The sequence below is a fragment of the Nicotiana sylvestris genome, chromosome 3 (genome assembly GCF_000393655.2).
Source record: "Nicotiana sylvestris chromosome 3, ASM39365v2, whole genome shotgun sequence".
Classification (NCBI taxonomy): Eukaryota; Viridiplantae; Streptophyta; class Magnoliopsida; order Solanales; family Solanaceae; genus Nicotiana; species Nicotiana sylvestris.
In genome coordinates this window covers 103,756,451-103,828,259 of record NC_091059.1, presented here as the reverse complement: position 1 = coordinate 103,828,259, position 71,809 = coordinate 103,756,451, and the positions used below count along the sequence as shown (strand labels likewise).

Here is a 71,809-nt window from a genome sequence, read left to right as displayed (position 1 = left end):
TATGTGTAAATTTGTGAAAAATGATGAATTTTGACATTAAAATGGATTTAAGTTGGCCTCGGTCAACATTTTAGGTAAACAGACCCGGACCCATGATTTGATGGTCCGAGAGGGTCCGTAGGAAAATATGGGACATGGGCATATGCCCGGAATCGAATTCCGAGGTCCCAAGCCTGAGAAATGAATTTTTTAAAAAAATTATTTTCTGGAATTATTTATGAGTTTTGGAAATGAAATGTGTTTAAAACTAGATGGTATCGAGCCCGTATTTTGGTTCTGGTGCCCGGTACAAGTCTTATATGTGATTTAAGATAAGTCTATGAATTTTGGTAAGAAACATACTTGAAATGACGTGAACAGATCGTATTTGAGAAAATTGAAAAATTTGAAGTTCTTAAGAAATTTCATGATTTTGATGCTAAATTCATAGTTGTAGATGTTATTTTAGTGATTTGAATGCACGAGCGAGTCCGTATGATGTTTTTAGGTTGGTGTGCATATTTGGTTTGGAGCCCCGAGGGCTCGGGTGAGTTTTGGATAGGCCAAAGGGTGGATTTTGGACTTGGAAAGTTGCAGACTTCAGTTGTTTCATTGCATGCCTGCAGGCTTCGCACTCGCAAATGCGAAGGCTGAGTCGCAAATGCGAAACAGCCTAGGCCAGCCCCTCCTCGCAAATGTGAGATTTTCCTTCGCAAATGCGATGCTCCCCATTTGGGCCTGTCATCGCAAATATGATTGTTTGTTTGCAATTCCAACTTCGCAAATGCGAAAATTGCTTCACAAATATGAGCTTAGCAGATCCTGGGTTCACAATTGTAAATCCTGATCGTAATTGCTATACATGCAACCTGTAAGTTCATAACTTAGACGCATTTTCAACCATTTTTCACATCTTCTCAAAACATAAACTCTCTAGGGCGATTTTTCAAAGGCAGCTTCTCTTCCTAATCGATTGTAAGTGATTTCTAACTAGTTTTCTTCAATCATTAACATCTTTTCACATGATTTCAACTCTAAATCAATGATTTTCATGGGGGAAATTGGGTGTTTTGGATAGAACCTAGGTTTTTCAAAAATTGGGGATTTGAACCTTAATTTGAGGTCCGATTTTAAAACAAATTATATATTTGAGTTCGTGGGGGAATGGGCAATCGGGTTTTGGTTCGAACCTCAGGTTTTGACCACGTGGGTCCGGGGGCAATTTTTGACTTTTTGGGCAAAACTTTAGAAAACTCATTTACATGCATTAGAATTGATTCATTTAGCATTTATTGATGTAATTAAGTAACTTATGGCTAGATACGAGCGAATTGGTGGTGGAATCAAGAGGTAAAGCTATAATAGAGACTTGAATTGTGTTCGTGGCACTGAGGTAAGTGTTTGGTCTAATTTTAGCTTGAGGGATTAGGAGTCGAGTCTTATTTGCTATGTGGTATTTGTCGAGTACGACGTATAGGCATGGTGACGAGTATCTATACATTGGTGTCTAGCATGCCCGTGAGTCTTATATTGTGATTCTTATGACTTCACCGTATTATTCATGATTTGATGATGATTTCTATTGTTGGGCAAAGTTTGTGGAAGTAATTGAGAAATTTTAACATTGAGGAGTGTTGGCTCAAGTTGTACTATGAAATGTGAAAGTATAAGTGGTAATTGAACCTTTTGGAGCATTGGCTCGAGTTGTGAAGTAAAAGTGAGAAAAAGAAGAGAATTATTGCATGGCCTCCCTTGCCGGGATATTGTTGCTTTTAATGTTATCTCCCTTGCCGGGATGTTGATGTTTCTTTTGATGTTGTTTTTGCCGGGACTTGATTGTTGAACTATTGTTCCCTTGCCGAGATTCTTATTGTAATTTCATTTATTCCCCCGCCCTATTGTTTGTGATCGTTGTTTGGGTGATGCGGTGTATTGTTTTGGTGAGAGAGTATTAAAGCACAACGGGTGATGTCGTATATGATTTGTGAGGAAAGAGAGTAAATCACGAAGGGTGATGCCATGCCGCACGATGTACAGTTCCGTGCCGATTATATTGATTATATGGTGAGGACGAGAGTAAAAGCACGAAGGATGATGCCGTGCACATTTTCATTACTTGATTGTTTTGGTAAGGACGAGAGTAAAAACACGAAGGGTGATGTCGTGCACATTTCATTACTTGATTGTTTTGGTGAGGACGAGAGTAAAAGCACGAAGGGTGATGTCGTGCACTTATTGATTTTTGATTCTTTGTTGATATCTGAGATATGTTGTTTCTTTCAATTACTTGTTGTCTTTCTATTCTAAATTAATAGTTCCCCCGCAGCATGTTACCCCTCCCATATTTGACTGTATATTACTGTTATTCTTTTCCACTGTATATAGTTAAATTGCACAAGTTTATTTGGTAGTCTGGTCCTAGCCTCGTCACTACTTCGCCGAACTTATAATTGTTAAAGAATATAAAATTTATAAAAAGGTAATTTGTTCAAACAGTCAGCTGGCCTAGCTCGCATTAGTAGGTGCCATTACGACTCCCGAGGGTGGGAAATCCGGGTTGTGACAAGTTAGTATCAAAGCTCTAGGTTACATGGGTCTCACAGTTCACAAACAAGCTTAATAGAGTCTGAGGGATCGATACAGAGACATTTGTATTTATCCCCAGAGGCTACAGAGTTAGGAAAAACTTCACATTTATTCTTTCCTGTCGTGCGGTTTGATTTCTCAATGCTAATTGAATTTTTACTCTATTTTTTCGCAGATGGCGAGAACATGCGCTTCCTCATCAACTGACCAGCAGCCCGAGCCCCCAGCAGCAGCTCCTACGAGGGGCAGAGGGTGAGGCCGAGGCCGTGCTAGAGGCCACGGTAGGGGCAGAGCTCAGTCCAGAGCAGCAGCACCAGCGGCGGAGCCTCAGGTTGACTTTGATGATGAGGTTCCGGCCCCGACAGTTTCGGTGGGCCCAGCTTAGGTCCCAGAGGGGTTTATTGCTACCCCAATACTCCATGATGCTCTGGACTGTCTAGTGGGCCTTATGGAGAGTGTCACCCGGGTAGGCTTGCTTCCTGTAGCCCCAGCCGTCTCTTAGGCTGGATGAGGAGCCCAAACTCCTGCTACTCACACTTAGGAGCAGGTAGCTCCCCAGTTTCAGACTCCAGCAGTTCAGCCAGTTGGAGCAGTTCAGCCGGGCATGGTAGCTCAGACCGGTGATGGAGCAGCTATGTCTGCCGATGCTTTGTAGAGGTTAGATAGGTTCACCAAGCTCTTCACTACTACTTTCAGTGGTGCATCTTCTAAGGATCCCCAGGAGTATCTAGACAGCTGTCATGAGGTTCTCAGGAACATGGGGATAGTGGAGACCAATAGGGTCGATTTTGCTACTTTCCGCTTGTCTGGATCTGCCAAGACTTGGTGGAGAGATTATTTCTTGGCTAGACCAGCCGAATCACCAGCTTTGACTTGGGAGCAGTTTACTCAGCTATTTCTGGAGAAGTTTCTCCCTATTACTCAGAGAGAGATCTATCGGAGGTAGTTTCAGTGTCTGTAGTAGGGTTCTATGACTGTTACTCAGTATGAGACCAGATTTATCGACTTGTCCCATCATGTTCTTATCATACTTCCCACCGAGAGAGAAAGAGAGAGAGAGAGAGGGTGAGGAGGTTCATTGAGGGACTTATTCAGCCGATTCGACTTCAGATGGCCAAGCAGACTGGGAGCGAGATTTCTTTCCAGGAGGCGGCCAATGTGGTTAGGAGAGTTGAGATGGTTCTATCGCAGGGAGGTGGTCAGGGGTCTGACAAGAGGCCTCATCATTCAGGACGATTTAGTGGTACCTCGTCTGGAGGCAGAGATTCGTATGGTAGAGGCCATTTTCCTAGGCCTTTTCAGTTACCACTTCAGGTTTCTCACGGTGCTTCAGGTGGTCGTGGTTCCTATATGCAGTATTCTGAGCAGCAGTCCTACAGTGCACCACCAGCTCCTATCAATGCACCACCACTTCAGAGTTTTTGGGGCAGTCATTCAGGTCGTCAGGGTCAGCAGTCTCAGCATCTGAGAGCTTGTTACACTTGTGGTGATATGGGTCACATAGCTAGGTTTTGCCCTTGAGCACCGAGTAGCTCTCAACATCAGGGTTCCCATGCCATGGTTCAGGTACTAAGCATTCCACAGCCCGCCCAACTAGCTAGAGGTGGGGGTAGAGGTGCTAGAGGTGGAGGTAGATGTATTAGAGGTGGAGATCTGGCCGCTAAAGGTAGAGGCCAGCCAGCAGCAGGCTATCCCAGAGATGTAGTTCAGGGTGGTGGGGCCCAGCCTTGATGTTATGCTCTTACAACCAGGCCTGAGGCTGAGGCTTCCGATGCAGTTATCACAGGTATTGTTCTGGTTTGTGACAGAGATGCTTCAGTTTTATTTGATCCAGAGTCTATGTACTCTTATGTGTTATCTTATTTTGTACCGTATCTGGTTATGCCTAGTGATTCTTTGAGTGCTCCTGTTTATTTATCTACACCGGTGGGTGATTTTATTGTGGTAGATCGAGTCCATCGTTTATGTATAGTTGTGATTAGGGGTCTTGAGACTCATGTAGATTTGCTTCTTCTCGACATGGTTGATTTCGATGTCATATTGGGGATGGACTGGCTATCAACTTATCACGCTATCTTGGACTGTCATGCCAAAACTGTGACCTTAGCCTTGCCGGGTTTACCTCGTTTAGAGTGGAGAGGGACTCCTGGTCATTCTACCCCCAGTGTTATCTCTTATATGAAGGCTCTGCGTATGGTTGAGAAGGGGTGTTTGGCCTATTTAGCCTATGTTCGTGACTCTAGTGCTGAGGTTCCTTCTATTGATTCTGTGCCCGTTGTTCGTGAGTTTCCTGAGGTATTCCCTTCAGACCTTCCGGGTATGCCGCCCGACAAGGATATTGACTTTTGCATTGATTTGGTTCCGGGCACTCAGCCCATTTCTATCCTACCGTATCGTATGACCCTACCTGAGTTGAAAGAGTTGAAGGAGCAGTTACAAGACTTGCTTGAAAAAGGTTTCATTAGACCTAGTGTTTTGCCTTGGGGTGCACCGATGTTGTTTGTTAAGAAGAAGGACGGATCGATGAGAATGTGTGTTGATTATCAGTAGTTGAACAAGGTTACAATCAAGAATAAGTATCCGCTGCCAAGGATTGATGATTTGTTTGATCAGCTTCAGGGTGCCAAGGTATTTTCAAAGATTGACTTGAGATCTGGCTACCATCAGTTGAGGATTAGGGCATCTGATGTCCCTAAGACAGCTTTCCGCACTCAGTACGGGTATTATGAGTTCCTGGTGATGTCATTCGATTTGCCAAATGCCCCAGCAGCTTTTAGGGATTTGATGAACCGAGTGTTCAGGCCTTACTTGGATTTGTTCGTGATAGTCTTTATTTGATGATATTTTGATCTATTCTCGTAGCCGGGAGGAGCACGAACAACATCTTAGAGTGGTTCTTCAGACTTTGAGGGATAGTTAGTTGTATGCCAAGTTTTTGAAGTGTGAGTTCTGGTTGAGTTCAGTTGCATTCCTAGGTCATATTGTATCAGTCGAGGGTATTCAGGTTGATCCGAAGAAGATTGAGGCAGTCAAGAACTGGCCTAGACCAGTATCAGCTACAAAGATCCGGAGTTTCTTGGGTTTGGCAGGCTATAATCGTCGGTTTGTAGAGGGGTTCTCATCTATCGCAGCCCCGATGACCAGGTTGACCTAGAAGGGTGTCCAATTTAGATAGTCGGAAAAGTGTGAGACGAGCTTTGAGAAGCTCAAAACAGCTCTGACCACGACACCGGTGTTGGATTTACCTACAAGTTCAGGGCCTTATACAGTTTATTGTGATGCATTTCGTATTGGACTTGGTGCGGTGTTGATGCAAGGTGGCAAGGTCATTGCCTATGCTTCATGGCAGTTGAATATTCATGAGAAGAACTATCCGGTTCATGATTTGGAGTTAGCAGCCATCGTTCACGCGTTGAAGATTTGGAGGCAGTATCTGTATGGCATGGCATGTGAGGTGTTCACGGATCACAAGAGTCTATAGTATTTGTTCAAGCAAAAGGAGCTAAATTTGAGGCAGAGAAGGTGGTTGGAGCTATTAAAGGACTATGATATCACCATCTTATATCATTCGGGAAAGGCCAATATGGTGGTCGATGCTTTGAGTAAGAAGTCAGCCAGTATGGGCAGTCTTGCTTATATTCCGGTCGGTAAGAGACCGCTTGCCTTGGATGCTCAGGCTTTGGCCAATCAGTTCATGAGGTTGGATGTTTCTGAGCCCAGTCGTGTGTTAGCTTGCACAGTCGCTCGTTCTTCCTTATTGGAGCGCATCTGTGATCGGCAGTATGATGATCCCCATTTGTGTGTCCTTAGAGGCACGGTGCAGCACGGAGGTGCCAAGCAGGTTACTTTAGGTGATGATGGAGTTTTGAGATTGCAAAGTCGAATTTGTGTGCCTAATATGGATGGACTTCGAGAGTTGATTTTAGAGGAGGCCCATAGTTCCCGGTACTCTATTCATTCGGGCGCTGTGAAGATGTATCAGGATTTGCGGCAACATTATTAGTGGAGAAGAATGAAGAAGGACATCGTTCCATATGTGGCTCGGTGTTTGAATTGTCAGCAAGTTAAGTACGAGCATTAGAGGCCTGGTGGTTTATTCCAGAAGATTGAGATTCCTGAGTGGAAGTGGGAGCATATCACTATGGACTTCGTTGTTGGACTCCCACGGACTCAGAGGAAGTTCGATACAGTGTGGGTTATTGTTGATAGGTTGACTAAGTTAGCACATTTCATTCTTATGGCAGTCTTCTACTCTTCCGAGAGGTTAGCTGAGATCTATATCCGGGAGATTATTCGTCTTAATGGTGTGCTCGAGTCTATCATTTCGGATCGAGGTACGCAGTTTACCTCCCATTTCTAGAGAGCAGTTCAGCGAGAATTGGGCACACGGGTTGAGTTGAGCACAACATTTCATCATTAGACGGACGGGCAATCCGAGCAAACTATTCAGATTTTGGAGGATATGCTTTGAGCTTGTGTCATTGACTTTGGAGGCTCGTGTGATCAGCTTTTGCCTTTAGAAGAGTTTGCCTACAACAATAGCTACCAGTCGAGTATCCAGATATCTCCTTATGAGGATTTGTATGGTAGGCGGTGTCGGTCGCTAGTTGGATGGTTTGAGCCGGGAGAGGCTCGGTTGTTGGGTACGGAACTAGTACAGGGTGCCTTGGACAAGGTCATGATCATTCAGGATAGGCTTCGTACAGCTCAGTCCAGACAAAAGAGTTATGTCGACCGCAAGGTTCGTGATTTGGCATTCATGGTCGGTGAGCGAGTATTGCTTCGAGTGTCGCCTATGAAGGGTGTGATGAGATTTGGGAAGAAGGGCAAGCTTAGCCCTAGGTTCATTGGTCCGTTTGAGATTCTTGATCGAGTGGGAGAGGTGGCTTACAGACTTGCATTGCCGCCGAGCTTATCAGTCGTGCATCTAGTGTTTCATGTGTCCATGCTTTGGAAATATCACGACAATCTATCCCATGTGTTAGATGTCAGCACTGTCCAGTTGGAGAAGGACTTGTCTTATGAGGAGGAGCCGATAGCTATTCTAGATTGGCAGGTTCGTCAGTTGAGATTGAAGAGTTTTCCTTCTGTTCATGTTCAGTGGAGAGGTCAGCCCGCTGAGGCATCGACCTGTGAGTCCGAGTCCGATATGCGAAGCCGTTATCACCATCTTTTACCCGACTCAGGTACTTCCTTCTTCTGTCCGTTCGAGGACGAATAGTTGTTTTAGAAGTGGAGGATGTGATGACCCAAAAGGTCATCACTTGTTTTAAAAGTAAATTCTGTGTTTCGAGGCCTCAAAAACCTCTTTCGGCATCACCTCGATTTGCATGCACAGTCTGGGCACGTAGCCGGAAAGCTATTATGTGAAAATCTATGAAAAATGATGAAATTTGACTTTAAAACGGATTTAAGTTGACTTCGGTCAACATTTTGGGTAAACGGACCCGGACCTGTGATTTGACGGTCCCAGAAGGTTCGTAGGAAAATATGGGACATGGGCATATGCCGGAACCGAGGTCCCAAGCCCGAGAAATCAATTTTTAAAGAAAATTGTTTCTGGAATTATTTATGAGTTTTGGAAATGAAATGTGTTTAAAACTTGATGGTATCGGGCCTGAATTTTGGTTCCGGCGCCCGGTACAGGTCTTATATGTGATTTAAGATAAGTCTATGGATTTTGATAAGAAACGGACTTGAAATGACGTGAATCGGATCGTATTTGAGAAAACTGGAAAATTTGAAGTTCTTAAGAAATTTCATGATTTTGATGCTAAATTCATAGTTGTGGATGTTATTTTAGTGATTTGAATGCATGAGCGAATCCGTATGATGTTTTAGGTTGGTGTGCAAATTTGGTTTGGAGCCCCGAGGGCTCGGGTGAGTTTTGGATAGGCCACGGGGTGGATTTTGGACTTGGAAAGTTGCAGACTTATGTTGTTTCATTGCAGGCCTGCAGGCTTTGCACTCGCAAATGTGAAGGCTGAGTCACAAATGCAAAACAGCCCAGGCCAGCCCCTCCTCGCAAATGCGAGATTTTCCTTCGCAAATGCGATGCTCCCCATTTGGGCCTGTCATCGCAAATGTGATTATTTGTTTGCAATTCCGACTTCGCAAATGCAAAAATTGCTTCGCAAATGCGAGCTTAGCATATCCTGGGTTTGCAATTGTGAATCTGATCGCAATTGCGATACCTGCAACCTGTAAGTTCATAACTTAGACGCATTTTCAACCATTTTTCACATCTTCTCAAAACATAAACTCTTTAGGGTGATTTTTCAAAGGCAACTTCTCTTCCTAATCGATTGTAAGTGATTTCTAATTAGTTTTCTTCAATCATTAACATCTTTTCACATGATTTCAACTCAAAATCAATGATTTTCATTAGGGAAATTAGGTGTTTTGGGTAGAATCTAGGTTTTTTTAAAAATTGGAGATTTGGACCTTAATTTGAGGTCTGATTTCAAAATAAATTATATATTTGAGTTCTTGGAGGAATGGGTAATCGGGTTTTGGTTCGAACCTCGGGTTTTGACCACGTGGGCCCGGGGGCAATTTTTGACTTTTTGGGCAAAACTTTAGAAAACTCATTTTCATGCATTAGAATTGATTCATTTAGCATTTATTGATGTAATTAAGTAACTTGTGGCTAGATACGAGCGTATTGGAGGTAGAATCAAGAGGTAAAACGATAGTAGAGACTTGAATTGTGTTCGTGGTATCGAGGTAAGTATTTGGTCTAACCTTAGCTTGAGGGATTAGGAGTCGAGTCCTATTTGCTATATGGTATTTATCGAGTACGAAGTATAGGCATGGTGACGAGTATCTATACATTGGGGTCAAGCATGCCAGTGAGTCTTATATTGTGATAATTATGACTTCGTCGTATTATTCATGCTTTGATGATGATTTCTATTGTTGAGCAAAGTTTGTGGAAGTAATTGAGACATTTGAAATTGAGGAGCGTTGGCTCAAGTTGTACTATGAAATGTGAAAGTATAAGTGGTAATTGAACCTTTTGGAGCATTGACTCGAGTTCTGAAGTGAGCTGTGAAGTAAAAGTGAGAAAAAGAAGAGAATTATTATGTGGCCTCCCTTGCCGGGATATTGTTGCTTTTGAAGTTATCTCCCTTGCCGGGATATTGATGTTTCATTTGATGTTGTTCCCTTGCCGGGACTTAATTGTTGAACTATTGTTCCCTTGCCGGGACTTAATTGTTGAACTATTGTTCCCTTGCCGGGACTTAATTGTTGAACTATTGTTCTCTTGCCGGGATTCTTATTGTAATTTTATTTATTCCCTTTCCCTATTGTTTGTGATTGTTGTTTGGGTGGGGAAGAGTATTAAAGCACGAAGGGTGATGTCTTGTATGATTTGTGAGGAAAGAATGTAACGCATGAAGGGTGATGTCGTACCGCACGATGTACAGTTCTGTGCCAATTACATTGATTATATGGTGAGGACGAGAGTAAAAGCACGAAGGGTGTTGTCGTGCACATTTTCATTACTTGATTGTTTTGGTGAGGACGAGAGTAAAAGCACGAAGGGTGATGCCGTGCACATTTCATTACTTGATTGTTTTGGTGAGGACGAGAGTAAAAGCACGAAGGGTGATGCCATGCACTTATTGATTTCTAATTCTTTGTTGATATCTGAGATATGTTGTTTCTTTCAATTACTTGTTGTCTTTCTATTCTAAATTGATAGTTCCCCCGCAGCATGTTACCCTTCCCATACTTGACTGTATATTACTGTTCTTCTTTTCTGTTGTATATAGTTAAATTGCACAGGTTTATTTGGTAGTCTGGTCCTAGCCTCGTCACTACTTGGCCGAGGTTAGGCTAGGCACTTACCAGCACATGGGGTCGGTTGTGTTGATATTACACTTTGCACTGTGTGCAGATCCCGAAGCAACAACTTTTAGACCGTAGATTGGGTGGCTGCCTTCAGTCCACGCGGAGATTCAAGGAAGTCCTGCAGGTGTCCGCAGGCCCTGGCGTCTCCCTCTCTCCCTTTACTCCTGTTTCATTTACTTAGTTCAGAAATAGTGTATCTTTTATCTTTCAGACTTTGTATGTAGTATTCTTAGATCGTCTGTGAAACTGTGACACTTGTTCTTGGTGGTCGAGGCTCAAACAGTTATACTAGATACATATTTTGAATAGTTTACTGCATTTCTTCCGCTTATTGTAATTTCCGTTGTCCACACGTTATTGTTTTATAATTGTTAAAGAATATAAAATTTGTAAAAAGGTAATTTGTTCAAACAGTCGGCTTGCCTAGCTCGTATTAGTAGGCGCCATCACGACTCCCGAGGGTGAAAAATTCGGATCGTGACAATGCTGTTCAAAATACTTTTTCAAAAGCAATTCTGAATAAAACAATTTTGAAATAAGCAAATTTTGAAATTTTTACTGAACATGCTATAATCGAGTATAACAAATTTTAGGTTTGGGTCGACAGGATTTACGAGAGTTTGTTTAATGTCTATTGGAGGACGTGCTAGTCTTACCTCATTTTTGCTGTGTAAGGTTGGAAAGTCCTTTTCCACTTCCTAACTTTTATATTCTTAGTTTCAGCTTCTTAACCAATTCTTTTCTCCTTACAACCTACTCAAAAAAGACATGGCCAACCAACACTCTCATTATTTTTCTTAATTTTACTAATCCTTTTTTTTATTTTCTTTTTTACAATCTTTCCTCGCTGGAACTGAATGATGCCCATAAGTTAGCTGGTGGATAATTACATGAACTTAATAATTAAGTCAAGCTGGTTGGATTAGTTTAATATTCCATTCTTCTAATCAAAATAATTTATTTTAACTGTTTAATAAAAAAAGAAAAGGTTCTTGCATCTTTTACAAAAAGAAGGAATATAATGCTAGCTTGCCCCACATGAACATATAGATCAATCATACTAATTATAAAAGGATTACAAAAACGTAGATAAGTCGCTATTAATTAATATTGTCAGCTTATAAAGAAAGCATAGCAATAGTTTTGCCTCCCCTTTACAATTCTTTAACATATATTGGAGCATAAAGTTCTATTAAACTTTATAATAATGAAGAAATGAAAAGGCAGCGCCATCATTCTAAGTCCACTTTTCTTCTTCTTTTCCATCATCTCATCTTCTTCTTTTGAGTTACTTGTATTCATTCATCAGAAACATAGAAGAAGGCAGAGATGGATTGTTCAATATGTAGTGCTATGCCATTTATTCTAAGGCCACCAAGAAATACAATTTGCGGAGCTTGTTATGAGGGAGCCAGAACTATTATTACCTTGACCAACAGAAATGATCACAGCGACAACACCAAAGGAACTGATAATAAAACAGTAACTGGACTTTCTGCTTCTTCATCCAATCCTTCTATTAAGGTATCATTTCCTTTTTGGTTGCCTATACAATCTTTTGTTTGTTTGTTTTTTCGATAATCGTCGTGATGTCCGAGTCAACTTGTGCGACAATTTCACGGGTTACTTGCTCTGACCACCCACCAACACAAGTACCGTAGGTTTAGACAGATGAAAAGAAATCACCTAATGTTTTTGCCCATGCTGGAATTTGCTATACAATCTTTGTTCATATATATGTAGTTCATAATTCTGTCTTGGGAAGCAAAGAGAAAACCAAAGAATTTAAGAAATTTTATTTGTTCTTAATTGGATGTTATTTGTGATGGTGTAAGGGTACTAAAACTCGAAGTCAGAATTATAGATGCCATGCATGTAAGTGACAAAATGGAAAGGGAACTTAAGTTTTTTCTGCTCCTTTTAATTGTTCTAAGAATTAATCCAAATTAAACCGAGAATCACCTTTTTTTTTTTTTTTTTGACACAATTGCACCTTTACCGATTGGGAATTTATAGTAATTGATATTTTGTTCCAACAGGGATTTGTAAATGCGTTGAAATGGGTGAAAGAAATGAAGGAGATGGAGGAGGAATTAAACGAGAAACTGAATTATCTAAGTAGGTTTGTTGTTGCCTTCAGAGATCATATTCATACCGATATTTTAATTAAGCCTGGGAATGATGGTCCCTCCATACCGGCACATCGAGCTCTTCTGGTAATCATCTTTTTTTTCTTCATGAATAACTAATTCCTGTGTATTACAGTATTAGATTTATAATAAGTACGGAGTATAAGCAATACACATAAAAATTGAAAGAAAAAAAAAAAAATCTTCAACCAGTATTTTACACGTCCCCATATTTTATTTAGAGTTTAAGTTATATACACGTCATATAATACATCGTTAGTGTATGAAAATTTTACACCATTAGGTTAAGTTTACATGTTATGGTAAGTAACTAATCTTATTTTCAAGATTACAAATCTCATATTTTAAGAAAGCTTACTTATAATTATTATTTGGTTGACCTTATAGTGTAGAGTTATATATATATATATATATATATATATATATATATATATAACTTAAACTCGTTTATAATTGTCCAACTTCTTGCCCAAATGGTTCTAGGCACCCTCAATTAGATATGAAGCCGAAAAGAAAAACTGTTAACTTTGCTTCATATGATCTAAAAAAACTTTTTTACTCAATAACCACTATGTTATGAAACATGATAAGACGTCCAATGTGTCTATTTGGTAAAGAATAACCAGTCTCAAAAAACTGTTAAGTAGAATGGATTTAGCTTATATTCAGTTACAGAGTATTTTGAAACTTTTACAGTTTGAGTGAAATTATTTAACAATAAGTGCATGACCTTATATGATGATAACAACATGTATTTTCTTAAAAATGACAGGCAGCAAGATCTGATATATTCAAGAATATATTGGACTCAGATGGTTGCAAAGCTCCACCAAGTGACACAATAACTTTACCTGAACTTAACTACGAGGAATTAGAGTCTCTATTAGAGTTCCTTTACAGTGGAGACTTGAGTAAAGAGAAGATGGAAAAACACGTCTACTCATTGTCAATAGCAGCAGACAAGTACGAAATCCCCTTCTTGCAGAAATTTTGTGAGCATCAAATGTTGGGATCGTTGAACTCATCGAACGCTCTCGACATTTTAGAGATTTCGGACACTTGTTCTAACCTGTCTTTAAAGGAGACATCGTTAAATTTCATTGTTAAGAACATGGAAGATATTGTTTTTACAGCTAGATTTGATGCATTTGCACTCAAGAATCCTCATCTTACTGTACAGATTACAAGGGCTTCTTTTATAGATATTAAAAATAAAAGGCTTGGTGTTTGATTTTTTGGAACAGCATAAGATTATATTATTTGTTTGTATGTTGAGTTAATTGTATGCTATACAAACACCTCCAAGAGTATACATGACAGAAAAAATTTGGAAAATAACAGGGGAAGTGCACGGTTAGCCACTAATAACACATGTATTTACTTTTAAGCCACTGTTTAAAATGTCTTTAGTCTTTAGCCACTGTTTTAACAAACTTTAACTGCCCGGACAAAAATACTCTTCTGCTCATGTCCTTAACTTTTGAACTTAACTTCAGGACTACATGTCGTTAACTTTTGAACTTGTAACTATAAGTTCAGGACCAAGTATCCTTAACTTTTGAACTTGTTAGTCTAAGTTCAGGACATATTGTCCTTAATTTTTGGGCTTCTTAGCCTAAGTTCAGGACCTATGTCCTTAACCTTTGAGCTTGTTAGTCTAAGTTCAGGACTTCAAGACCTATTGTCCTTAACTTTTGAACTTATAACTGTAAGTTCAAGACCTATTGTCCTTAACTTTTGGGCTTCTTAGCCTAAGTTCACGACCTATTGTCCTTAATTTTTGAGCTTGTTATTCGAAGTTCAGGACTTCAGTACCTATTGTCCTTAACTTTTGAACTTAATTTCAGGACTTCAGGACTACATGTCCTTAATTTTTGAGTTTCTTAATCGAGTTTCTTTTAATTTCTACTTAAATATGTCATCCTTTATGAAGACGATTTAATATGGAATGTGTTTTTCTATAAGTAAATTTACTCCTCCTTCCAAATTAATTGTCTTACTTTTATTGTGAACTGGACCAAATGCTTCATTTACAATTCAATACTTGTTTCAGTGTTTTGGTTTTTGGAAATAGAGAATAACTTTTGTTTTGAGAAACTAATTCTGTATTTACAATGGAGAAGACAAAATCGGTATGCAGATTATATTTTAAGTGAATGCTTAACTGAATTTGTAGTAAAATTGGTGTTTGAGAGAAGAGAAATTAGGAGCGAGGGTTACTGAGAGAAAAAATGCACAAAAGAGATTGAGAGAGAAACACACATAGCCAGTCACTTCTGTACAAAGAGAAGCGAGGGTTTGGGAAGAAAAGAAAGGGAAGAAAGGGTAAAAATGTCTTTTCGAAATAATTTTAATAGAATAGTGGCTATTTTTACTTAGCATTAGAATTGGTGAATAAAAAAAACATCACCGTATTTAGTGGCTACCACACGCCATTTTTACAAAATTACATTGCTTCCTTGTTACTTTTATTATTGGGATTTTTACCTATCTATACCATACATCAAACTTTATTACCTTCATTGTTTAAGGATTGTGTTAATTACATTTAAGCATACCAAATTACCTTTTATATACAAATTAAGGGTATAATTATTCCTTCATTTATTGTAGGCGTGATTTTAGGACAATATTTTCACGTTATTTCGTTTACCCGCCTTTCTCTCCTCCCACCCCTCACGATTTACCTTCAGTTAATTCCCCCCCACCCCCACGATTTACCTTCAGTTTTTCCTCCATTCTCGTACAATCTCTTCTCACCCACAATTACCATCACTTTCTTCTCCACTTAATTACCTTCAGTTGTATCCTCCACGATTTGAATTCACTTCCATCTTTGTCTTCAACTCCTAAATCATGAAAAAAAACAACACTCCCAAAAAAAATCATCAAAAGCTATATTAGCTGATATTCCAACCTTTGATTTGGGTGTTTTAACACCAAAATCACCACCCAAAAACCCACAATCGACGCATGCAAGTGAACAAACTACTGGTATTTCATCTCCTAGACAAATTCGTGCGGAAATGAGAAGCAAGCATTTGCACGATGTTGATGTTGGTGGAGTTGATAAACTAGTCGAGAATCAACTCAAACGCAAGGGGAAAGAGTTGAGTGTAGATGACGATTTTGTAGATGATTCCCCAAAGTTCCATCTGTGAAAAAACACAAGGTCTCTCCTTCTTCATCAAAACCAAAGAAGAAGAAACCCTCAAAAAAAGTACCAAAATTGGTTAAGGAAAAAATTTCAATAAAGGTAAACACTATTTATGTTTCCTCACTGTTTTGTAGTTTGATTTTGGTTGTAAAAATCTGTTGTTCAAGTGTTAATTTAGTGTTCAAGTGTTTTTTGGCCAAATGTGGTATTGTCCTAATTTTGTAGATTATTTGTCGCAATTTTGTAGGTTTAATGGAACTGTGATTATTAGACAGTGTATAACTGTAGTTAGTTTGTAGTTGATTTGTAGTCTGATCGTTAAATTGTAGAGATGGTATTTTTCATTGCAACCTGTATTGCTGCTACATTTAACTTCATTCTAAATACAATTAATCTACATTTTGTGAGTTACTTGAAGTAACTGTTACATTCTGTAGATAATGTTTACACGTGCATTGTTCTTCTTTGATTGTTCAAGTGTATTTTGGTAAAATGTGGTGTTGTCCTAATTTTGTAGATTCTTTGTCTCAATTTTGTAGTTTAATTGGAACTGTGACTCTTAGACAGTGTATAAATGTAGTTAGTTTGTAGTTGATGTGTAGTCTGATGGTTAAATTGTAGATATGATATTTTTTATTGTAGCCTGTATAGCTCATATATTTAACTTCATTCTAACTACAGTTAATCTACATTTATGTGAGATACTTGAAGTAACTGTTTTGTAGATTCTTTGTCTCAATTTTGTAGTTTAATTGGAACTGTGACTCTTAGACAGTGTATAAATGTAGTTAGTTTGTAGTTGATGTGTAGTCTGATGGTTAAATTGTAGATATGTTATTTTTTATTGTAGCCTGTATAGCTCATATATTTAACTTCATTCTAACTACAGTTAATCTACATTTATGTGAGATACTTGAAGTAACTGTTTTGTATATTCTTTGTCTCAATTTTGTAGTTTAATTGGAACTGTGACTCTTAGACAGTGCATAAATGTAGTTAGTTTGTAGTTGATGTGTAGACTGATGGTTAAATTGTAGATATGTTATTTTTATTGTAGCCTGTATAGCTCATATATTTAACTTCATTCTAACTACAGTTAATCTACATTTATGTGAGATACTTGAAGTAACTGTTACATCTTGTAGATAATGTTTACACGTGCATTGTTCTTCTGTTATTGTTTTGTAGTTATAGGTGTGGGTAGGCTATTCTTCTTCTAGTTATATTTTGTATTTGTCATGTAGTTATATGTAGATTACTGCTTCCTTTTTATGCAAACTACTAATGTTCATTAATTTTATATTTTCTACAGAATGGACCTTACTTTGCACAACAAAATGTTGATTATGGTGTGCTTAGATTCCACAGTTTGTGTGATCCTAGCATACCTAGCCAGATACAAGCTTTACTCTCTCCGAATGCTTTAAGGGTTTTCAGAAAAACTTGTTTTGGTTACTTATTAGGTCTCCCCACAATCTGTATGCAAAACCAATCACTTCATCTTCTGATGAAGTATGAATTGACAAAGTCTACTGACTCATATTTTTCAGTACTATTTAAGGGTGAAAAATTGAATTTTTCCTTGAGAGAATTTGGGTTGATAACTGGTCTTAATTGTGTGAATAAGTTTTCAGACTATGGTTACACTTCCACCTATGTTAGCCCTTTAATGAATACATATTTTCCGAACAAAGAAAGGGTTGAGAAATGGCATTTGAAAAATGTAGTGACTAATAAAGCATGGGCAAACGATGTGGATGCGGTGAAGTTGTGCATTCTTTATATGTTGGAATTTTTTGTTTGTCCTTCTGATAAAGACCATGTGACTTTCATAGACAAGTTTATGTTCTTTCTAATAGAGTCTGGTAATTTTGAGTCATACCCATGGGGTATCAAATCCTTCAAGCAGGTTATTGAATCTGTCCGACATCGTCTTAATCCCCATGTACATTCTTATCTGATACGGGGATGCTCATTAGCCTTGCAAGTGTGGCTATATGAGTGTTGCTCGTCCGTCAGCACCGAGCTTGCTACGAGATGTTCTGAATCTATACCTCGCATTTTAAGATGGTCAGCTACAAAGGGGCAGATTTGGTTAACTGCAATTGAAGAGAAGATGATCAAGCCTGAGTGGATCAAGGTATTTTTTTCCACTTTTGTATGATGCTACAATTACATTCATAATAACTACATTGAATCTACATTTTTTTGTCACTTGAATTAACTGTTATTTTCATCATTCAGTTCACAAACATGATTGAATCTGGAGAAGAGCTTGGAGTGCTTAATCTGCCAGACAAGATTCAATATGAAGATGAACATGGTGCTCAACCATCACATGTTCCAACTGCTGCTTCTCCATCATTTGAACCCAAATATACAGATTGTCAAGAGGACATTGAATCTGTCAGTAGCAAGCTCATGAAGTTGGAAAAGGGGATTGTGCAGGTATTATGAATAACTACAATATATTGACATAATTTGCTACATTTTGACTTCATTACATAACAATTATAGTATGTTATACATTGTAGTTAATTTGTGGTATAAATCTATAACAATTATAGTTTGTTGAATTGTAGTGTAACTGTAGCAGTTAGAATAAGATTACCAACTAATTATATATTTAATTTTTAGGTTGATGGAAAGTTAGATGCCTATAGGAAGGCTGTTTTTTAGGAACTCTCAAGCCTTCGAGAGTTCATAGATCAATCTTTGAAGGGTGTTATGAATGTGATAAACAAGAGGTTTGATTTGGACGAGTCAAAGGTAAGAATTTACATATAATTTTGTACTAAGACTAATTAAGACATATGAATAAAGTAGTCTCAAATATTCCCCAAAATTGTAGTTTGCTGGTAGTTCAACAAAAAATAATTACCAACATCAAGGAGAGAACAACCAGCAATTCCAGTTCAATGCTGGTGATCAACTGCATGGAAGCACAAGCAATACAGGTATCTACAAAATTCCTACATACATATCTACAAATTTCAAGACAGCATTATTTAATTATACTAATCATTTTTTTACTATGTGTTGCAGCTACAATTTCTCCAGAACATTTTCAACCACATGTTGACTTATATCCTGACTTCCAAGAAGCAGCTGAGGCATATAAAGCAGGTACAGAACCATTCCTTCATTACAATAAGGTTTTTATGCAAAATTTTAATAATTTACACCTTAACTACATATTCCTACATATATCTACAATTCTCATTTCCAATTATTCATTCAAGCTGAAGTTTCAGCAGAACATCTACAAGGAAATATTGAGGAAGAACCAGTAATTGATGAAGTAGCTGAGGCACAACAAGCAGGTAATATATTCTCTATATTCTCTATAACTCCATAATACTGTTCATATCTACATAGATCTACACTTATCTACAGAAGGTGAAGTTCCACAGTCGCCAATTCACGGTGTGACTGTGACTGAAGTTGTTCCTGAAGGCATTGATAAAAAAGTTGTTCCTGAAGGCATTGACAACAAAGGTTTGACATTGGATGACTTTGAGCTGCCAGAAAACTTATCACAGTTGGTCATGTATGGCGAGCCCATACCAGATGAATCAACCCCTGTTCATCCCGGTAGAACCAGGCAACCGGGAAAACATGCACGATCACCTTTCACATCTTTGTATAGTTCTGGAGGCAGCACATCTGTTGGACCTAAATTTTTTTACCTCAAGCACCCCTTCACAAGTGTCATAGGTGAAAATGTAGATCCTGAATTGACAGAAAGGTTCACCAACTGGTTATACATTCGTAGTGATAAAGTATCTAGGAGGTATGAATGCTTCATTTTACACTGTCTGTTCACCATTTTTATACTTTAAAATTGTAATTCATTTTGTCAATTTTTTGTATTTGATATTTTTTTGTTATTACAGGAGGAAATATTACTTTTCCAAGAAGGATAACCAAATCAAGCCTTGGTTGGATTTTGGTTGTGAAAAGATTGATAAGAAGGACTGGTTTTATGACCTTGCTCACCCCGGACAAGTCATCAATAACACAGTAAGTATAAAGAACATAATCATTCACAATATCTGTTTTGTCTTCAGCTGTGTAGTGTAATTGTAGTTTATTTTTCAGCTATGATGTGTAATTGTAGTAATATTGTAGACAACATATATATGTTACTATATTTATGTCTCAGCTGTGAAATTTTGCTTTTTATGGACCTTATGTATCATATGTGATGATGATTGTATGTACAAACTGGAATTTTGGTACTTTTGACTGACTTGGAATCTCTGTGTACCACAACTGTAGTTACCTTGTAGTAATATTGTAGAGCTTGTGATTGTGCCTATTAATATTAACTGTAGGTTGAACTTGCTGATTATTGGGACCTTAAGTTAGGTGGTATGTTTCATTTGTTCCTCTGTATAGTGAATAAATGTAGACAGTGCATAAATATAGTTAATGTGTAGTTGTTTTGTAGTCTGATGGGTCAATTGTACATATAGTACTTGTTCACTATGGTTCATACAAACTACAATTAAATTACATTTTGTGAGGTACTTGGACTAACTGTTATATTTCTGTAGTTATAGTGTAGCTAATTTGCAGCAATCTGTTAGAGTTTTTAATAAATTCAAATTGTAGTTAATCTGTAGCTGTCTTGTAGACAAGTGTGGTTACACCGTACCTTATTGTATATGTTTATTCTATTTTGGCAGCACATTGATGTTATTATGTATTATCTGCGAAAAAGAGGCAAATATGGCCCCAACAATAATACTAGGTTCACAACCACGGATTGCTTGTTCAAGACAAAGATTGAAAGAATCTATGACAAGTTCATAAGTTCTCCACCGGAACAAAGGTATTCGGTTGTTAAACCCGAGGATGATGTTGGAGAATATATTCTTGGGTACAGAATTCTTGCTAATGTTGCCTGGGATCTTGTTGACTATGTGCTCATGCCTGTGAACCTTGTAGAGAACTTCCATTGGTTGTTGCTAGTTTTTGACATAAAGGACAGACAACTTTATGTTTATGATTCCATGGTGAGAGCAAACCGTCATAAAACAGTTGAGACATTGGTTGACAAGTTTTCAATCATTATCCCTCTGTATTTGTCATGCACTGGTTTCTATGGTAAACGTAAATACATTAACTTCAAGACAACAAAGGCATACATCGAGAAACCAGTTACGGACCCTCTCGACATACAATGGATGGTTGCTGAGATTCCACAACAAAAGGAAGGCTCAGTGCAAAAAAATAATCTCCCTTTCTATATGTTTAATTTTTTTATTTTAATCATTTGTTATATAATGAAAAATTCTCATCTTATGCAGCGATTGTGGTGTATTTGTGGCTGCATTTGCGGAGTATGTTAGCCTTGGAGATTTGGCAATCCCAAAGGAAGATCTTTCTGATATTGACCAACACCGTAGACGCTATGGAGCTCTACTGTGGGACTATGCAACAAAGAAGCAAGAAGATGGGTCAATCAGTGAGAGTGAGGTTACTGGCAGGCTAGCAAGGAGGAAGGGTGCTCCGGCAAAAAACGAGAGGACTAGAGTGCAACGAAAGAAGAAATAGACTATTGTGTTCCTAGTTTGGTCTGTGAAATTTGGTAGTTGAATTGGAAAACAATGTAGGAAATATGTCGTTTTGGTTTTCTACAACACTTTTTGTTGATTACATTATACTCGAGTACTCTGATTACATTTTTACAGCAACAGCTTTGTCTTACAATTTGACTTTAATCTTCAAGTTATTTTTATAAATACCTTCAAGTGCCAAGTAATATCTGTATATAACTGTCATTTGTTACACAGCATAAAGATAAAATAAATACAGGAATCATATAAATAATTTAGCCATCTTTTATCAACAAGGTTTATCAAAAAAATTCAATTTATCTACATTTAAACTACGTCAAACTACATTTTAACTACAACTCCTCTACATATGAATAACAGGACTACAGTTCTAACACAGTTAAACTACATATTCACTACAATCTGGATACAATTTACGTTGAATGCATTCTTTATTAATATCAGTATTTTTGTATACAGTAAATATTAAAGTTTAACTATTCTACAAACAAAAAAAAGACAACTTTAGATGCTTGACAGAATACATAAAAACATAAATAGTGTAGATACACAAATTGATGTTTATACTTCTTATTCATCTTCAAAAAAACAATTACACAAGAAAATCCGATAATTTGAGCTCACTAACATTTATTTTGAATAACTATTCTAACTACATGATATTCATTTCTTTTTCGGCGCATTCTTGCAAGTTCTTTTGTTATGCTCTTCACCTCCATAATTGCCACATGACACCTTGTATTTCTTTGACTTTATTTCATCAAATGTTTTATATCTTTCCTTGTGAGGTCTCTCTGGCTGCCTTTTATCTCCCGCCGGTGGCTTTACTACCTCATCCAAAATATGTTGTGGCACATCCCATTTGCCTTCATCAGGAAGAGGATTTACTGGCATTTCATAGGTAAGCAGAAGGCTCTTCCTTGTGTAATACGGAGAGCAATAGTTTTCGTATGTTTCATTCCTATGCCTTAATGCTGCCAAAGCATGCGCACATGGAAGTTCATCAAGTTGGAATTGTCCACAGCTACATTTCTTGTTTTCTAGACACACAATGTACCGCTTCACACCATCTAACACAGTATGTATATGATCTGTTGAAGCCCTCACCTACAATTGAAGACCAAACAGAAATAATAATACATCAATCATTAAAATGGATTATCAACAATTTACCTACAAATCAGCAACAAATATATTACAGCTCATCTACAAACTATTATTACCGACAATTTGACTACAGTTTAACTACAATCTGGAAAAACTGCAGCTAGTACTTTTTTGATTCTACTGCACCAAAAAAAAATATCTTACCCTTAGTTTCTGAGATAATGTACTGTTGTCTTCCAATTCTTTGTTGTATTTGTGACCAAGGTATGTGAAAGTACCCTTTGCCTTCGATAACTTTTCTTTTGTCCAACGTTCAAGAAGAGTCCTCATATACTCAAATAGATCAAATATTGGAAGCTCTCTTGCATCTTTTGTTACAGCATTCAACGACTCGGCAATGTTTGACGTCATAGTAAAAGTTCTATTCACCGTTGCATGTACTCTTGACCATCTATGATAGCCAATATCATATAGGTAAGACTTTACACGCAGGTCTACCTCTTCAATCTTCAACATCCTTTCATTAAATTCATCCAGAGTGTATGACCGTGCTGTAGCAAAGTACAATTCATGTAATTGTAGATGTCCCTTCTTGAATTTTGACCTTATATTTGTCCATATATGCCACATGCAAGAGTAGTGTGCCAATTCCGGATAGACAACTGATGTTGCCTTCAGTATACTCTCATGCCTATCTGAAACAACACACATTGAAGGTCTTTCACCATATGCCTCCTTGAATTTCTCAAAGAACCACTTCCAAGACGCGTCGTTTTCAGAATCAACCACAGCATATGCCAAGGGAAAAATAGTACCTACATTTTTAAGACATAAAATATGATTAAATAACAACTACAATATATATTGAGAAATATAGACATGTTAACTACTGTAAGCACGTGATTTTTGCCCTATATGAGAATTACTCCCAAAAAATTCAAAAAATAAAATAATTTTTCTTGGTGTGCAATTTTTGTGATATTTTGTGTAACTATTTGTATGTTTGTCTATACATGTTTATTTGTTAAATTAATAAAAAAATACAAAAATAGGCATCTTTTGCATTTTTAGCATTTAATGTCCAAATGAACAATTTTATGCTTAATTATTACTTAATTGTGCGTTAATTGTTATTGGAAGTTAATTTGCGCTTTTATAACTTAATTTAGTTCTTAATAATAATTTAAGTACTTTTATAATTTAGTTTTAGAAAAATAAAAGAAGAAAAGAGAACAAAAATACAAAGAAAAATCGGATTGGGCCACTTCTTCAATTTCAAACCACAGGCCCAAATAATTGCCCAACTTTCCCCATGACCCGGTCCGTTTCAAACCGGGTCGACCCGGTCCGCTCCATTAACCCAACACCCCATCTTCATTTTTGTCCAACACAAAACAAAACCAAAAAAATAAAAAATAAAAGGTGAATTATCACTATTAATAGTTTTATTTTTTGTTTTTTTTATATATAAAAAAAATCCGAAAATATTTTATTTTATTTTTTTATTTTTATTTTTTATTTTTTTAAAAAAACATATATAATAATTTCGGGAATGTTTTTTTAAAAAAAAAAAGTAAAAGAATGTAGAAAAAATTTTAAAAAAAAATAAAAAGTTTTAAAAAAAAAATTTAAAAGTAAAAGAAGGTTGGAATTAAAAAATAAATATAAAGGTATCTGAAAATTTAAAAAAATTTAAAGTAATTGAAAGTAGCATTTTTAAAAGAAAAAGAAAAGATAGTGGTTTGTTTTTTAAAGAAAAGTTAAATAAAGTGAGATTCTCTTTTAAAAAAAAATAAAAAGTGGGATTTTAAATAAGATAAAGTAATTAAAGTTGGAATTTTAAAAATAAAAGTAAATAAAGGTGGGATTTCTTTTTCTAAAAAAATAAAAGCAATTTGTAAGTGGGATTTCTTTTAATTAAAAAAATAATAAAATAATAAAAAAATAAATCTGAAAATTTCGAAAATTTTGCTATAAATAGAAGAGAAAATTTAGGAAGAAGGGTGGAAAAAAAGAGAGGAAAAACTAGATAGAGAGAAGAAAAAAAGAGGGGGCGGAGTGAGAAGTATACACCCGATATACATTCTGGATACACTGAATATACAGGGACAGAATTCATTTTGGAGAGTTTTGAAGTTGAAAAGAATAGTTACTGTTTCATTGCCTCGCTTAAGATCTGAAATAGTCAGAACCTTCCTGCCTTTTACTTCTTCTCTATACTTGGAGTCGTTTATAGTCTCCTGGGTTTACTACTATTCCTACTGTTACTGGTCTATTCCTGTGTTGCTGGACTGTCGTTGTTGTGCTACATTGTTACTACTGTTGCTGCTTCTCAGCTTCATCTTCTCTTGTTTTCCAATACCAGGTACATGTCTTTTAAATTTTAAGTTGGAAAGAGATTCAACATGACTCATCAATGAAGTTTGAATTGAAATTCTGTTTTCTATTTGTCCAAGTTCATCAATTTAAATTTCATTTTTGTTTTATGTTAGTTAATTAGTAGTGAATTCAATTTGATAGCTATGAGCTAATTGTCTTACTTTAAAAGTTCGTATAAAGATTTGTAATAATATTAGCTCATTATCTCATTAGTTTAATCATATTAAATTGTCAAAGTAGGGAATATGGCATGAATGTTGGTCATTATTTAATTTTGTTGTTAGTTAAGCAAGAAGTGATGTAGAAGTGCCAAGAAAATTACAGTAGTGATATTTATTGTTAAATAAGGTTAAGATGGTGTTGTTGGTATATTTTTATAAGATAATAGATGTGTGTATAAACGTTGGCGAAAGGTGATATGATGTAGCTTGTTACAATGTTAAAATGTTATGAATGTTTACGATATACAGTTAAGTTGCATGTAAGGTAATTTTATTGAATTAACTTGTATAATAATTCCTTTCTTATAAACTCGATACCTATATACCTTCATAAGACAAATTGATCAAATAATTAGGCTTATTAGATTAAAAGCGATTATATGAGAATGAAACGAGATGTATAAGTACCAATTGCAACACTTGATATCAATGGTAATTAGAAATAGAATTTGCATTAAGTAAATCATGAAAAAAAAAATTGGAAAATATTTCCTTCCTTTATGAATCATTCATTTTCAGTTTTATATGCAATTTATTCTTTGATATATATATATATATATATATATATATATATATATATATATATATATATATATATATGTCATATTTGTTTTTTTTAAAATAATATTAATCATATTTGTATTCTGTCCTTTGAAATTGAATAGTTGAAATGAATATAACTTATATTCGGAAAATATAATCAACGGTCAACATTTAATAAATTGTAAATTCTTTTCAAAGAATTTAAGGGCACCTTAAATGGGGATTTATCATGATTTTCACATAAAAATGTATAGATATAATAAACAATTTGTGGAAAATCCCTAATATCATTACGAATATTTTGCACAATTAGGGATACGTTCGCGTACCCTGATTATATTTTTAAAAGCAAAAATTCGGATTATGCGTACGCGCAATTTCGAACGAATATTTAATAAAAGGATTTTTCCAAAAGGCGTTAAATCAATTTCATAAAAACCCGAGATGTACGGTTCATTATTCAAGAAAAACAAATATTCTTGATCCAACACAATTTCGAAAAATGATTGCTTAATAAATATATTATAAAAAGTTATTGTGTACACGTACGCGTGACACAAGTCCGCAATTTTTTTAACACGAATATACGTACGCGTAATTCGATTCAAAGAAGGGTCATCAATAAGCGGTAGTAAAAACATGTAACATCAATGTATTTAATAAAATCAAGGTAATTAAGCCAATAATAAAAACAGTTAAGCGACCGTGCTAGAACCACGGAATCCGGAAATGCCTAACACCTTCTTCCGGATTAACAGAATTCCTTACTCAGGATTTCTGGTTCGCAGAATAATAAACAGAGTCATATTCTCCTCGATTCAGGGATTATAATTGGTGACTTGGGACGCCTTAAAATTCCCAGGTGGCGACTCTAAAACAAATAAACAAATCCCGTTTCGACTGTCCTTCAATTGGAGAAAACTCCCCACGCGCCCTGCGGGCGCGGCGAAAAGGAGGTGCGACAGCTCTGGCGACTCTGCTGGGGAACGAACCCAGAACCATTGGTTCAGGGTTTAAAGAATTCGAGCTTAAAATATCTGTTTTTATTGGCTTTACTTACTATATAATTTTCAACTGTTTATATGCTAATATGCTAAATGTTTTTTTTTACCGCTTTAATATTATTTGAATTGTGAATATATACAACTGCTACGAAACCCCCTTCTTTCTGAGTCTTCTGAATTTATGGTGTACACGTGCGCGTGACCCACCTTTCTGTTAAAGTCATACCAAATAAGACGGAGTTGGGACAAGTAACTAGGCCGGGCAGACTTTCGTGCTCCCGGTACGTTACCCCACTTCGGCTCAAACTGTCCGTTTGGGTAAGCCAGGTTTAGAACAATCAACCTAAGGTTTTACACTTAGAATAACTCAGCCATGTACCGGATCCCTAGTAGGAACGAATATTTGCATCATATGCATTTGGCCTTGGAGACTCAACACAGGGGTTGGGTCTGTCTAGGACAGGTGAACCCAAAATTAAAAGACCATCATGATGCATCCTACTTGTTATTTGTGCATTTATTCGCCTCAAACATGCTTGTTGACCAGCTTAAATAAAAGCTTGGTAAGAAAGAAAGGAATAAAATGGGTTGCTTTAAAAATTTCGAAAAAATATAGTTTTGAAATAAAGATATTTAATAAATAAAAGAAAAAATTTCGAAAATGATTTTTAGTATAAATTTTTCCAAAATAAATTTTGATTTTATTAAAATTAAATTTCAGATACAAAATGAGCACTACACAAAGCCCCTCATCCACAAGTACAGAGGAATTTCTATGTCAGCTTCAAATGTGGTGGTATGATTTAGGCGAAGACGGTCAAAGATGGGTCGTCAAACATTTGGGAAATCTCACGGACATTATGAAAGTTGAGCCTAGGGATGATCTGATTAAGGCATTAGTAACTTTCTGGGATCCTGTTCACAATGTTTTTCGTTTCTCTGACTTCGAGCTTACTCCTACATTAGAGGAGATAGCTGGCTATGTTGGTTTTGACGGAAGTTTAAGAAATCAAAGCTTGATATTCACAAAGGCTCCTTCAGTACATCGATTCTTCGGTCTTTTGAACATCAGCAGTCAAATCAGGAAAAGCAATGTCATCAATGGATGTTGTTCCTTCAACTTTTTGTATTCAAGGTTCGGAAAGTCAGATGGGTTTGAAATTCATGAAAAAGGCCTTACTAATAAACAAAACAAAGACACTTGGCAGATTCACCGTCGATTTGCTTTCATGGTGGCTTTTCTAGGAGTCATGGTTTTCCCAAATAAAGAGCGAACAATTGATATTCGCACCGCAAAAGTTGTGCAAATCCTTACCACCAAAGAAAATCACACCCTTGTCCCCATCATTCTATCAGATATTTATCGGGCTCTGACTTTATGTAAATCAGGAGCAACGGTCTTCGAAGGATGCAAAATTTTGTTGCAAATGTGGGTGATGGAGCATCTCCAACAACAGCCCAAGATCATACAATATGGGTCAAAAAATGATAATTGCATCGAGAGCTATGAGGAAAGAACAAAAAATTATCAAGCTCCAGAAGGGATAGAAGCATGGGTATCTCATCTAAAGGCTTTAACGGCAAATCAAATTGAATGGACTCTGGGATGGCTCCCGATGAGGGAAGTAATACATATGTCAACCTCAAATAGTTATCTACTACTATTGGGATTAAGAAGCATTCAGCCATATGCACCACTAAGAGTCTTAAGGCAACTAGGGAGATATCAAATAGTTCCTGATGATGAAGATTTGAGTATGCAAGTAATCGAATTACACCCAGAAGCCACTATTCCCGAAGCTCTACTTCAGCAGATGTGGAATGGATGTCGATACTTGAAAAGTGATACTCAAGTCCCAGACACTACAAAGGGTGAGATGAATCCTGGATATGCAAGGTGGTTCGAAAAACGGTCTCGCGTGGATGATGTACCAGAACCTGAGCTAAAAAGGCCAACAAAAAGACCCCATGTTCAAAACTTCAATGATAAAATCCAAGAGCGGTTGATCTGGGGAGAAAAAGAAAAAGGGTACAAAGCAACTATCCATGCCCTAAAAGAAAATCTAAGAAGCCTCAGTTTGGAGAAAGATTTGCAAGAACAAGAAGCCGAAGGCGAGAAAAAGAGTCTATCTTGTGAGAATGAAAATCTTCATGCTCGATTCCAAAAAATGAAAAGGATTTCTGAAACGCCAAAGAGGAGCTGGAAGGATCAAAAAACCATCGCCAATCTCTTTGAAAGAATGCAAGATTATGATTTCATTCTTGCGGAAAATGAAAGGGCATTGAGCAAAGCAAAAGAAAAGATCCAACAATTAAACGAAGAAGCCAGATCTAACAAGGAACGCCAAGATAGGCAGTCCGAAAAAGACAAGGCACAATTCAATAAGGAAAAAGACTATTGGATGCGATCAGAAGACCAGCTTCGTGCACAACTAGAAGAGGCAAGAAGATGCAACAAAGAACACCAACAAGCAGACCTCGACAAGGAAAGAGCGCAAGCAAGATTAGAGCAGGCCAGACTCCGAGCTTTGTTAGAATCAGCTCTAGATCGTGAGAACCGTGTCAGAGATATAGCCACCACTCGTCAGCAGCAATTGCAAGATCAAGACCAACGTCTCCAAGGTTTCAGGGCACAAATCCACGACCTGGCAGTCTTCACATCTCAAAGTTATGTAAACTGCCAAGGAATGGATTATGAAAGGTTTACAGAGCATGCGCCCACTTTTGCTCGTCATCTAGCAATGGAGTTGGAAAGGATGTATCGTACGCTGGGAGGCCATCCAGGTCAAGCCCCACATTGAGCAGATAATCCAATATTAGAGAACAAAAGTGGAAAGTGGGGCATGTTGTGAGATGTTATGAATTGTATCTTTTATTTTGATTTAAGCGTGTGTGTTTCAAGCTATTTTCTTAAAGTTTTCAAATGTAATTCCATCTTTGTGTAATAAATAAACGTGATTGACTTTATTCTGAACTACGCAAGGTCTGATTTATGTTCGGCATGATACGTAGGCAATCTCTAAGATTCGACCACCACGATAAAGATATATGTAGTAAATAAAAGCGAATGACAATTTTTCAATTTCAAGAAAGCTGGGACAACACAAGCAACCGAGCGAATGCATAATAGAAAGGAATTATTTGTCTAGGAGCATTGCATCTCAACATGTGATTATATATGTGTTAAACTCTCAAGACTAACAAGTTTGTTCATTTTCAGAATTCAACCAGTTAGTTTTTCTAAAGAGTATACTGGCATATTATCACTATCACACAAGATCAAAAGGACCAATACCCGAAAGTATGTCTATCCCAGATGTTGACACAGGTATGGAGATAGAAGAGATGGATGTCGGGAAAATGAAAGAAGAGATGCTTAAGCTCAAGCAGCAAATGGCTGAAATGTACCAAGCTTGGTCTACAGGACAGTTACCCCCATCTTACCCAAATAACCCTGCTCCATCAATGATCCAAACTCAGGATAATATCACCACTGAATTATCCCCAAGTTTCCCCATTTATCAGCACTACCGAGGCACCACCTCTCAGACACCACAGTCTCCACCTCCAAAACCAGTTCCGTACCTTCCTCCACCTATGACTCCTGTTTTCGTAGCACCTCCCCCTGCTACATTTCACAAATCTCCTAGTGAGCCGACATTTCAGGCCCAAGACAACCAATATTACCCCCCGGAGCCCACCTTCAAAGCCTCCGAAATCAATTCAACTGCTCCTCGGTTTGATCTCCCAACCGAAATTGACAAGCCAGCCAAAAATGCTGAACAAGAAGAGATGTTCAGGAAGGTCAAAAGTCTAGAACAGTCGTTCCGAGACATGCGGGGATTAGGTGGGCAAGTCAGTGTAGCATACAAAGATTTATGCTTATTCCCTAATGTACAATTGCCAGTTGGCTTCAAGATGCCCAAATTTGACCTATACAGCGGGCACGGCGACCCAGTAGCCCACTTAAGGGGTTTCTGTAGCAAGATGCGAGGAGCTGGGGGAAAGGATGAATTATTGATGGCTTACTTCAGTCAAAGTCTAAGTGGATCAGCTTTGGAGTGGTATACACGCCAGGACCATGGAAGATGGTACACCTGGGATGACCTGGCACAGGCATTCGCATACCATTTCCAATACAATCTGGAAATCATCCCAGATCGATTATCTTTGACCAAATTTGAGAAGAAACACAATGAAAGTTTCAGAGAGTATGGTTTTCGGTGGAGAGAACAGGCAGCAAGAGTGGATCCTCCTATGAAGGAGAGCGAAATGGTAGACTACTTCCTCCAAGCCTTGGAACCAACTTACTATGCCCACTTGGTTTCAGCAGTTGGAAAATCATTCAACGAGGTAGTGAAGATGGGAGGTATGGTGGAAGAAGGCCTCAAGACAAATAAAATCATGAGCTATTCAGCAATTAAGGCAACTACTCAAGCTATTCAAGGCGGGGTAGGAGGAATCGGAAGAAAGAAGAGGGAGGAGGCAACCGTAGTTGATTCAGGAATTTGGCCGGGACCCAGAGGTTCACCGCTTTACTATAATCAACAACGACCTCGCCAATCAGCTTACCACCATGATTCATCCCAACACTACTATCACTCTTCAGAGCCTCATTTTGCCATTAACCATGCTCAAGCATACAATCAGCCACCTGTTCACACCAATTGGCGTGCTCCTGTCACACCAAATACTTACCCACGAGCCTATCCCGGACCAGGTTTCAGGCCTAGGCCAGCATTCAGGGGAGAAAGGGAACAGAAAAAGAAAACTTACACTCCATTGGGAGAGTCTTACACTAGTCTGTTCCACAGGCTGAGACAGCTAGACATGCTGAGACCAATACAATCCAAACTACCCAATCCTCCTCCAAAGAATCTGGATTACACCATTAGCTGTGAATATTGCTCCGGTGCACCAGGCCATGATACGGAGAAATGTTGGCATTTGAAAAATGCAATACAAGAGCTGATTGATACTAATAAAATCGAGGTTCAAAACCCCGAAGCTCCAAATATCAATAGAAATCCAATGCCAGCCCATCAAGAGGCTAACATGATAGAAATCATACAAGCTAATGGGGAGACAAAGAAGCCGTCACAAACTGTCATGATGATCAAGTCTCATGAAACCAAGCCAGATAAGCAGTTAATGGAGGAGAAGCCGGTGTCTAAGCAGAACAAAAATGGTGATGAACCGTCTATGATAGTCGATGAGGGATCATCGAGCAAAGTTTCCGCAAAACAAGAAAGGCCAAAAGTGATAGTACCAGGGGTTACTAACAAACCCGTTGTATTCGTGGAAGGAGCACGTACAGATCAGGTTATTATTGCACCTGTAATCCAGCTGCCGATCATCAACAACAAAACCATCCCATGGAACTATGAACGGATGACCGTAATGTACAAGGGCAAAGAAATCAAGGAAGAAGTGTGTGAGGTGCAAGGCTTGACTCGTTCGGGAAGATGTTTTACTCCCGAAGAGCTGAGAAAAACTAAAAACAATCCAATGCCAACAAAGAGAGCTGTGACGGAAGAAGAGGCGGAGGAGTTTTTAAGAAAAATGAAACTCCATGATTATTCTGTGGTGGATCAATTAAAGAAGACCCCCGCTCAAATTTCATTATTGTCCTTACTGATCCATTCAGAGGAACACCGTCTGGCGTTGATGAAAATCCTGAATGAAGCTCATGTTCCTGAAAAGATCTCTGTAAATCATTTGGAAAAAATAGCCAACAAAATCTTTGAGACAAACAGAATTACATTTGTCGATGATGAATTGCCTGCGGAAGGTACCGAGCATAATAGAGCTCTTTACCTCACCGTGAAATGTGAAAACTCCGTAGTAACCCGGGTATTGGTTGACAATGGGTCCAGTGCAAACATATGCCCTCTCTCCACTTTAAACAAATTAAAAATTAAAGAGGAGAGGATCCAAAAGAATAGTATCTGCGTACGAGGATTTGACGGTGGAAGCAGAGATTCATTTGGCGACATAGTATTGGAACTAACTATAGGGCCAGTTGAATTCACCATGGAATTTCAAGTGTTGGACATGACTGTTTCTTACAACTTGTTGTTGGGTCGACCATGGATCCATGCTGCTAAAGCAGTCCCATCAACACTACATCAGGCTGTCAAGTTTGAATGGGATCATCAAGAAGTAGTCGTGTATGGAGAAGAAAGTTTAAATGCTCACAACAGCACCATTGTACCGGTCGAGAGAACAGAAATTGACCAAGGACCATGGGTATACCAAGTGTCCGACACGGTGTCGGTAGAGAAAATTCCAGAGGGGAAACACCTTTCGAATCCAAAGATATCCTCTGCATCAGTCATGGTAGCTTATGAAATGCTGAAGAATGGCTTTATACCCGGCAAAGGTCTGGGCTTATCTCTGCAAGGAATTGTACAACCAGTATCTCTCCCCGAGAACTGGGGAACATTCGGTTTAGGGTTCACACCTACCGCCAATGACGTGATAAGGGCCAGGAAGTTGAAACACCAAGCATGGTTTCTTCCAAAACCAGTACCACAGCTGTCGAAGTCTTTTGTCAAGACCGGTGCTAAAAATCGCCCGATAACAACAATTCCTAAATCCCAGGTCAATCCTGAGGAAGAATTAATTGAAAGGTTCGAGAAATTGTTTAGTGATGTGAATATGTTGGAAGGCGGAGAAGGGTGTAGCAACGCAGAAGTTCAATTCGTTGGACCAGAAACAAAGCTCAATAATTGGAAAGCCACTCCTCTCCCAATTCGAAAGGAGTCTTGGTAGTTTATTTTGATTTTCTTTCAGTTTGTTTGGGTTATTTCAAGGTTGTAATCCCAAAGTTTATCTTACAGTTTGGTTGAAGTGTGCAAACCTTGTTATTTTTCATCATCCAATAAAAAGCAGTTTCCTTTTTATTATCGTTCCTGATAGTTTTCTTTTCTTTTTCTTCTTTCCTATACAGTTCCTTTTACGCTGGCTCTAGTGATATGGCATGCATGAGGAATCCTCAGCCCAGTCTTAAAAATCAATCTGGTTCCGAAATAATAATTCAAGAAATATATTGTGATTATGAATCAGAATATGATGAAGATGAGGTTTTTGAAGAGATTAGTAAAGAGTTAATTCACTTTGAGGAAAAAATCAAACCTAACTTGAGTGATACCGAGGACATCAATATAGGGGACACGAGTAATATCCGAGAAACTAAAATAAGTGTCCATCTGGAGCCAAAGATCCGAGAGGAGTTAATTAAAGCACTCATAGAATTCAAAGATGTTTTTGCCTGGTCGTATGACGACATGCCGGGCTTGAGCACTGATTTAGTGGTCCACAAATTGCCCACCGATCCAACAGTGCCTCCTGTCAAGCAGAGGCTGAGAAAATTCAAGCCTGAGATGAGTATGAGAATTAAGGAAGAAATCACCAAACAATTGGAAGCAAAGGTCATTCGAGTCACTCGATATCCTGTTTGGTTGGCTAATATCGTTCCTGTACCAAAGAAAGACGGCAAAATTAGAGTATGCGTCGACTATCGCAATCTCAACAAAGCAAGTCCAAAGGATAATTTCCCATTACCCAATATCCATATTTTGATCGACAATTGTGCCAAGCATGATATAGGGTCTTTCGTGGATTGTTATGCCGGATATCATCAAATTCTAATGGATGAAGAAGATGCAGAAAAGACGGCATTCATCACACCATGGGGAACTTATTGCTACCGGGTAATGCCATTCGGTTTAAAAAACGCCGGAGCAACCTATATGAGAGCAATGACCACAGTGTTTCATGATATGATACACAAGGAGATTGAGGTATACGTGGACGATGTGATCATAAAATCAAAGCATCAGGCCGACCACGTTGAGGATTTGAGGAAGTTCTTCTTAAGACTTCGCAGGTACAACCTCAAGCTTAACCCTGCCAAGTGCGCATTTGGAGTTCCATCCGGAAAGTTGCTGGGATTCATAGTCAGTCGACGAGGCATTGAGCTAGATCCGTCAAAGATCAAAGCCATCCAAGAACTGCCACCCCCAAGAAACAAAACTGAAGTAATGAGTTTGTTGGGAAGGTTAAATTATATCAGCAGGTTTATTGCTCAGCTCACAACAACCTGTGAGCCAATTTTCAAATTGTTAAAAAGGATGCTGCAGTCAAATGGACCGATGAGTGTCAGGAAGCGTTCGATAAAATAAAAGGGTACTTATCAAACCCACCCGTGTTGGTCCCGCCAGAGCCAGGAAGACCTTTGATTCTTTACTTGACGGTTTTGGAAAATTCATTTGGTTGTGTATTGGGGCAGCATGACCTCACTGGCAGAAAAGAACAGGCCATCTACTACCTTAGCAAGAAGTTCACAGCTTATGAGGTTAAGTATACTCATCTGGAAAAGACATGTTGCGCCCTAACATGGGTAGCTCAAAAATTGAAACACTATTTGTCATCCTACACTACTTACCTCATTTCTCGTTTGGATCCCTTGAAATACATTTTTCAAAAGCCTATGCCAACGGGAAGACTTGCAAAGTGGCAGATATTGCTCACGGAATTCGACATCATCTATGTGACTAGAACTGCAATGAAGGCTCAAGCACTGGCCGATCATTTAGCCGAAAACCCGGTCGATGAGGAATATGAGCCGTTGAAGACTTATTTTCCTGATGAAGAAACAATGCATATCGACGAGGTGGAACAAATCGAAAAACCTGGCTGGAAACTTTTCTTTGATGGAGCCGCCAACATGAAAGGAGTCGGAATAGGAGCTGTAATCATTTCTGAAACAGGGCGTCACTATCCTGTTACGGCTCAATTGCGATTTTATTGCACCAATAATATGGCTGAATATGAAGCTTGCATTTTGGGGTTAAGGCTAGCTGCAGACATGGGTATCCGAGAAATCTTAGTCATGGGAGATTCGGATCTTTTGGTACATCAAATTCAAGGAGAATGGGAAACCCGAGACTTGAAGCTCATACCATACCGACAATGTCTACATGATCTTTGTCAGCGGTTTCAATCAGTGGAATTCCGACATATTCCAAGAATCCATAATGAGGTAGCCGATGCATTGGCTACCCTGGCATCAATGTTGCACCATCCGGACAAAGCTTATGTAGATCCGATACATATTCAAGTCCACGATCAACACGCTTATTGCAATATGGTTGAAGAAGAATTTGATGGTGAACCATGGTTCCACGACATCAAGGAGTATATCAGAATGGGAATATATCCCGCACAAGCCACAAGAGATCAAAAGAGGACCATTAGGCGATTAGCAAATGGATTCTTCTTGAGCGGAGGAGTTTTGTATAAAAGAACACCAGATCTTGGATTGTTAAGATGCATAGATGCCAGACAAGCTACAACTGTCATGTCTGAAGTACATTCAGGAGTTTGCGGACCCCACATGAGTGGATATGTGTTGGCAAAGAAAATCCTCCGAGCTGGTTACTATTGGCTTACCATGGAGAGAGATTGTATCAGTTTTGTACGCAAGTGTCATCAATGCCAAATACACGGAGATTTGATTCATTCTCCACCATCCGAGTTGCACACAATGTCGGCACCATGGCCTTTCGTTGCTTGGGGCATGGATGTGATTGGTCCAATTGAGCCGGCAGCATCCAATGGACACAGATTCATTCTGGTAGCTATTGATTATTTTACCAAATGGGTTGAGGCCAAGACATTCAAATCAGTAACCAAGAAAGCTGTGGTCGATTTTGTCCACTCAAATATCATATGTCGATTCGGAATCCCGAAGGTGATCATCACAGATAACGGTGCTAATCTCAACAGCAACTTAATGAAAGAAGTATGTCAACAGTTTAAGATTACACATCGTAACTCTACCCCATATCGGCCCAAGGCTAATGGAGCAGTAGAAGCAGCCAACAAAAACATAAAGAAGATACTTCGGAAAATGGTAGAAGGTTCAAAACAATGGCATGAAAAATTACCATTTGCATTATTGGGATACCGCACTACTGTTCGCACTTCAGTAGGAGCAACTCCTTATTTGTTGGTATACGGCACTGAAGCAGTAATTCCTGCAGAAATTGAGATTCCTTCCCTTCGGATCATCGCCGAAGCAAAGATTGATGATGATGAATGGGTCAAAACCCGTCTAGAACAGTTAAATTTGATTGACGAAAAAACGATTGACCGCAGTATGCCATGGTCAATTATATCAAAGAAGAATAGAAAGAGCATACAACAAAAAGGTGCGTCCCCGGAAGTTTGAAGTAGGTCAGCATGTGCTGAAACGTATTCTTCCACATCAGGTTGAAGCAAGAGGCAAATTTGCTCCGAATTGGCAAGGACCATTCATTGTGACCAGAGTATTATCGAATGGTGCACTATGTTTAACAGATATTGAAGGCAAATGCATAGATATGGCGATCAATTCTGACGCGGTAAAGAGATATTATGCATAACTTTTTGAATGTTTGTATTTAGCACTATTTCGAAGATTGAAATGACAAAGGCAATTTATTCTGCTATCCAAACACTATACCATTTGCTTCCCCTTTGAGCCATACTTGTTTCTTTCCTACCCTCTCTTGGAATCAATAAAAAAAAAGATCAAAATCTTCACTATTATGTAGTGAACTACGTTTGACCTGATTCCTCAAAGAAGGATACGTAGGCGCCTCACGGCTCGGTCATAGGGTGCACAACATGCACAATGTGCACGGAAAAGAAATATTAAGAGACCCCAATCAAGAAACTGGGGCAGGAATTGTATTGGAAATAAGAAAAGATTCCAAGAGTTGTAATTTTAAACCCATACCAAAGCTATTTAGCTTTTAATACCTTTTCCATTCCTAACCTTAATACCAAAAAGACCTTTTGATCAATCTTAGAAAAATGCTGAGGCAAGCAAATGAAGTGGTTCATAACACTCTGGTACAAACAAGGAAAGAAAGTAAAATGAGAGAGTCTTATAGGTGAAAACCCACACGGGCACCATAAGGCGACGGAGGTTGAGAGAAAAGTAAAATGAGAGAGTCTTATAGGTGAAAACCCACACAGGCACCATAAGGCGAAAAGGAAGTGAAGAAGTGAAAAACGAGGAAAATTTATCGGTGAAAACTCCTTGAGACAATTGAGAGGAGATGGATTAAAAGACTGGGTTGATTAATCCGAAATGCATACCCTGATCATTGGTGCCAGTAATTCCAATCAGATAAGTCCTTTATTCCTTTTCCAACAGTCATCCAAAAAATTGGATTTTTCTTTTCATTCTATAATTGTCGAAATCAGCGTATTTCGTTACTAATAATCTTACTTTCTCCAAGCTTTGAGATAAGTTTTATTCCAAACAAATAAGAAGGAATGTCAAGGTATACTACCAAGATTCAAGGTTACAAAATACAGCCACGAAAGGTGGGAGATAAAATACGGGTGTAAGAAAGATGAAATCAAAAGTGGATCAGCAAAGTCAGAAGAGGCACATGATTACAGTTGAAAGGTTTTGAAGGAAAACACACAGAGGGGAATCCTATAGTCAAGGATCAATTACAAAGACAAAACAGTCTTTTCAATCATTCCAAGGCAATAAAGAGAGACGAAGAGAAACATCACCATCTGCAAGAATACCACAGCCAACCACCCTGCTTTAAACTAACGAAGTTTTCTTTGATTTAAAACAGGGGCAAAAACAATATTTGTGTCAGGAAATACCTGGTAAAGAAAAAGAAGAAGTCAGGCGTCCACCTGGAAAATGAGGATGAGAAAAAGAAGAAGTCAGGCGTCCACCTGGAGAATGAGGATGAGAATTAAAGAAGTCAGGCGTCCACCTGGAGAATGAGGATGAGAAAAAAGAAATCAGGCGTCCACCTGGAGAATGAGGATGAGAATTAAAGAAGTCAGACGTCCACCTGGAGAATGAGGATGAGAAAAAGAAGAAGTCAGGCGTCCACCTGGAGAATGAGGATGAGAATTAAAAGAAGTCAGGCGTCCACCTGGAGAATGAGGATGAAGAATTAAAGAAATCAGGCGTCCACCTGGAGAATGAGGATGAGAATTAAAGAAATCAGGCGTCCACCTGGAGAATGAGGATGAGAAAAAAAAGAAGTCAGGCGTCCACCTGGAGAATGAGGATGAGAAAAGAAGAAGTCAGGCGTCCACCTGGAGAATGAGGATGAGAGAAGAAGAAGTCAGGCGTCCACCTGGAGAATGAGGATAAGAATTGAAGAAGTCAGGCGTCCACCTGGAGAATGAGGATGAGAATTAAAGAAGTCAGGCGTCCACCTGGAGAATGAGGATGAGAAAAAGAAGAAATCAGGCGTCCACCTGGAAAATGAGGATGAAGAAAGAAAAGAAGCAGTCGAGGCACCCACCTGAAGAACGAGGAAATGCAATTGAAGTGTTGAAATCAAAAGCCCGCTCATATGAAAAAGGAGCACACTTAGAATCAATAAAACAGAGGAGTCCAACAAGATCCCCAACAAGAAACAACAAGAGTTCCAAAAGGAATACGGAATAAGACCAATGCCCAAGAGTCACCAAGATATCAAGACAACAAGAAACGCGAGAGCATGATCTAGATAAGATTTTATAATTCATGTACCATAGTCTAGTTTAATTTTGTATTTCCTTTACAGTAAGGTGTAATAAGGAGGTCAGCAAGCAGTAAAAACAGCACGAAGCAGCAGTAACATCACAGTCCCACGGTAGTCCCAGCTACCAAAACTTCCCGAACTACATTGACCTGATTCCTGTTTAGCCCAGGATATGTAGGAAACCTTTGAAGCAAAGGTTCGGTCAAATCTTTTTCAAAAAAAAAATAAAAAAAATAAAAAAAATGCTTCACACTGAGTACTCGGATGGGCAAAAATCGCTCGCTTTATCTTTGCACGAAAACCCTTCGTGTCTTCGGGCAAAGAGGGGCAGTTGTAAGCACGTGATTTTTGCCCTATATGAGAATTACTCCCAAAAAATTCAAAAAATAAAATAATTTTTCTTGGTGTGCAATTTTTGTGATATTTTGTGTAACTATTTGTATGTTTGTCTATACATGTTTATTTGTTAAATTAATAAAAAAATACAAAAATAGGCATCTTTTGCATTTTTAGCATTTAATGTCCAAATGAACAATTTTATGCTTAATTATTACTTAATTGTGCGTTAATTGTTATTGGAAGTTAATTTGCGCTTTTATAACTTAATTTAGTTCTTAATAATAATTTAAGTACTTTTATAATTTAGTTTTAGAAAAATAAAAGAAGAAAAGAGAACAAAAATACAAAGAAAAATCGGATTGGGCCACTTCTTCAATTTCAAACCACAGGCCCAAATAATTGCCCAACTTTCCCCATGACCCGGTCCGTTTCAAACCGGGTCGACCCGGTCCGCTCCATTAACCCAACACCCCATCTTCATTTTTGTCCAACACAAAACAAAACCAAAAAAATAAAAAATAAAAGGTGAATTATCACTATTAATAGTTTTATTTTTTGTTTTTTTTATATATAAAAAAAATCCGAAAATATTTTATTTTATTTTTTTATTTTTATTTTTATTTTTTTTAAAAAAACATATATAATAATTTCGGGAATGTTTTTTTTAAAAAAAAAAAGTAAAAGAATGTAGAAAATTTAAAAAAAAAAATAAAAAGTTTTTTAAAAAAAAAATTAAAAGTAAAAGAAGGTTGGAATTAAAAAATAAATATAAAGGTATCTGAAAATTTAAAAAAATTTAAAGTAATTGAAAGTAGCATTTTTAAAAGAAAAAGAAAAGATAGTGGTTTGTTTTTTAAAGAAAAGTTAAATAAAGTGAGATTCTCTTTTAAAAAAAAATAAAAAGTGGGATTTTAAATAAGATAAAGTAATTAAAGTTGGAATTTTAAAAATAAAAGTAAATAAAGGTGGGATTTCTTTTTCTAAAAAAATAAAAGCAATTTGTAAGTGGGATTTCTTTTAATTAAAAAAATAATAAAATAATAAAAAACAAATCTGAAAATTTCGAAAATTTTGCTATAAATAGAAGAGAAAATTTAGGAAGAAGGGTGGAAAAAAAGAGAGGAAAAACTAGATAGAGAGAAGAAAAAAAGAGGGGGCGGAGTGAGAAGTATACACCCGATATACATTCTGGATACACTGAATATACAGGGACAGAATTCATTTTGGAGAGTTTTGAAGTTGAAAAGAATAGTTACTGTTTCATTGCCTCGCTTAAGATCTGAAATAGTCAGAACCTTCCTGCCTTTTACTTCTTCTCTATACTTGGAGTCGTTTATAGTCTCCTGGGTTTACTACTATTCCTACTGTTACTGGTCTATTTCCTGTGTTGCTGGACTGTCGTTGTTGTGCTACATTGTTACTACTGTTGCTGCTTCTCAGCTTCATCTTCTCTTGTTTTCCAATACCAGGTACATGTCTTTTAAATTTTAAGTTGGAAAGAGATTCAACATGACTCATCAATGAAGTTTGAATTGAAATTCTGTTTTCTATTTGTCCAAGTTCATCAATTTAAATTTCATTTTTGTTTTATGTTAGTTAATTAGTAGTGAATTCAATTTGATAGCTATGAGCTAATTGTCTTACTTTAAAAGTTCGTATAAAGATTTGTAATAATATTAGCTCATTATCTCATTAGTTTAATCATATTAAATTGTCAAAGTAGGGAATATGGCATGAATGTTGGTCATTATTTAATTTTGTTGTTAGTTAAGCAAGAAGTGATGTAGAAGTGCCAAGAAAATTACAGTAGTGATATTTATTGTTAAATAAGGTTAAGATGGTGTTGTTGGTATATTTTTATAAGATAATAGATGTGTGTATAAACGTTGGCGAAAGGTGATATGATGTAGCTTGTTACAATGTTAAAATGTTATGAATGTTTACGATATACAGTTAAGTTGCATGTAAGGTAATTTTATTGAATTAACTTGTATAATAATTCCTTTCTTATAAACTCGATACCTATATACCTTCATAAGACAAATTGATCAAATAATTAGGCTTATTAGATTAAAAGCGATTATATGAGAATGAAACGAGATGTATAAGTACCAATTGCAACACTTGATATCAATGGTAATTAGAAATAGAATTTGCATTAAGTAAATCATGAAAAAAAAATTTGGAAAATATTTCCTTCCTTTATGAATCATTCATTTTCAGTTTTATATGCAATTTATTCTTTGATATATATATATATATATATATATATATATATGTCATATTTGTTTTTTTTTAAATAATATTAATCATATTTGTATTCTGTCCTTTGAAATTGAATAGTTGAAATGAATATAACTTATATTCGGAAAATATAATCAACGGTCAACATTTAATAAATTGTAAATTCTTTTCAAAGAATTTAAGGGCACCTTAAATGGGAATTTATCATGATTTTCACATAAAAATGTATAGATATAATAAACAATTTGTGGAAAATCCCTAATATCATTACGAATATTTTGCACAATTAGGGATACGTTCGCGTACCCTGATTATATTTTTAAAAGCAAAAATTCGGATTATGCGTACGCGCAATTTCGAACGAATATTTAATAAAAGGATTTTTCCAAAAGGCGTTAAATCAATTTCATAAAAACCCGAGATGTACGGTTCATTATTCAAGAAAAACAAATATTCTTGATCCAACACAATTTCGAAAAATGATTGCTTAATAAATATATTATAAAAAGTTATTGTGTACACGTACGCGTGACACAAGTCCGCAATTTTTTTTAACACGAATATACGTACGCGTAATTCGATTCAAAGAAGGGTCATCAATAAGCGGTAGTAAAAACATGTAACATCAATGTATTTAATAAAATCAAGGTAATTAAGCCAATAATAAAAACAGTTAAGCGACCGTGCTAGAACCACGGAATCCGGAAATGCCTAACACCTTCTTCCGGATTAACAGAATTCCTTACTCAGGATTTCTGGTTCGCAGAATAATAAACAGAGTCATATTCTCCTCGATTCAGGGATTATAATTGGTGACTTGGGACGCCTTAAAATTCCCAGGTGGCGACTCTAAAACAAATAAACAAATCCCGTTTCGACTGTCCTTCAATTGGAGAAAACTCCCCACGCGCCCTGCGGGCGCGGCGAAAAGGAGGTGCGACAACTACATTCTTTTATATAACTACAAAATAACTACAACATAACTACAATTTAACTGCATTTTAAAGACTGTCTACAAAATAAGTAGAAAATTATTCCATTATTTACCTGCTGCATCCATGGTGCTTGCTGTCAGCATAATCCCCCTGTAGGCTGACTTTAAGAATGTCCCATCAACCACTATTACTGGCCTACAATGTTGCCAACCATTTATTGATGTACAAAGAGTAACAAATGCGTATAAGAAGCAATCATCTGCTGCCTTCTTCAATTTAACAACAGAACAAGGATAATTCTTCTCAAGAATATAAAAATATTTGGGTAATTTGTTGTAGGAGTCACACGGATTCCCTCTCAAAAACTGTAAAGCTTTTTCCTTTGCTCTCCATGCTTGCATGTAGCTTAGGTTCAGTCCATGTTCGGATAACATGTCAGTTTGTATGTCCTTTGGTGTGTAAACAGTCTTAGGATCACAATACTTTGGAACGACCATGCTACCAAGTACTGTTGCAGTACGTTTGCGCTGTATGAATATTTCGTCCATTAGGCAGCATGTGTGTTGACGGCTGAAACTTCTTATCTTGAACATTGCCGAATCATTAATTGAAGTTGCCTTGAAATGCCATTTACAGCTTTCAGCAACACATATAAACCAGTAGCTACAAAAGAAATACAATATTTACACAAATTTATGAAAAACTACAATTAACTACAAACTGACTACAATTTAACTACAATTTATAAAACCCACCTATCTTCAATCATACACTAATTTTGCTGATATATTATCCACAAATAACTACATACCTTCTATGACTAGATCTTTTTACTCTGAACTGGAACTTGTGCATCACTGAATAATTCTTCATTGCAGCAGCTACTGTTTGCTTGTCCTGATAAACTTGTCCTTCTTCAATATATGTTTGCGTAGATTCAGTTATTATTTCACTTTGATATTCCTCTATAGCTGGTGAGGATGGAAATTCAAGTAAGTTTAGGGATCCAGACGAACCTGCAAACAATAAATTCATAAATGTAGTTTCTATGTAGATAATTTTGAAAGCAACATTGCTTTATCCTTTTCAGTACTATGTGAGCTTTGTAGTTTAATTGTAGGTAATTGTAGTAATATTGTAGATAACATAGTAACACCATAACTCTCTGCAATGTCGAATCAAACATACCTGCACTGGTGCTTTCATTGTTGATTGCCAATTCCATATTGAAATCTCTTACGCTTATACATAAAGGATACGAACCTAAGTTTTTATTCTCCTTTTTGGTTTCCATGTACACACGAACCCCCATATCATTCCTAATCTCCATTGGAGGACAATTCTCGTTCACAATGTATTTGATTTCTATAATTTTATCCGATGTATCAATCGATAATTGTTCTGCAATTGTAGAACTGAGAATTCCGTAGCTTGCATTATCATCTACCACAATGGCATCAACTTCAAAATCTCTAAATCTGCCATAGTTATCCCAATTATCATTCGATTTCAGCATTATTGGGATTTTTGACATGATTTCATGTAGTTGATAGGAAAAAAGACGAAGAACAGATATAGTTTCTACAATTTAAGTATTGATATCGACGAAGAGCAATTTTCTACAATTTGAGACGAAGAACAGATATAGTCTCTCTTCAGTAATTGTACAATTTGATTGCGTTTTTTGTTGTAGCTGATATCAACAGAGATCTCTTTCTGTTGAGGAAGGAGAGAATTACGCAACTGGTGCCTTCGTCAGATCTGGTGCCTTCATCAGGAAGAGAGATCTCCTTCAGTTTAAAAATTAGAATAAAATCGTTGACAGAATCACATCAGATATGGTGCCTTCATTTTAGGCCTTTTTAGTGGCAAAATCTACCTATTTTTGGATTGGTATATAATTTGTAGTAAAAGTGTGGACTACATGGGTAAATAACAAATTATGAATATTTTTGGTAATAAGATTTGATATATTGTATATATAGGTAAAAATCCCTTTATTATTTTTCTTCTTATTTTAGACTTCGGCGCGATATATTATGTGCGCGATGGGCTTAGAGTCAATATCGGGCCTCAAGCCATATCATAGCCCATGAAATTTGCTGCTCAGGCCCAAATTCCTTGTGGTGTAGGAACTTATGACACCAAGTTTCACGAGATCTTTATGCAAATAACCCGTTGGGTTCATTATTTTTTTTTTTTAGTTAGTATACATAGATTATATATACACAGTTATACACATATTATAATTGTGTATATATTATATATCCGCCAATTATTTTTAATTTAAGCAATTAAATGAACAGTTATCTAAGTTAATTCTTAAGTTTTTCAATATGGTGGGTTTGTTGACATATCTAGGAACTTGTTGGTTTCCTAATATAAGATCCTAAAGTACATTGTGTAATATTAAAAAAATGTTGCGCTTGGTGAAACTACATTGAATTATCATGAAGCAGTGATAAATAAAAACGAAATGCATATTTAATTTATTAACCTTGATCAGGAGCGAAGGTACATAGCCCTAAGGGTGGTCAACTGATCACCTTTCGTCCAAAAATTACACTGTATATATAGGTAAAATATTAGATTTAAATGGTATATAACATATATTGAACATCCTTTATTGAGGATTTTTTTTTACTTATTTCCAGTTTGAACACACTAGATGAAATTTCTAGCTTCGCCACTAATCTTGATTAAGTGATAAACGTGTATATATATGCATATATGTAATGCAGTAATGTTAAGAGTGTAACAATATTCCAAGCTGATATTGTCCGGGCGGGACCATCAAATTGAAACTCCAATTTTCATTTTCTTTAGGTCTTAGTTTTGTTTGAATGAAATGGAAATAAAAGCAAAAAAGTAAGTAGAAAAAGAGGAGAAGAAAAAGGTGATGGAGCTAATTCAGTGTGTCATGTTTGAATGAAAAGGAAAGGAATGATAAAAAGGGCTAAACCATCGCTCTACTTCTATACTTCCATGCATCTTTCTCCTTTCTTCTCGCCCTCGCTCCCATTTACCCCACAAATTTTAGTCCTCCGATCCTCTCCTTTTCTCATTCTTTTATTTTCTTTTAACTAAAACGAAATTCCTTGAAATCTGACAGATTACATGTAACTCTTCAGTCTCCTTGTTACAATTAGGTAGGGATACATTATATTTCACCCCTTAGTGGTCCTGCTTGACGCGAATCATATATAATTAGTCGAGTCAGTAGAACCAATTTGGAAACCGAATAGTTAAACGGAAAAAGAAGAAAAAACGTAATGAATGCTGTAAAAGATTTAGTCCCTTTAATCTAATGCGCACTTGTGTCATCAAATTGGATTTAAGATAAAGCTTATGCATGACTCCAGAGCTTAAACTACGACCATATCATATCTATCTAGTACACCTTAACCTTGATCATGACAATTCCAAGCATTTTAAAGGGAAAAAAAGAACAATTTTAGTACGCTTTAACCTTTGATAATGACACATCTAGCCCTCTGGCCACTCAATTTTTAGCAAATTTCATTTTTGGTTTTTGATATGTGACTAAACACATTTAACTTTCACTTATAGGCTTGTGCTGCTCAGCCATGCATTAATTGTGTGCCGACTGTACTATGATAAGTGCCGAACAATTAGGTACTTTTCTTTTAGGCAAAAAGATGATAAAACTTTAGGAAATTTAGTCAATCTATAGAAATATGTTACCTTTAATTTGGAGCCACATACTATAGCAATCCTGGCTTACTTTAACACGTGGTAATTCGGTTCATAATCTATTACTCTAGATTATTATGTTCGGTCTACTAATTAAAGGTTTAATAGCCGAGTATCACGAGGAAAAAAATTAAAAGCGCCGACCGTCAATAAATGATGCACTAAAAGAGGAATTTCCCTTTTAAAAAATTTTTATTTTATTTTTGCTTAGGGTTCCATTTTCTGAATGTAAGATTACCTTTTGGCATTTATCACAGGTACTAGGCTGGCAAGAATGGCCCAACTGTACTTTACAAAATGAAGATTTTGCGTTTCTCAAACAAATGTTGTCAGGTCAGAAGTTGGTAAAATGGCCAGTTTTTATGATGGCATTTATTATTTATACATCTGTTTTCACTGATCAGAATCTTAAATTATTGTATATAACAAACAGAAACACCAGGAGGTGTCTTAATCTCACATACATGAATCACACACTTCAAATTATTTCTAATGTACCTCAGACAAAGACAAACAAAGATATATATATATATATATATATATCTAGCAGCTATATCAACTAGTAATAAATTTAAAACCAATAAAACATTTTTTTATTTTGCTGATTAATTAAGCACCCATTTAGGCAATTTAATTAATTATGGAATAATGAAACACCTTGACTTCTTGTCTTAGATACCCATAAGTAGAAGGCCTATACATTTCCCACTTTCCAGGAGACTAAATTTGAATAAACTGACATAGGAAGTACTATTTGACAGGATAAACATTGTAGGGCTAAAATTAATCAACTTATACGCAAAGACGCAAATTTTCTGCTAAACTTTAGATTGTACAGAATAAATAAGAGTACAGTTTTTTTCTTTTTTCCAGATTGTTACAAGTTACGTGAAAATAAAATCTCTCAAGTGTCGATGAGAGTCATTTGAACTGGGCAAAATGAATATTGATCTTTGATCATCAATAATATTGTTGAATTAATGGACTAGCCAATAATTCCTGATTATATAACTAGATGAGGGGAAAGTTAAACTTAAAGATCAGAAAAAACGAAAGAGAGATTGTAATTAATAGCTAATTAAGCTACATTGATTGATTAATTAGCCTTGCTCGTTGCTTTCCCTCCAGTTCTTAATAGCTTCAAAAACTGCTTCTGCCACAACTTGGGCATTGATGGTTTCTTCATTCTCCTCATTCTATAATTGGAAAAAGAATTTTGGTTATTAGTCCAATGCAAGAAATAACTGATTAGTCAAAGACTAAAGTCGCATGGAAAAAGAGAAAACTCTTAAAACCATCAAAAAATAGAGAGAAATGGATTAGTTACATAGTTCTTTTTATAATATATGGACATTTTTAATTTATGAAGACATGAAAATCACCTCTCCACTAAAAGCTTCTAAACGAAAGGTGTCGGTGCATGAAACCCTAGCTTCGAGCACGTTAAGGCCAAGCTCCTCAACAACTTCTAATATAGAAACAAGCAAGCCAGGGCAACTTCTTTCTGAATATACATTTACCAAGAAACCTTTTTCTAGGGTTTCCACTTCAACTTGCTGCAAAAAAATTCCAGGAAATAAACAGATGGAAAAATAATGAGAAAGAAAATGTCACTTTTGAACAAAGGAAATGTCAAATTAGGTTATGAGTATAAAATTAGATGTATATACTAAGTAAAGAATTATGGTGGAGATATTACAGGCCATGAAGAAGTATTGTTGGTGGAACTTTGAGTAGTAGTAGTAGTAGTAATGTCATGATTCAGCCTTTCCACTTTGTGTTTCAGTTCTTGAATATACTTTGACGCATCTACTATGATTGAGGTTTCACTAATCTGCATGCCATGAAAACACGAAAAATCAAATTAAGTCACACTTGGGAGTTGCAATAAAGAAGCAAATTTACTTGACAGGATCAAAGGAAACCTCAAAGTTCGTTTGTACTTGTATGCTCGTCTATTTTAGTACAGATATGCATTAGAAAAAGAATGTCTATGAATGAACAAAGATCAAGTTATGTTTCTTCGTTTTGCCCTTTTTACTCTTTTTTAGGTGGAGTAAATAATGAAGCAGAAAAAGACTCCAAAGAAGTCAGAAAAACAATTCACGTTGTTGAGGGAAGTGAATCAATAAATGCATGGTAATATCTCCTTCAACTGCCTAATTTATCGGGTTTCAGTAACTCTGCATAATTTACTGATGATGTACAGGTTTCCTCATAAGAAAAGACTGAAAAAATTGATGTAGAAGAATGAAGGTATGAAGAGAAAAAAATTAATGGGTATTTCTTTTTCTAAGGAAATGAGAAAGGAAGGGGTGGGGTGAAAAGGAGAGGACACGAGAATTTCAAAGGCAAATTTTTTTTTGTTTGTTTGTGATTTTTCACTTCATATATAAATAATGTTGTTGTTCAACAAATATATATAGTTGAGATGTAGTGGAATCCATTGAAAAGGGGAAATTGAAGGCTGAGAAATGCAGAGAATTACAGCATGAGATTTAGTGATTGAACGAAGAAGTTGCAACTTCTCATGCAGTGCTGCCGCTCTTTTCTGCTCCCTAGATACCATTCTCTTCTCTTCTTTCTTTTCCTTTCTTTCTTTGTTTCTCTTTGTTTTTCTCTATTCTTTCTTCCTAAGTTGCTGCTGCTCTTTAAAGAGAGGGAAAAGGAGCTCTCAAATCAATATCAGCTCTTTGTTTGCTTCCCACATGGCTGCCTCTCATGAGCGCAGTTTCTTATTCACACAAAAAATATTTCAAATTGTCATATTATTATCCAAGATGCCCTTTGGATAAGAAACATATACTATAACAAAATAATTCACTGTCCTTTTAAGACAAAATAAAGACTTAAGCAATTTCTAGGGTAATGTAAGTTGTGGATAATGGCAACTACGAAGACTTGCCCAACATAAAATGGTGAAACTTTAAAATGGATTATTATGATGGTTAAAAGTAATTTATTATTACTAAAGTCGGGGATAATTGTCCAGTTGCTTTATGATCATTTTCTCTCTAAATATCACATGATCCAATTGTTAATTTTTCGTAACGAGTGACCATCATACATACCGCTTTGTATTACATTTGCCAGTAAACGAAGCCTTTGATTCTAGCTTTTCAAACAGTAACATAGAAATCCTTTTGTTTTTGTTGCATTGTGATGTCATTGATTAATATTCCTAGTTTAGAAAATGCTGATTAAAAGCCAAAAATTCAGAGTAAGAACGTTTAATATCAGCTTAACTTTATACACTAAAAATGTAAACATGCACTCTCAGGTCATTTATAATCAGTTAGATGTAACTATTTATAGCAAGTATATATAGATTTATTGCCTATAAAAGACTATAGGAGATCTTTTACGCAGTTAAACTAATACAAATTATTTTTATACTGTAAACATATGTACTTAAAATACCATAGAAAAGGAGGTGAAAATGATAATATAATTGATTGTCTAGTAGAAGTAAAACTTTGGAAAAGCCATCTAGCAGTGAGATGGAGAGTGGGGGTTAGGATATGTAGAATGGTTAAAGACATAAAGGATTGGAAGGGTGAATAAACCATGCATATATAGTTTATAAAATATGTATGGAAAGTAATAAAGCATGAAAAGAAAAAGGGTAGATGTTTATATTTTTGTGAATTTTGGATGAATCCAAATAGTTTTCACGGGGAATTTGGAGTTCCCCCTTTTCTCCAGCCGTCACCTTTGTCTTCACTCCTCAGTCCTCCTCTTTTCCTCTCTTTCTACACGTGCCTTTCTTCCTCAATCACTATTTTTTCCCCTTTTTTTTCCAAATAAATATCTCTGTCTCAACTCTTATCATTATTTGAAATTTATAGTATTGAATAATATGCCTAATGCATGATTAATTTGCCTTTTTACCTTTCTACCGTACACACTACAATTAGCAGTATCACGACATCTCGTGATCATATTGGAATACTATATACACATTTAATTCTGTTTTTAGTTCTTTGCCATGTCATATTATCCCCCACCACATTTCAATCTGATCATTTCTCAAATGGAGAACCAAGAAAATTGATCATTATACCCAGAGCTGACGTAACTTCATATCAACTTTTTTTTGTATACAGCTTAGTGACTTCGTAACCTTAACATATTATTCTTCTTACTATAGGCTCCCACGAATGCACCAAAATTACCTCTCTCCTCATAACAGAAAACATTTAATTTGAGCCTTGATGCCTTGTCATTATCTCCTGTGCAAAGCCAAAAACAGTAATGCCGTGTATAATAACATGATTTGTTGAGTCAATAGGGTAACAAATTGTTCACGAACTATAAATAGGTGAAACAATCGAGCTAAGTAGATCTAAAAATTCAAAATAAACTGAAAACATCGAGACAACAGGAATCAAGAAAACAGGAAAACGGCCCATGAACTTCGTTTGGATTTAATTAATAAAAGATAATATATATAGAGGGGGGGGGGGAGATATATAGTAGGAGGAGTAGGGGGAGGTAGCTAGTATCCAATATATCTCCACAGAATGGTGTCACGAGATGTTATCAGTATTGCAAATAGGAACAGTTCATTAATAAGGAAGTTGGCATAAGGTTCTTGCTTCAAAGATTGTCTCCATTCCTCAAGGACAAATGCACGTACCCAACCTCTTCACATGTTCCCCTTTTATCATTACTACAATACAATTCTCTCCATACATTTTTCCTGCTTCAACCTTGTCTCTTCCTCATTTCTCTGCTTATTTTGTTCCCTCTCTAACCCTTTTGTTAATTATTAGCTAAACTAATAAATAGTGTATATCTCTTATCTTTCCTCCTAGTAATTTTGTCATGTAATCACCACTAGCTAGCCTACGCGTCATATGAACCATGGCAGTGGCGGAGACACTCTTTACTACGGGGTGTCATTATTAGACACCGTTTCGCAAAATATTTTTCTTATATATGTATGTAAATAATATTGTTTTTAAAAACAAATATGTATACACGCGATATCCTGACGTAGCCTAAAAATAATATCAACTACCCCCTTCGTCCTAATTTATGTGGTTGTTTGCGAATTTTAGAGTCAAACGAGTTAACTTTGACAATGAATCCTGACATAAAATCTTTAAAAAATAAAATATATTTTGAAAACTATGTAAAAAGTACAATAAATCACAATAATTATTATTCAAAATATTTAAAAGATGTGTGAAAAAATCGCGGTAAAAATAATTCGTTTAACTCTTGAATTTCGAATATCGCCACATAAGGAGGGAGTAGTAAATATCAATTTGAGACAGGAAGTAATATAACGTCTCAAACCCATACCTATTTACGAAATGAATTGTGACAAAAGGCTAGCATTGCTTGTGCAAACTCATGTGTATATGTCACTGCACAAAGTGTAATGTAAGGAGAAAAGATTTATTTGTATTTGAAATCTCGGAAGAATTTTGTTTAATCACTAAAAGGCTGAAATGTATATGAAGGAGACGTATATCGCTATATCTACTCCTCTCCGCACTAACCAATATGTTAAAAATCGTGTGTCATCCTGTGTCTTATGGACTGCTTGTTGATTTATCTCAAACTCAAAGATGCAACTCTTGGTGCCGTTTCCGTATTGACACAGGAATTGCCACAGTATGTAGCAAATAGTCAGCTTACGTTTAGGACAAGAAACGACCAAGAATTAGAGGATGCCGAGTTTGAATTGATGCCTCCTAAACAGACGTATGAAATGGAAAAATAGTTATCGAATCCTATCAGTCTAATGGACATGAAACAACACCAAGAACTGATCTTTTATTTAAAATTTCAAATAAAAAAAGCTTGAAAAACGAAAAAAGAGAACATATAATATAATGTGACGAAACAAAACGTAATTTACTACAAATTAGGGAAGCCAAACTTAAAGTTATCCCTGAGAATACAAATTGTAGGATTCTCAGGCAAAGCCCTCACGTGAGTTGTGGAGAGTATCACTTCGGGAAAGTACATTCACATGCAAATGTGACTAAAACAAAGCAAATCTGTATTTAAATTGCAAAAGTTGAGTGATAAAGAGAGAATGTACGGGAATGGTGGGGGGCCTATTTCTATATACACCACATGACAAAAGAGTCTCTTTGAACTAGTGAGCTAAGTTAATAACAACCTTTCCTCAACATTGAAAATTAGTTGAATGCAATTTTTTTTTTCCTTCCAGAAAATGCTTCCTCTAGTCTCTGCCTTCTGGTATAATACATACTTGAATAATGTCCCTGTTGCTTATAGCCTCTTAATAGGTGGACGTGCAGGCATATTCTCCCCGCAAAATCTCTTAATTTTAATCTTTGCATCCCATATAAGCCACAAACTCTATACAGCTATAGGTTTTTTGTACTCTTCTAACAGAATACTATTTTGAGATCGTATAACAAATTAACTATTGGCATCGCAGGAACCATTGGAGTTTCCTACCCAATCTTGGATGACACAGGCTGTAGTGTGAGGACCATTGCTTCCTCCCATGTACAAATGCGTGTAACTTTTTAAAATTTTGTTTCATACACAAGATTGATCACCCTTTCCGGGAATATTTGGGTCATAAGGTCCCGGTTCTTGAAATGAATATGAATCATTATTTCACAAGACACTAGGAATATGTATGTTCCCCACTCCCTACGACATGTAGCCAATTTTACTGAAGGAACAAATTGATCGAGCACCAGATAACATGGTTATAGACAAATACTCATTTGCATTGCTGGACCGTCGAACAAAGAATCCAAAGCATATATGTCCTATTGATACTTGTCCAGACATCTGAAATCAAATCTAATGGCCCCCATTTGTTTCATGCTCAGTGGTACAGAATTCCGGCCATTTAAATCTCGCTAAGATCAAGATCACACAAATTTTGCTAAAGTTATCATGTGCACAATGACATTGAAGAGAAAGGCAAACCGTGTAGTCTTGCCAAGTGCATCTTCTAACTTTGATTGTGAGGATGGCTGAGCTTAATTCAGGTCAATTAGGGGCTGGATTAGCTCTTGAATACAATTCGAAATTCATCAATCTATTTAGGAACTAAAAGGTCCAAATGGACATAACTTCAGTGCTTGTCCGTTATTCGCATGTCATAGAACCATGAACATTCACTGGCAAAACAGGATCTTGTGTGCTATGGCAACTTTGCATGATATCCGGATTATTTTTCTATCCTAATGCCCCTTGAAGAGTTTACACCATCATAGCAGAATTCCGCCACTAGCAATGCTTAAGATCCCATTAACCAAGGGACCTTTTACTTCAGAAGGTGTGGAGGCATAACCATGGATCTCTAGAAGAGGACATGTAACACGAATTACATGTAACAACCATGAAAGGATTCTCTTAATTTTGTTCAGGAAAAAAAATTCTTATAGGTAAGCGATCTAATAAAACATCTATGTAAAACGTTATTGCCAAGTTTTAAGAGAATGATAGGAATCTCAAGACCTTATATCATGTGATAAATCTTGAAATCTACTCAACAAATTTGACTTGTATGTCCCGACTTCAGCATCCTCAGGAGACTCGGGGGTCGACCTGATGATTGATGCCGCTCCAGCTTGATGTAAGACCATAGCAGCCTCATCTGCAGTATAAGAATGAGCACTACATAATACATCCATTCTAACAGACATACAAGCATAGATCAGAAGTGCCTCAGCAATTGGTCTAAATTGGTCTTAATATCCGACTAGCTTCATCAGGCAAAATAGCATAAGCTAGCAAGGGCCACATAAATAAAATAAGACGTCTCCTCACATTCAAAGTTATATATAAAGAAAAACTGGCCCAAATTGTACGGCGTTTTTTTGCCATAAACACGTCTAAAAGATCACAAGCACCACAGAGTTTCCTTTTAAAGCTGAGAATTCCTTTAGCCTGGGGTTGATTTCGTAAGTACTGGCGCTAACCGGGCTTCTACTGCAAACCATGCAATTAAAGTGACCGTGTTTTAAAGGTTTGGTGGTTATAATTAGAGCTTCCAAGCCAGCACATTTAGAGTCAACTTTTGTTCCGCATTTATTTAGTCTATAGCATGGAAGTATATCATTTTGGAAGTGTCCAGCAATTACTCAATCACAGAATTCTTTGGTCTAGCCAATAGGTAGAAGAACTGCCAAGAGGTTCAACCAATAAGCAGACTCCTCTCATTAACATTTCTTTAGAGCGTGAAGAATTAGGGTGCTATTCTCTGACAGCTCGATGAATTTTGTCTATAGAAGTTCTGTGGCTAGATTCAGGAAGATAGCACCCAACTGGTGATTTGACATAAACAGGAAGTCGTCCACGTGTATCCTTCACTCGTGTTATATACAGTCTTATCCAAAAGACAGGAAAATGGAGTGATCAGCTGGTAAAAATCATTTACTTCTCTGAGTAACTACCAAGATGGGACAATCAATCAACACTTCTCAATGCAGCTTCTTGGTATATATTAAACTCTCTGCTTCACATAGAGGAGACTAGGATTTTCCGCATATAAAAAGTCAACATATAGTAATGAAATATGGCTCCATGAGATCATCCATGCACAGCATATTGCATTTGCCTTCAAGGAACGCACAAGAAGTTGAACAGCAGCAGCAAGGATACTGAGATTGTGTTTCAGAAATTAATGATAGAAGTAAAATGCAGCTAAAAGGTGGTCAAATTCTCAGAAACCTGGAGAACTTTTTGTAGTTGTTGGTTTCCCTGATATCCTAACAATGCTCCATGTTTCCATACGTCCACATAAGGTGCATCCACAGAGCAGTGATTCAGCAGCAAAACATGACCAGCAGGACACGGACAAAGGGAGGAGATCCCGTTTGCAGAATCAAGGGGGAATCCTCATGACTCCAGTTTGGAAGGATGGTCAGAAGGCTGCGTCCGGCAAGGTCTCCTTTGCTCAACCTGCTCAAACATTGAAAGCAAGGAGGAAGAAAGGGAGTGAGCAGGGACAATGGGTGTTGGTGAAGGAGGGGATTTGAAGCAGGGGAAGCAGGTGGCTGGGCTATTAGGACTTAGTGCTGGCGAACAAAAGGGGGATGGGGACCAATACTGTGCCAAAAGTAAGGGTATGTTAAAAGTAAGGGTAAAGGGAGCATCAGGGATAAGGATAGGGTACTTATGCGGTAGAAATTCATAGAGTAAGAGGAAGAAGCAGAGTGGGCAGGGGAAAAATCCTTGGCTTTGGGGAGTCATAAGGGTCGCTAATGGATAGACTAACCACAGCTTTCGTTCAACAATGCTGGAACACAGTAAAGGAGAGGCGATGGAGATGACCAAAGCAATTCCAGGAGCATCCGAAAAGTTCGAAAGGAGCCTCAATGCCTCTTTCTTAGCCATCATACCGATGAATGAGGAAACACAAATTATCAGGGAGTATAATGTTGTTAGTCTAGTACGAAGTTCCATAAGATAGTGAAAAAGGTGCTTGTCAATTAACTAAAGAAGGTACTACATGAGACAAATAAATTTTGGATGTTGTGCTCATGGAAAATGAATCGGTAGACTCCAGTAGGAAAAAGAGCCACAAGGCATCTTATGCTAGATCTGGCAAAGTCACATGAATTGAGACTTCTTGGACCATGTGATACAAATAATAGATTTGGGGAAACTAGACTACTAGAGAAGGTGGATAAATTAGATTTCCCGTGCTGGTTAACAGCAACAAATGGTTTCTTCCAAGCTCCAGCAGCCTACGATGGGGAACCTGCTTTCCTCTACGTTGTTTATATTAGTCATGAAGGCATTGAGTAAGATGATGGACACAACTGTAGAAGGATGATACTTAAGGGGATTCCCAACCAAAGAAGAGGGCAGAAAGTACAAAGAAACATAGGTACAAAGAGACAAGTTTTGCTAAGCTTTTTAACAGTATCAAACTTTAAGATCAACAGGACATCGCAAGATCATCCCTGCGTTAAGAATAGGCAACATTGGAGCATTACTAACAACCTATCTTGTCCTACCGCTTGGAGCATCAAAAAAGGCCCCGGCAATATGGAATCCAGTACATGAGAGGGTGGAAAAAAGACTAATGGGTGGCAAACAAGCTACTTGCCAAACGAGAGGGAAAAGGTACTGACTAAGAGCATCTTATCAAGCATCCCAACATACTCTATGTCTCTCATGCATACTCCTGCAGCAGTCATGGAGAAAATAAAGAGGATGCAAAGGAGTTTCATGTGGAATACTAACAGGACAAAAAGTTCCATCTAGTTACATTTCAAAAAAATGTTACATCTAGTCAGTGGGAAGGTGGTCACATCTCCAATCAGTCACTCGCTATGGGATGGGGCGAAGGATTTGAAGGTGCTACATACTCCCCTCGTTTCAAAAAGAATGAACATATTTGATTGGGTACGGTGTTTAAGAAAGACTAGAAGAATTTTGGAAATTATGATCCAAAACAATTCATAGATATTTAAGTGGCTATAAATCATTTTATTTAGGGTACAATGAGAAGTTTAAAGTTCCATTGTTTCCAAACTTAGAAAGGGGTAATTCTTTCTTAAACTGACTGAAAAGGAAATAGGTTCATTCTTTTTTAAATGGAGGGAGTAGAACATTGGCGGTGAAATGGTTATGGAGGTTTGGCAATGAGGAACAAGCACTTTGGACCTTTGAAGGACACTTTGGAGGGCAATCATAGTTGACAAGTACGGAATGCAAGGAGGGTGGAGGACACAACATCGCAGTACCATATGGATGCGGATTATAAGGGAAGAAAGGAACATAATGGGGGTGTGGGAGGATTCAATGTACATTAGATTAAGGTGGGACAAGAGAGCAGAATAAGTTTTCTGGAGCATAAACGGAATGTAGATGAGTATCGGAGTATGTTTTCCACCATGTTCAAGATCTGCCGCTCGAAAATGGAAAAAGTAGCATAACTCTTACGACTAAAAGGTAGTCGAATGATATGAGAAATAAGGTTCAGAAGAAATCTACAAGATATGAGATGAGCAAGCTCCGAATTTTCATGGCTCTACTCTCCAGAAACATTACTCAAACAGAACAAGAAGTTCTGGTTGTGGTCCAGAAAGAGGAAAGGCGCTTTCAAAAAGGAGCTTGTTCTGCAGAGAGGAGCCGAGTATTCATGCTTATCAATTTGGATCCCTTGGCACCAAAGAAGATATGCTTTTCATTTGGCTGGTAGCAAAGAGGGATTCCGTATCAGATAATCTGAGGAAGAAGAGGACAACTTATATCTACTGGTGTTTAATGTGCGAGAGATTGGGATAGAATGTAGACCACTTGCTGCTACACTGCTAGGCTGTAAGTCAGCTATGGTGGACGACGATTGATGTATTTAGCACAGAGTAGGCAATGCCAGCCACGGTGAAGGACATGATATTTAGAAGAAGAAAAGAAGTAGAGCATGAGATGTGGCTCCTCTAGCGACAATGATGGTCCTTTGAAGGGAAAGAAATAGGAGAGTTTTTTAAGCAGTGCAAAACAATTTTCTATAGATGAGATGAGTGCAAGCATATTGTTCTTTGTTAATTTTTGGAGCACGCATGAAGTTCAAGATAGTATAGATTATTCGGTGCTTTCTGTAGAGGATCATATTTTTGTGTACAGTTCTCTACTTTTGTCTATCTTTTGTATACCGAAGCATTTTACCTATACATCAATAAAATCTTCACTTAATACAAACAAAAAAAAACAAAGTTTGCATCAATAGTGATATTTTTACTCATAAAACAAAATAGTGATCTTTTAGATCATTCAGACACTTTCCCCATATTATGACCTGGGACCAGTGAATGTAAGCATAATTAGTCACTTCACTTAATAAAGAAGGAGAACTAAGTTTATGTTCAGAGGATAAAGAATGTATTTGCCACATTATTTGTTGGCTATTGGTTGGGTTTGCAGATAAGTGCCCTGGGAAAAGAGGCAAATGCTCTCATCTGGGTAGCTAAAGATATCGCTTTCCCAAAATGGTGATATTGCTTTCCCGAAAGATATCCACTTCGGGGAACCAAGTTAACAGATACTTAAGTGGTGTAAATAACAATGGTAATAGTTTTGTAACGGTTCAAAGCTCATTCAATTGACTTGTGTGTATTATTACTGTAAAGGGAAAGTTTGGATAATATTAAGTCCTGGCTTATACTTAAAATTTTCAAAATAGCAGCTTGAGCATTCCAACAAATACCAGTTTATTCCCAAATTCAACAAAAAACTAGCTCGAGCATCCATGAGTACAGACAGCATGATGCAAATTGCAGATAAATTTGGAGCCTGACCTGATTTAGATATCGCAAAAAGAGCCTTCAAGGCTTCCTTCCTCGTGCGATCATCTCTAGCAGCCTCTAACATGTTCAGAAGATGTTGAGTCCCACCAATTTCGACTATCTTCATCCTTCTTTCATCTAGGAAGCAACAAAGCACAGGGATAGAAGATTCAGTTATAAGCATCTTATAAAATCTCAAGTTAAGTCCAAAACAGCTGTTGAATATGCTTTGACTACAAACTTCAAATATTGCACTTTAAGCATAAACTGTAACCTACATCGCTAGTCGGTTACAAGATATCATATAGAAATAAAGCAGCACGTAGATCCTCTTAAGTTGTATAATGTATTAGATCTTTAAAGACAAGCAAATGCTGTTTAAGAAACACAGCTGCCTTCGTCATAGTACCAGGAAAAGGAACAGTAATCAAATACCTTACACCGGTTGACTAGGGTACTACATCTAAGGTACTAGAGTAGTGTCAATCTTATTTTGGGACAATGAAAGGAATTTCCTAATTTTGTACAATTAATCAGTAGGGAGTTGCATTAGCTTTAAGTTTCACAGGAAGGTGATGCAGTAAATAAATCACAAAGATTGGGGAAAGCATCCAGATGCAAGGGACTCGACTCCACAGAATTGTTGTCCAGCATGTTGATTATTTTCATATAAGAGGATGCTGTGGAGGTTAACACCATCAACATCAGTTAAATTTAAATGAGCCTCTAACAACACAAAAAGGGTGCAACCTTCCTACCTCACATAATAGCTATTTTGGCTTTCACATACCAATTATAGATTATCTTTACTACTTTTCATCAACCTTAAAGCTTAAAGTTATTGCTCCTTAGTCCTTACCATTCTTAAATCAAAGACATATATGCACCAATTACTAAGAACATCAAATTCCTTATAATGTGCACCAAATTGCCAGCATATACTTCAACCAATTAAAGAATTGGGAATGAATAACTGCTCAATTGCCAAAATACTGTGACACAAGCTTACCATCTACAGCAAAACGAGCTAATCTGGATGCACCCATTCTTTTAAATAAGGGATCCTTGACTTGTAAAAGTGAGACAGACTGCTGCATCAAATTGTCTCCTATGAAAATCAGACATTAATATGCCAAAGACAAATCAGACAAGGCAAGAGATCATGGTGCAATTGATTCATTCAACCATAGAAATGAGACCTTACCCATGTATGGGAAAATCTGATACCCAATAACTGTAGCAGTCCCAGCAAAAATTAACTTTAAGAGCCACCCTACTTTCTTTTCAGCTTCTTGTTCTATTGACCGTTCATCTACAAAATCAATCAAACTATAGATCTTAAAGCATTCCAGTGGTACGAACACACGAACTGTAACCATAACCAGACTTTGCATAACGAAAAGCTAGAAAAGAACACTGTTTCATGTTTGATCCAATGTACCTATAGAAAGGTTTCGGGCTTCTCATTATGTTTCATATTAGCCTGAGGCAATTCTGAGATCCGCAAAAAGAATAGTCATTTATCTTCTTTGTTCTTTGACAAATTGAAATCCAAAAAGTAAACTAAGAACAGCTAGGAAAACACCGGGGAAGTAACAAGATCCCCAATTTTCAGAATAAATCAGTTTTTCTTAGTAGCTTTACTTAACTGCACAGCTTATTTCTATACTTGGTGAATAAAAACCTACAAAATCTCTTGAAAAAATAACTCATTAAAGAAGTGGCAATATAGAAAATTTGTGGCATAGCCCTAAAATCCATTCGAAAGTTAAAAATAAATGTTACCAAAGCCGGAAGTAGAAAAATTCCGGGGCTGTAAATTTATAGGCTTTCTCCTCCATAGATACTGCATTAACATCATTACAAAATTCCATCAACAAAGGAAAACAATGAACATTGCAAGATTAAAAAAATGTAAATTGATAAAATTCCAAGTTAAGAACTTACAGGGGTGAGTCGCGCTGCTATTGTGCGCATGCTGCTAGGTGAAGAATGGTGAATCCCTCCTGGGTTTTGGCTGTATAGCGAAATTCCCTCGGACGAAATATATTATAGAGTGGTGGGGGACTCTGACTAACTTATGAAAGTGATAACTCCAATATTGATATAGTATAGTCTTAGGGCGCGTATCCTTTAGCTCAAGTGAGTAAATTATTTTTAAAAATTGCCTAAATATTAATATTAAAAATTGTGTTTGAGTTATAAATTGAAAATGTGATTAAAATAAATTGGAATTGAAACTTTTGGTCAGTTAGAGCACGAAATAGGTTGCATTTTCTTTTATAACTTCTAAAAGATGATAAAATTTGTAACTAAAGGGAAGTAAGAAAATTATTTGTAACAATTTATAGTCTAAAGATTAACTAACGTTGAACCAATATTCCACCAAAACTAACTAAATATAAAGACTTAGAATTAAATACTTATATTAAATTAAGAAAGAATCATAATTTCTCATATCCTATAGTTTTGCAAGTAACAAAGACCAACAAAATTAGAAAAAAAAAATATAATTAGAAAATACTTTTACTCATTTAAACAATATTTTATTTAATATGAATTGTGTATCTAACCATAACTCATTCTTTACTGCAGTTGAATAATGTATTTAAATCCGGCTACAAGAAATTTTTGGACTCCAAATTTTATCATAAATTATTGTTTTCACTATAGCAATATTTTGAAGTGAGCCAATGGCAATCACTAAAAAAGGTGACCTCAAAGTTCATTTTTTTTTTATTTCTACTCAAACATAATGCTACTTCTTTTATTTAAAAAATTAAGAATTGTTAACTGTTAAATTTTTTTACTTTGAAGTATTCTAAAATAAGTAATAAACTTGAAATCTATCCTAATTTTACATATTCCGATGAAGGCTTAATATGTTTAAATTTAATTGGAATAACTCAAAGTTCAAGATCTCCTATTTTAATGCAAACTCAGTGCTATATTATTTGTTATTACTATGAGTTTATTCATGTTTTTCGACGTGAGTATATAAAAAAATAGTCTCCTCATATAAAGAAATAGTTTTTTAATAGTAATTAAGATGGTCAAAATTCCACTAACAATAAAAGTAATAATTTTGTAGTTAAATTCAAAGTTGTTTTTAATAAATGTTTAGTTCATTAAAATTTTAAAATAACTGTAATATTTGACCCAACTCCTACTTATAACCAAACATCGAAAATGAAATACTCGTAATACTGAAAGAAATTAAGACAATAATGTGTGATGGAAAAAATTAAGATAGTATAATGAGCGACATTGTATTTTTTAAATGTTTTTCTTGTTTTAAATGTGAAGTGGTTATTTGAATTCAAAATATGAAGCAAAAAATAAATATCAGCATTCAAAATACTTTTTACAAATATAATTTCATTCTTTTATTATTTATTAACGGCTATACTTGTTTAACACATCTCTTTTTTCTTTTGGTTTTCTTGCCATCTCGTCTATTCTTTCATTTATCTGTTTTGGTTTCTTCTTATTTCTCTTTCAAAGGAAAAATTAATTTGCCTCATGTCCGACTTTATAGTGAAAATTTCAAATATTAACTCCGCATACTAAAAAAGAAAATTATATTTATTATACATGATTCCACTAAGGAAAACTTTTACATAAATGTAATCTTACTCTAATTTAATTCCTAAATTTTAGGACTTCTTACTAGTTCAAATAAGTAAATATTTAATAATCAAAATTTTAGTCGATTTCAAAGTACTAAATATTAGGGTAATAATTAAATGACTATTTTGTCTAGTGCGAATTCTGTCTTTTAAGGATAAAAAAGGCGAACGACATTTCGTTAAGGGCCTTCGTGCTTTTAATATAGTATAGATATAGATATAGATATAGATATAGATATAGATATAGATTCTACTATGAAAATAACCTCCCCCATCTTAATGTTAGCCGATTTAAGCAAATGTTCTTTTTTTTTTATTTTTTTGGTGAAAACAACACGGGCTAGTCAGTTTTCAGACTGGTAATTGAAAAATAGCCAGCGGTTGCAAATTCATTGAAAAATAGCCACTATTTTGCTGCAACACGGAAAGTTCCAGCATAATATACTGGAGATTGGTGTACTTGTATATGAACTTCCAACATATTATGCTGGAACTCCAGCACACGAAAAGTTTCAGCATTATATACTATGCTGAAATTCCAGTATATTATGTTGGAACTCTAGTATATTAAGTTGAAGTTCACATGTGAAAAATTCGAACTCTAGTATATTATGCTGAGATATTTTTCGGATTTTGAACAGTATTTTTCTTTAGATTTATCTTTACATAAAAAGTGGCTATATTTTGATTATTTTTAAAAATATGACTATTTTTCAATTGAGATTTTTACCTATCTATATCATATATCAAACCTTATTACCCTCAATGTTTAAGGTTTGTGTTTATTACATTTAAGCATACCAAATTACCATTTCTACACCATAATTCAAATTAGGGATATAATTAAGGGTTCATTTATATTAGGCATAATTATAGGACTGTATCTTCCCACTTTCTCTTTCCTTTCATCTCAACTGTTCACAACACACACAAAACTCACGATGCTCCTATGCTTAGGGATCTCAAATGCATATTCTTAGTAATGAATTAATATCCAGAGTTATATTTAGGATCCTATGCTTAAATTATATATAACTGTGACTTACAAAGATCAATTTTGCATACCGCGTCCAAAAATAGTTAAAACGGATGTCCTTTTCAAGCCTGAAGGAAAGCAAAAACTGGCTTTATGTGAGAATATGGTTCAGTATGCAAGCATTAGAATTTGGTGCAATATGCAAGCATTAAGTATATTTAAGAATAAATTAAGTATATTAAGCATTAAGATTTTGTAGAAGCTTTAGTCGTTTTGGATTTGTGAAAACAGAAAATAATGCATCTACAATCAGAATACAAATAATCTACAATTTATCTACAAGATATCTACAAAATAGATACATTGAATTTTAATATCCAAATTCTCATTTCAATTGTAGCATAATTGGCATTTTCGACATAATTGTAGAAGATTTGTAGAAGTTTTAGTCTTCCCAATCTACAATTCATCTACAATTTATCTACAATTTATCTACAATATATCTACAATTCTACAATTTAACTACAATTTCTGGAAATACGTCTTCTTCTTCTTCTTCTTCTTCTTCTTCTTCTTCTTCTTCTTCTTCTTCTTCTTCTTCTTCTTCGAGTTTCAATCTAAAATTCAGTCAAAACCAAGTCTAATCTTCACCAAAACCCCTCAAAATTGAGATATAAACTCCTAAACATATTCCGAATTATTTACAACAACACTCAATCCAAACAAATAATGATTTTTGAAAACCCAAATTTGAATTCAAAGCTTTCAAGCTTTTTAATGGCTATCAATGGTGGAAAATATATGGAAGAACAGATGAAGATGAAGATGAAGAACAGAAATCTCCTTTCCGTTTGATTACTGGAGCTTCAGCAGCTTGCGTTTTTTGAGAATTATAGTTGAGTGAGAGAAGAGAGATCTCTTTCCGTTGAGGAATGAGAGAATTACGCAGCAATTCGAATTTAATGTTGACAGAATCACACGCAGATCTGGTGCCTTCATTTTAGCGCGTTTTTTATGGCAAAATCTATCTATTTTTGGATTGGTATTTTGTAGTAAAAGTGTGGACTACACGGGTAAATAACAGATTATGAACATTTTTGATAATAAGGTTTGATATATGGTATAGATAGGTAAAAATCTCTTTTCAATTACCACTTATAAATCTGATTATTTTTGAATTTTTCCCTTGTTTTAGGCTACTGTTGAGATTTTGTCCTTAGTTTATAAAGTTGTGCAAATATAGCCATTGGAAAATTATCCTTTCCGGACAACTTTAGACTCGACTCTAATGTTTACTTATATATTTTAGTTTGCTCAAAAAATGACAACTTACATAATTTTAGACTGCAGTCTAATAATTTTTCATTAGATTTTCAATTTGTCGAAGGGGAGCCTTGGCGTAATTAGTAAAGTTGTTGTCAGGTGATCAGGAGGTTACGTGCATTGGCGAAGCCAGAAATTTTATTTAGGATGTTCAAACTTGAAATAAGTAAAAAAACTCTCTGATAAAGGGTATTCAATATATGTTATATACTATTAAAATCTAATATTTTACTCTATATATATATTGTAATTTTTCGACGAAGGGTGGTCAGTTGACCACCCTTAGGGATATGTACCTTCGCCCCTGGTTACGTATTCGAACCGTACAAATAGTCTATTATAAAAAAAAAAGGGTAAGACTGCATATAATAGACTCTTTGTGGTTCAAGCTTTCTCCGAATCCCGCATATAACGGGAGCTTAGTGCACCGAATTACCCTTTTTAAATTTTTAGTTTGCTCAAAAAATAAAAAATCATACTTAATTTTAAAAGGTTCATCAATTACAAGAAAAATAAAAATAAAGTAATTTACTAAATAACTGATAAAAAGAGAGACAACTAGCAAACATTACGCCTTTTAAGTATTACCACAATCAACTAAACCATCATCCGCCATTTTTATCACCAATTACCTCTTGTTGCTAGCCTCCACCATTAGTAGTCACCTTACAATACCATTCACCTTCATCCTTGAACACCACCAACAACCAAAGGTGGAGCTAGTTTATTAGGAATGGTTCGATATTTTTTTCTTAAATATTATATTTGTCCTAGAAAATTTATTAAATATATTTTAATATATAATTACGAATCCAGTTACTATCAAGAGCTATATATTCTATAACAAATGCAGAACGCATAAGTTTCAAATTCTGACATTGCCTCTGCCAACAGCTATTTCACAATCAAACCATCACTGTATAACCATTACTTCTAGCCATCACTGCATAACCACCGGCCACCATTAAACAATTACTATCGCCTATAATCACATACACATTCAAATGCTTAGAAATAATTCGTCTTAATCATTCAATCATCATATGTTTATTCAAACTTAAATATCTTAATCTTAACAAAAATTGAAAAAAAAGAGCTCTTAATTACGTACAGGAACCATTAAGAACATTTCCCTAAAGTAAGGGCAGGGAGAAGTGCAACAATAGCCACTTTCAAACCTGTTATTTAAAATATATCAACAATTTATGATGTATTTAAAGATTAGCCAATTCATCCAAAAGCTCTTAATTACGTACAGGAACCATTAAGAACATTTCCCTAAAGTAAGGGCAGGGAGAAGTGCAACAATAGCCACTTTCAAACCTGTTATTTAAAATATATCAACAATTTATGATGTATTTAAAGATTAGCCAATTCATCCAAACTTCAGGACTAAGTATTCTGAATTTAAAATTCAGGACATAGTATCTTGAACTTTTGAGCTGCTAATTTGAAACTCAGGACTAAGTATTTTAAATTTCTGAACTACTAATTTAAAATTCTGGACATAAGATTCGAACTTCTGCACAATTTTTGAATTTTAGGACACGATATCCTGAAGTTTCAACTTTGAGGTTTAAAGTCTAGGACGTTGTGTTCTAAAGTTTGAGCGAAATTAGCTAATCTTTAAATACATTGTAAGCTATGGATAGGGGTGGCAAGATGGTTAAAAGAAAACAGTTAATCACCCATATTTTTTACTAAAAAATGGTTTGGATAATGAACTTTTTAAAAACGGGTCAAATATGGATAAGAACTTGCATATTATCCATTTAGAAAATACATAACCAATGGATAACTAATGGGTCTAACTTTTATATTTGTAAAGCCTCAAATTGGGAGTTCCTCAAGTTAGGGAGACTAAGAATTCTCCCAAAGGTGATCATATGCAAGAAGTCATGGATAATATGGTTACCCATATTATCCGTCGGTTAATCCATTTTTTATCCGTATTAAATATGTATCTAATTGAATAATTTATCCGTTCGTTTTCAACCCGAATTATATTCGATCCGACCCGCTCGTTTATCGCTCTTAGCTATGAATATATTTTAAAAAACATGTTTAAAAATGACTATCGGGGCTGGTGTCATTTCCACGTAAGGGTACCCAAGTGAACGAACCCATTCTATGTTCTTCCTTGAACGTCAAATTCAACTATTGAAACGTGTCATGCAAAGAGCTTCCAAAAGCACCACGTACGTAACTCTACTACTCTCTCTTTCCCTATACATCCTGCCACGTTCGTCTCCCTCTCCTCTAACTTTCTTCTTTATTCTACTGCCCATTATCTTGCTAATTCCAGCTCTCTGATTATGGCTAACTCATCCTCCATTTCCATCTCAAATATTCAACTCCAACACTTAACTCACATCACAGATTACTTGAATACTCTCCAAAATTACACTAACCTGTAAGTAATTTTCCTACGTTATGTGGCCCAATAAAATTTCTATAATTAATATTTAATTAATGAGCAAATCTCATCCGTCCGATTGGTTACTTGATTGACGTACCAGATTAAGTGAGAATCTCTATAAATTGGTCCTCCTCCCCCATTAGGGTTACTGCTGTTTTCCTCTCTTCCATCCTTAAAGTTGGCGGTAACGAAAACTAGGGCAAGGGGCGAGAAATCAATTACCGATTAACGCTTCCGCTTAAAGATGATGGCTCACGATTCAGGTATGTTTTCTATAACGATTACATGTAAGATTATCATGTTCAAGATCCTGGTAGAATTACAGTTTATGCTTACATGTGGTATCACGAGCCTGGATTATTGAACAATTAATCTTCGTAAAAGAATTAGAATTTTGTATATCGCAATCCTCAAAAGAACGATTAGAAAGACGCATACTTTTATAAAAAATAGTAAAGCTTTATGGTTTCTGGTTTTGTACACCGACGAAGAGCTGCTTGGATTTTGTCAATATCCTTTCAAGGTTATTTTGAGTTGACCTTTTACGGCACTAAGCCGAATATATCCAGTTACATAAAATTATGTACAATATATAAATCTGTAAAGGTGTTTAGCCAATTACGTTGAACAACTAAGGTGGTAAAGTTTTATCTCAAGTTTTCCACCATAATTTTGAATATTATGTAATGATTTGCCTTACTTCCCACACTGTGCAATAATGAAAGTTACTAACGGATGTATGTTATTTTAAAGCTATATAGAATGTTTAAATTTACACAAATATTAAATTCATGTTTATTTTATGCATGTATTGATGTTTATATAGTTTGTTAGACACCAAAGTGAACAAACTAGATTGTTTAAAGTATTCACATGCATAAAATCTTATGATCTCTATTTTGTGTGTGCACTTATGTCATATAGTTTGTTAGTCGCCAAAGTGACCAAACTAGTATGTTTAGAAATATGCATACATAAAATTATAATTTATCCATGAAATTAATGAAATGCCTATAATTTAAAAAATAGTGGATAAATTAATTTTTACTATTGCTAGAACTTAAGGATTTACCCAAATGTGCATCAATTATTCTATGAATAGTGAATATGATGGGGTAAATTAATATTCTTAGTCAAATATATATTGTCTGTCCAAAGATGACATATATATTTGGTTAAAAATATTTAATTACCTGTTAAGACTGAATGGCATTTAAATTATGATAGTGTGTCATAGTATCTACCCAAAGGAGAATTGCGATATGCTTTAACTGTTTTGTTGAATCCATATTGATTTGTGAGCATGTATTATCTATTTTGCAGCTATTCCTTTTCATTCGCTTGCTTCGTCTGTTACTGTGTTCAACGGATTGAACTTCTCTGAATGGCGTAAACAAGTCCAGTTCCACTTAGGTGTAATGGATCTTGACTTGGCTCTGTTGAATGATAAGCCCGCTGCCATTACTGATTCGAGTAGTGCGGATGAGAAGTCTTTCCATAAAGCATGGGAACGCTCTAATAGGCTAAGCCTTATGTTTATACGAATGAATATTGCCAACAATATTAAGAGTACTATTCCACAAACAGAAAGTGTCAGGGAATACCTGACGTTTGTGGAAGAACGTTTTCGTTCTGCAGATAAGTCTCTTGCTGGTACACTAATGGCTGAACTCACGACCATGAAGTTTGATGGGTCGCGTAGTATGCAAAACCATATCATCGAGATGACTAACATTGCAGCAAGACTTCAGACCTTGGGGATGAAAGTGGATGACTCCTTCTTGGTTCAGTTTATTCTGAACTCGCTACCTCCTGAGTATGGACCTTTTCAAATTAACTATAACACTATTAAGGATAAGTGGAATGTTAGTGAATTGTCCAGTATGCTTACTCATGAGGAGTCAAGACTTAAGAAACAAGGGAATCATTCAGTTAACCTCATGGTTCAAGGAGCTGGTAAATGACTTAAAGTGAAGGCCAACAAGTTCAAGAAGAAGAAAGCACCTGCTAAAGCTCAACATGATGCTAACAAGGAACATAAGGCAGATACGTGTTGTTTCTGTAACAAGAAAGGACACTATCAGAAAGATTGCCTGAAACGCAAAGCTTGGTTCGAAAAGAAAGGTACAATTAGTGCTTTTGTATATTTCGAATCAAATTTAGTAGAAGTTCCTAATAATACTTGGTGGCTTGATTCTGGTGCAACTACTCATGTATCTACTACGTTGCAGGGATTCCTTACGATCCAAACTACAAATCCAAATAAGGATTTCTTGTTCATGGGAAATCGTATGAAGGCTCCAATTGAAGGCATAGAGACTTATCGTTTGATCATGGAGACTGGACGTCACCTTGATCTATTACAGACTCTTTATGTACCTTCAGTTTCTAGGAATTTGATTTCTCTTTCAAGACTTGATGTTTTTAGATTTGATTTAAAGTTTGGAAATGGGTGTTTCAATTTATATAAGAATGCTATTTTTTATGGTTCTATCTTTCTCAGTGATGGTTTATATAAATTGAAACTCGATATTGCTTTTTCTGAATCCCTTCTTACTGTTCAACATAATGTTGGAATTAAACGTAGTTCACTAGATGAAAGTTCTGCTTACTTGTGGCATAGACGTTTGGGTCATATATCCAAAGAAAGGTTAGAAAGATTAGTAAAAAATGAGATTCTTCTGAATCTAAATTTTACTAATCTTACTATATGTTTGGATTGCATTAAGGGAAAGCAAACCAAGCATAGTAAGAAAGGTGCCACAAGAAGCACCCAGCTTCTTGAAATTATATACAACGATATTTGTGGACCCTTTGATATTCCATCTTTTGGTGGAGAGAAATATTTTATCACTTTTATCGATGATTTTTCATGTTATGGATACATCTATTTGCTGAAAGAGAAATCTCAAGCAACAGATGCTCTCAAAGTGTTTGTTAATGAGGTTGAAAGGTAATTAGATAAAAAGGTGAAAATCATTAGGTCAGATAGAGGTGGTGAATATTATGGAAAATATAATGAGTCAGGACAATGTCCAGGTCCATTTGCAAAGTTCCTCGAGGAACGTGGCATATGTGCACAGTATACTATGCTAGGACACCTCAACAAAATGGTGTTGCAGAAAGGCGCAATCGAACACTTATGGATATGGTTAGGAGCATGATAAGTAATTCCTCATTACCCAAATTATTGTGGATGTATGCTCTTAAAACCGCTGTATATTTATTAAATAGGGTTCCTAGTAAGGCAGTTCCAAAGACCCCTTTTGAACTGTGGACAGGAAGGAAACCTAGTTTAAGGCACCTGCATGTTTGGGGTTGCCCAGCGGAAGCTAGAGTTTATAATCCACAAGAAAAGAAATTAGATCTCGAACAGTAAGTGGTTACTTTATTGGTTACCCAGAGAAATCTAAAGGGTATGTGTTTTACTGTCCAAACCATAGTTCGAGAATTGTTGAAACCGGTAATGCAAGATTCATTGAGAATGGTGAAGTTAGTGGGAGTGTTGAAAAGCAAAGTGTGGAAATTAAAGAGGTGAGGGTCAATATTCTATTACCCAAAAATGTGCCTACCTCCACACAAATACCAAATATTATTCTAATTGTTGAAGAACACTTTGACAATACTGAGCAACATTTGGATGAAACACTTCATGAAGAAACTAACTCACAAATATCTGACACAAATGAACCACAAGAAATGCCATAAGAAAATCTCAAAGAGTTAGAAAATCGGCTATTTCGGATGACTACGTGGTTTATTTGCAAGAGTCAGATTTTGACATTGGTCCTAATAAGGATCCGGTTTCATTTTCACAAGCCATAGAAAGTAATGAGTCTGACAAATGGATTGATGCCATGAAGGAAGAGTTAAAATCCATGGAATACAATAAAGTCTGGGATCTTGTTGAATTGCCAAAAAGTTCTAAAAGAATCGGGTGTAGATGGGTCTTTAAGACCAAACGCGATTCAAATGGCAATATTGAGAGATACAAAGCCAGACTTGTTGCCAAGAGTTATACTCAGAAAAGAGGCATTGATTATAAAGAAACTTTTTCGCCGGTCTCAAAGAAAGACTCGTTAAGAATTATTATGGCTTTGATGGCTCATTATGATTTAGAGTTACACCAAATGGATGTGAAAACTGCCTTTCTTAATGGAGACCTCGAGGAGGAAGTTTATATGGACCAACCAGAGGGTTTCGAAACTAAAGGAAAAGGTCAAATGGTGTGTAAACTGAAGAAGTCAATATATGGACTTAAACAAGCCTCACGACAATGGTATATAAAGTTTAATGATACCATAACATCTTTTGGATTTGTGGAAAATACCGTTGATCGGTGTATATACCAAAAGATCAGTGGGAGCAAGTTTATATTTTTAGTCTTATATGTTGATGATATTCTACTTGCTGCTAATGATTTAGGCATATTGTGTGAGACTAAAGATTTTCTCTCTAAGAATTTTGAAATGAAAGATATGGGTGAGACATCCTATGTGATAGGAATAGAAATATTCCGTGATAGATCACAAGGATTATTGGGATTGTCTCAGAAAGGCTATATCGAAAGAGTTCTAGAGAGATTTAACATGAACAATTGTTCAGCAGGAATTGTTCCAATTCAAAAAGGGGACAAATTTATTCTCATGCAATGCCCTAAGAATGATGTAGAGCGAAAGGAAATGAAATCAATTCCTTACTCTTCTATTGTTGGCAGTCTGATGTATGCTCAGACTTGTACAAGACCGGATATTAGTTTTGCGGTCGGAATGTTGGGAAGATATCAGAGTAACCCAGGAATTGATCATTGGAAAGCTGCAAAGAAAGTTTTGAGGTACCTGAAAGGAACGAAGGATT

At 36.2% G+C, this 71,809-nt stretch overlaps 5 protein-coding genes across 5 annotated transcripts; 2 read left to right on the top strand and 3 right to left on the bottom strand.

Annotated features, from left to right (window-relative positions):
• The first annotated feature begins 11,518 nt into the window (after nt 1-11,518).
• On the top strand, nt 11,519-13,821 carry LOC104241450 (BTB/POZ domain-containing protein At3g56230). The gene is made up of 3 exons (XM_009796396.2): nt 11,519-11,946; nt 12,462-12,638; nt 13,345-13,821. The coding sequence occupies exons 1-3, from the start codon at nt 11,752-11,754 to the stop codon at nt 13,801-13,803; spliced, it is 831 nt and encodes a 276-aa protein (XP_009794698.1). The 5' UTR covers nt 11,519-11,751; the 3' UTR covers nt 13,804-13,821.
• Nucleotides 13,822-18,413: 4,592 nt separating this feature from the next.
• Nucleotides 18,414-21,291, top strand: LOC138887776 (uncharacterized). Its single transcript, XM_070169563.1, has 8 exons — nt 18,414-18,498; nt 18,581-18,686; nt 18,775-18,855; nt 18,972-19,052; nt 19,126-19,522; nt 19,626-19,752; nt 20,421-20,815; nt 21,045-21,291. Exons 1-8 carry the CDS (start codon nt 18,457-18,459, stop codon nt 21,289-21,291), a joined length of 1,476 nt encoding a protein of 491 aa, XP_070025664.1. The 5' UTR covers nt 18,414-18,456.
• A 686-nt stretch (nt 21,292-21,977) lies between these two features.
• LOC138887775 (uncharacterized) lies at nt 21,978-44,162 on the bottom strand. Its single transcript, XM_070169562.1, has 5 exons — nt 43,835-44,162; nt 43,458-43,662; nt 42,759-43,309; nt 22,626-23,236; nt 21,978-22,421 (listed from the first exon to the last, which is right to left on the bottom strand). Exons 1-5 carry the CDS (start codon nt 44,160-44,162, stop codon nt 21,978-21,980), a joined length of 2,139 nt encoding a protein of 712 aa, XP_070025663.1.
• A 3,009-nt stretch (nt 44,163-47,171) lies between these two features.
• LOC104249252 (transcription factor bHLH61) lies at nt 47,172-49,101 on the bottom strand. Its single transcript, XM_009805632.2, has 4 exons — nt 48,849-49,101; nt 48,060-48,194; nt 47,743-47,916; nt 47,172-47,556 (listed from the first exon to the last, which is right to left on the bottom strand). The coding sequence occupies exons 1-4, from the start codon at nt 48,927-48,929 to the stop codon at nt 47,461-47,463; spliced, it is 486 nt and encodes a 161-aa protein (XP_009803934.1). The 5' UTR covers nt 48,930-49,101; the 3' UTR covers nt 47,172-47,460.
• A 4,580-nt stretch (nt 49,102-53,681) lies between these two features.
• LOC104249251 (uncharacterized) lies at nt 53,682-60,919 on the bottom strand. Its single transcript, XM_009805630.2, has 6 exons — nt 60,553-60,919; nt 60,391-60,451; nt 59,810-59,917; nt 59,615-59,713; nt 58,618-58,743; nt 53,682-53,963 (listed from the first exon to the last, which is right to left on the bottom strand). The coding sequence occupies exons 1-6, from the start codon at nt 60,580-60,582 to the stop codon at nt 53,818-53,820; spliced, it is 570 nt and encodes a 189-aa protein (XP_009803932.1). The 5' UTR covers nt 60,583-60,919; the 3' UTR covers nt 53,682-53,817.
• Between the last annotated feature and the right edge of the window lie 10,890 nt (nt 60,920-71,809).

What these genes read in the sequence shown, in the direction of transcription:
- LOC138887775 (XM_070169562.1), bottom strand. Translation starts at nt 44,162, where the DNA reads ATGCTGAAATCGAATGATAATTGGGATAACTATGGCAGATTTAGAGAT. An exon ending in CAATGAAAGCACCAGTGCAG is followed by an intron (nt 43,663 to 43,834) that starts GTATGTTTGATT and finishes TATTGTTTGCAG; the next exon opens with GTTCGTCTGGATCCCTAAAC. An exon ending in AAGCACCATGGATGCAGCAG is followed by an intron (nt 23,237 to 42,758) that starts GTAAATAATGGA and finishes TTAAAAATGTAG; the next exon opens with GTACTATTTTTCCCTTGGCA.
- LOC138887776 (XM_070169563.1), top strand. Translation starts at nt 18,457, where the DNA reads ATGAATGTGATAAACAAGAGGTTTGATTTGGACGAGTCAAAG. An exon ending in AGCTGAGGCACAACAAGCAG is followed by an intron (nt 19,053 to 19,125) that starts GTAATATATTCT and finishes ACTTATCTACAG; the next exon opens with AAGGTGAAGTTCCACAGTCG. An exon ending in AGTGATAAAGTATCTAGGAG is followed by an intron (nt 19,523 to 19,625) that starts GTATGAATGCTT and finishes TTGTTATTACAG; the next exon opens with GAGGAAATATTACTTTTCCA.
- LOC104249252 (XM_009805632.2), bottom strand. Translation starts at nt 48,929, where the DNA reads ATGGTATCTAGGGAGCAGAAAAGAGCGGCAGCACTGCATGAGAAGTTG. An exon ending in ACAATACTTCTTCATGGCCT is followed by an intron (nt 47,917 to 48,059) that starts GTAATATCTCCA and finishes ATTTTTTTGCAG; the next exon opens with CAAGTTGAAGTGGAAACCCT. An exon ending in TAGAAGCTTTTAGTGGAGAG is followed by an intron (nt 47,557 to 47,742) that starts GTGATTTTCATG and finishes TTCCAATTATAG; the next exon opens with AATGAGGAGAATGAAGAAAC.
- LOC104249251 (XM_009805630.2), bottom strand. Translation starts at nt 60,582, where the DNA reads ATGCGCACAATAGCAGCGCGACTCACCCCT. An exon ending in TCAGATTTTCCCATACATGG is followed by an intron (nt 59,714 to 59,809) that starts GTAAGGTCTCAT and finishes TGATTTTCATAG; the next exon opens with GAGACAATTTGATGCAGCAG. An exon ending in AGCTCGTTTTGCTGTAGATG is followed by an intron (nt 58,744 to 59,614) that starts GTAAGCTTGTGT and finishes GTTGCTTCCTAG; the next exon opens with ATGAAAGAAGGATGAAGATA.
- LOC104241450 (XM_009796396.2), top strand. Translation starts at nt 11,752, where the DNA reads ATGGATTGTTCAATATGTAGTGCTATGCCATTTATTCTAAGGCCACCA. An exon ending in CATCCAATCCTTCTATTAAG is followed by an intron (nt 11,947 to 12,461) that starts GTATCATTTCCT and finishes TTGTTCCAACAG; the next exon opens with GGATTTGTAAATGCGTTGAA. An exon ending in CGGCACATCGAGCTCTTCTG is followed by an intron (nt 12,639 to 13,344) that starts GTAATCATCTTT and finishes TAAAAATGACAG; the next exon opens with GCAGCAAGATCTGATATATT.